Here is a 72089-nt window from a genome sequence, read left to right as displayed (position 1 = left end):
TTAGTGTACTCCAACTGTCTGCATCGAGTGTAATCCATGGAATAGTGCGAAAGTGTTCAGATGTCTGCGAGCCACACTGAGGCGGAACATGGGGACCAGCCCAGTATTCACCTAGCGGGATGTGGAAAACCGCCTAAAAACCACATCCAGGCTGGCCGGCACATCGGCCCTCGTCGTTAATCCGCCAGGTGGATTCGATCCGGGGCCAGGGCACCTACCCGAGTCCAGGAAGCATTGCGTCAGCGCTCTCGGCTACCCTGACGGGTCGTATTTTAGAATTGAATAAGGAGCTTTAATTCTGCTGGGCCTACGGAGCAGATGAGTACGGAGCAGTCGCCTGGATTATAATCAACACACAAGGCATACGCAGCTGCAGAGTGACTACGTCTTGCTGCCTCTCAGGGGAATAACGGATAATAAAGGATGCCCATTGTCACGGGGAAGTGCCAGTGAACGGTTCGCCATTAACAAGAGTAGCTCGCCATTACGTGATCTATAATCCCTGTACGTTTGATGGCAAGACTTTGATACATGCTATATACAGGGTGGTCCATTGATAGCGACCGGGCCAGATATCTCACGAAATAAGCATCAAACGAAAAAACTACAAAGAACGAAACTCGTCTAGCTTGAAGAGGGAAGCCAGATGGCGCTGTGGTTGGCCCGCTAGATGGAGCTGCCATAGGTCAAACGGATATCAACTGCGTTTTTTTTTAAACAGGAATCCCCATTTTTTATTACATATTCGAGTAGTACGTAAATAAATATGAATGTTTTAGTTGGACCACTTTTTTCGCTTTGTGATAGGCGGCGCTGTAATACAAACGTATAAGTACGTGGTATCACGTAACATCCCACCAGGGCGGACGGTTTTGCTTCGTTATACATTACCCGAGTTAGAATGGACCGTTTACCAATTGCGGATAAGGTCGATATCGTTTTGATGTATGGCTATTGTGATCAAAATGCCCAACGGGCGTGTACTATGAATGCTGCTCGTTATCCTGGACGACATCATCCAAGTCTTCAGGCCGTTCGCCGGATAGTTACGTTATTTAAGGAAACAAGAAGTGTTCAGCCACATATGAAACGTCAACCACGTCCTGCAACAAATGATGATGCCCAAGTAGGTGTTTTAGCTGGTGTCGTGGCTAATCCGCACATCAGCAGCAGACAAATTGCGCGAGAATCGGAAACCTCAAAAACGTCTGTGTTGAGAATGCTACATCAACATCGATTGCACCCGTACCATATTTCTATGCATCAGGTATCGCATGGCGTCGACTTTGAAAGTCGTGTACAGTTTTGCCACTTGGTACGGGACGATGACGGATTTTTTGCGCGCGTTCTATTTAGCGACGAAGCGTCGTTCACCAGCAGCGGTGCCGGCCGTACTGGACGAGCGGTTCTAGGCGCTTCAGTCTGGAACCGGGCGACCGCTACGATCGCAGGTTCGAAATCTGCCTCGAGCATGGATGTGTGTGATCTCCTTAGGTTAGTGAGGTTTAAGTAGTTCTAAGTTCTAGGGGACTGATGACCTCAAATGTTAAGTTCAAAATGGTTCAAATGGCTCTGAGCACTATGCGACTTAACTTCGGAGGTCATCAGTCACCTAGAACTTAGAACTAATTAAACCTAACTAACCTAAGGACATCACACACATCCATGCCCGAGGCAGGATTCTAACCTGCGACCGTAGCGGTCACGCGGTTCCAGACTGAAGCGCCTTTAACCGCACGGCCACACCGGCCGGCCTCAAATGTTAAGTGCCATAGTGCTCAGAGCCATTTGAACCATTTGAACCAGCAGTGGTAACGTAAACCGGCATAATATGCGCTATTGGGCAACGGAAAATCCACGATGGCTGCGACAAGTGGAACATCAGCGACCTTGGTGGTTTAATGTATGGTGCGACATTATGGTAGGAAGGATAATTGGCCCCCATTTTATCGATGGCAATCTACATGGTGCAATGTATGCTGATTTCTTATGTGATGTTCAGCCGATGTTACTACAAGATGTTTCACTGCATGACAGAATGGCGATATACTTCCAACATGATGGATGTCCGGCACATAGCTCGCCTGCGGTTGAAGTGGTATTGAATAGCATATTTCATGACAGGTGGTTTGGTCGTCGAAGCACCATACCATGGCTCGCACGTTCACCGCATCTGACGTCCCCGGATTTCTTTCTGTGAGGAAAGTTGAAGGATATTTCCTATCGTGATCCACCGACAACACCTGGCAACATGCGTCAGCGCATTGCCAATTCATGTGCGAACATTACGGAAGGCGAACGACTCGTTGTTGAGAGCAATGTCGTTACACGTACTGCCAAATGCATTGAGGTTGACGAACATCATCTTCAGCATTTAATGCATTAATGTGGGCCGGCCGCGGTGGTCTCGCGGTTGTAGGCGCTCAGTCCGGAACCGCGCGGTTGCTACGGTCGCAGTTTCGAATCCTGCCTCGGGCATGGATGTGTGTGATGTCCTTAGATTAGTTAGGTTTAAGTAGTTCTAAGTTCTAGGGGACTGATGACCACAGCTGTTAAGTCCCATAGTGCTCATAGCCATTTGGACCATTTTTGACTTATGGCAGCGCCACCTGGCGGGCCAACCATAGCGGCATCTGGTTTCCCCCTTCAAGCTAGACAAGTTTCGTTCTTTGTAGTTTTTTCGTTTGACGCTTATTTCGTGAGATATTTCGCAAGCTCACGGTCAATGGACCACCCTGTATAGTGCAAAACACACCTATCCACCAGCCTGGATAGCCGACAGGCCGATAACCGTCCGTGTTAAAGGGCCGCTCAAGTGGGGGGAGGTGGGATATACATAGTCCGTCCCGAGGTAACGAGAGGGTGACAGGAAGGAGCACCTGTCCACCCTTTAAATTAACCATGCCAAATAAGTTAATAACGTAGCTAACCCTGCTCCGAAGACGGAGAAAGGCATAAGAAAAAAAAGAAGAAGATAAAGAGCGAAACGCTACACCCCTTTTATTTTAAAAATCTTCCATGATACTGAACGCGGCTTTCGACCTCATTTCGGTATCCTGGACGACTACTGTGCGGATAGGGGCACGTAATTTTCTTGCATGGTTAATCCACATAACTCTTGTATCAACCGAGATACGAAAGCAAGTATGACTTTTAAAATGGGACTTCACGTTTTTTTAACACCATTCCAAAACTACTGAAAAATGAGTACAGTCGTGTAACGAGTGTTAATGTTGGCATTGAAACTCTTCGCAAAAGTATCCGAGAAATGACCAAGGTGGCCAGATAATTCTGGCCAGTTGTTCAGTTAAACATGAGTGCTTACACACATCAGAAATAGTTTTCGCAAACCCCTTGTGACGAGCTAGAATTTAGTGTGTAGTTCCAGTTATATACCTATCGCGCCCGCCCGGTTGGCCGTGCGGTCTAAACGCACTTCTTTCCGTACAGGAAGCAGCGCCTGATCCCCGGCATGAATCCGCCCGGCGGATTTGTGTCGAGGTCCGGTGAACCAGCCAGTCTGTCGATTGTTTTTAGGCGGTTTTCCATCTGCCTCGAATGCGGGCTGGTTCCCCTTATTCCGCCTCAGTCACACTATGTCGGCGATTGCTGCGCAAACAAGTTCTCCACGTACGCGTACACCACCATTACTCTACCACGCAAACGTAGGGGTTACACTCGTCTGGTGTGAGACGTTCCCCGCGGGTCCACCGGGGGCCGAACCGCACAATAACCCTGGGTTCGGTGTGGGGTGGCGGAGGGGTGAAGTGGACTGCGATAGTCGTCGTGGGGTTGTGGACCACTGCGGCTGCGGCGGGGACGGAGCCTCTCCGTCGTTTCTAGGTCCCCGGTTAACATACAATATAAATACAATATACCAATCGTAGTCGATTTCGCATTTCTGTGACATAAAGTAGGGGAAAGAGAAATTATCTTTAATCCTAGTAGCGTAGACCCGTCTTCTGGATACAAATAATGAAGCAGCCTTGTGAGAGCGCCCAACTTTGCGGTATTTACACTGCAATAGCCGAAAACAGCTGTTTTTCGTTCCAGTTCCGGCTGATTTCTCGTATACTTTTGCCGGCCGAAGTGGCCGTGCGGTTATAGGCGCTGCAGTCTGGAACCACGAGACCGCTACGGTCGCAGGTTCGAATCCTGCCTCGGGCATGGATGTGTGTGATGTCCTTAGGTTAATTAGGTTTAACTAGTTCTAAGTTCTAGGGGACTAATGACCTAAGAAGTTGAGTCCCATAGTGCTCAGAGCCATTTGAACCATTTTTTCGTATACTTTTGCGAAAAATTTTGTAGCACCATTCTTTTCAAGAACTTTCTAATGCAGTTAAAACGTATATCGTTCCATTAGAAAAAATCTCTGTGTGCAGTTCTAGTCTGCTTCGTACGTTTTTTTCTGAAATCGTCCGTATAAAATCATCTGTATTTCGTATTAATATGTAATGTATGTGTCACTCTCTTTAATTCAATGATCACAAATTGTGTACTGTGTATGGAACTGGGGACCTAGAAACGATGGAGAGGCTTCGTCCCGCTGTAGCCCTCAGTAGTTCACAAACCCACAACAGGACACAGCAGTCCACCCACCCCACCGCCGCCCCACACCGAACCCAGGGTTATTGTGCGGTTCGGCCCCCCAGTGGAACCCCCCTCCCCAACCCCCCCCCCCCCCCCACCCCTTGGGAACCTCTCACACCAGACGAGTGTAGCCCGAAATGTTTGCTTGGTAGAGTAATTATGGTGTACGCATACGTGGAGAAAGTGTCTGCGCAGCAATCCCCGACATAGTGTAACTGAGGCGGAGTAAGGGGAACCAGCCCGCATTCGCCGAGGAAGATAAAAACCGCCTTAAAAACCATCCACAGGCTGGCCGGCACACCGGACCTCGACACTAATCCACCGGGCGGATTCGTGTCGGGAAGCGGCACGCTTTCCCACTCGGGAAGCAGCGCGTTAGACCGCGCGGCTCGCCGGGCTGGCCTATGGTTACACATAGTAGTATAATGATTACAGGATACGCCATCACAAGTCTTTACTGCCGCTGGTAGCCATGTACCCGATGCGCCAGCTACGTAATCGCTTTGCGCCGTTGTTCCATTTCCTTCTCGACGCTGTCGCGTCTCTCGCGATCTCTCGGCACTGGACTGTGAAGGCTTTTAGGATCCCTTTCGACTTGAGGTTTCCTCTGTATTGCGTTTTCTATAACTCCGAGCGTGTTTACGAGTCATATGAGACGACATCATTATTTTTTAATGTCTAGTTTAATACCGACTTTCACAAATATTCAGGTGCATATATTCATTGTCCCACTTTGCGTTCTGCAAATTGGAAATTTGTAGTAAGTTCCTATGGGACAAAATTGCTGAGGTCATCGTTTCTTAGGCTTACACATTACTTAATCTAACTTAAACTAACTTACGGTATGAACAACATACACACCCATGTCCGAGGGAGGACTCGAACCTCCGACCGGGGGAGCTGCACAAACTGCGGCAAGGCCCCTAGATTGCGCGGCTACCCCGTGCTCCTGTTCTCTACAAGCTCTTCAAAATGACGCCCGAATCAATGACCTACGTGAGCACATTTCCACGCTACACCGCAACTTTAAACGAAGCTAATTCGTAACAGTCACGCACTTGCGTCCGTACTGGTGCGATGACGCCACAAGCAGAACAAGTACTGCGCGACAAACACGTACTGATATGATCCATCCGTTGTGGGTTCAACTACTATTTACGCACTACCAGTCTCCTAGTTATTACTAATTCAAATTTGCCGGTATTTTGTCGCGCAAGAAAGTTCGACAGACGAGCGAATAGATACTTCCTTCAATATCTAGTTGACCCAAGACTTAAGTGGATTGCTACACTACTGACCATTGAAATTGCTACACCACGAAGATGACGTGCTACAGACGCGAAATTTAACCAATAGGAAGAAGATGCTGTGATACGCAAACGATTAGCTTTTCAGAGTATTCACACAAGGTTGGCGCCGGTGGCGACACCTACAACGTGCTGACATGAGGAAAGTTTCCAACCGATTTCTCATACACAAACAGCAGTTGACCGGCGCTGCCTGGTGAAACCTTGTTGTGATGCCTCATCTAAGGAGGAGAAATGCGTACCATCACGTTTCCGACTTTGATAAGGGTTGGATTGTAGCCTATCGCGATTGCGGTTTATCGTATCGCGACATTGCTGCTCGTGTTGGTCGAGAGGCAATGAGTGTTAGCAGAATATGGAATCGGTGGGTTCAGGAGGGTAATACGGAACGCCGTGCTGGATCCCAACGGCCTCGTATCACTAGCAGTCGAGATGACAGGTATCTTATCCGCATGGCTGTAACGGATCGTGCAGCCATGTCTCGATCCCTGAGTCAACAGATGGGGATGTTTGCAAGACAATAACCATCTGCACGAACAGATCGACGACGTTTGCAGTAGCATAGACTATCAGCTCGGATACCATGGCTGCCGTTACCTTGACGCTGCATCACAGACAGGAGCGGCTGCGATGGTGTACTCAACGACGACTCTGGGTGCACGAATGGCAAAACGTCATTTTTTCGGATGAATCTAGGTTCTGTTTACAGCATCATAATGGTCGCATCCGTGTTTGGCGACATCGCGGTGAACACACTTTGGAAATGTGTATTCGTCATCGCCATACTGGCGTATCACCCGGCGTGATGGTATGGGATGCCATTGGTTACACGTCTCCATCACCTCTTGTTGGCATTGATGGCACTCTGAACAATGGACGTTACATTTCAGGTGTGTTACGACCCTTGGCTCTACCCTTCATTCGATCCCTGCGAAACTCTACATTTCAGCAGGATATTGCACGACCGCATGTTGCAGGTCCTGTACGGGCCTTTCTGGATTCAGAAAATATTCGACTGCTGCCATGGCCAGCACATTAAAGAGATCTCTCACCAATTAAAAACGTCTGGTCAATGGTAGCCGAGCAACTGGCTCGTCACAATACGCCAGTCACTACTCTTGATGAACAGTGGTATCGTGTTGAAGCTGCATGGGCAGCTGTACCTGTATACACCATCCAAGCTCTGTTTGACTCAATGCCCAGGCGTATCAAGGCCGTTATTACTCCCAGAGGTGGTTGTTCTGAGTGCTGATTTCTCAGGAACTATGCACCCAAATTGCGTGAAAATGTAATCACATGTCAGTTTTAGTATAATAAATTTGTCCAATGAATACCCATTTATCATCTGCATTTCTTCTTGGTGTTGCAATTTTAATGGCCTGTAGTGTAGATGCGTGCCCCTCTGGATGCTATTGTATGCCGAAACCTCGTATCGATATCTCGGACGGTTTCGCGAAATAAGAAGTGTGCAAATTGTGGGAGATTAACGGTGTACAGCGAGAAGTAGTGGGAGGAGCCAAACTCCTGTAAGATACCAGGATTTAATCATCAAGTTAATTACATAATTTCCTTCTCGACTGAAACGTACCGCTCGGAAACGAGTGTCTGGCAAGGTGCAGCAGTGTTGGAAACTAGAGAGTCGTGGAAATTTGTTTCTGGAGCCGCAGCTGCAGAAGGAAAGAAGTTCGTGCGAGGAGTGGCGTGCAGCTGAAAGCGAGCGCGCCTGCTCAATAGCGAGTGCGGCCCCGCCCGCAGATTCCTGCAGCCTGGGACTCGAACACAGGAAGGCCGGCTTTCACCGCGCATTAACTCACCGGTTACCGCCGTAGAAAGCGACCACGTGGCCGCGCCTTTTGTCCTGCGGGCCCTCCTCGCACAAAAGCTACGATCTGAAACTTTTGTCCGTGTTTGTTACATTATCATGTGGCCTTTCGTTATAAATTGTTTACAGTATTTCTGTTAAAATTCTGGCACGGGAAGTCTAGTGTAATGTGCCTTCTACGAGATTTTGATGGTTTTTGAACTTTTAAGTGTGTTTTTTTAAAAAAATGTTTATATGCACAACGCATTTTTAAAGCTGTTAATAACATGTAGTCTGAGTGTTACACAATGTCCGCTCGCGGTAGCTGAGTGGATCAGAGTTCAAGGAACATTATTCTATAAGTAATAGTGATTATTTGAATACGCTCCTTGTAATTGTGTTCAGTAATAATGCAATTCTCTAATCAAATCCTGTGGCACTTGTTTCATTGCTTTCCATATTTATTTCTTATAAGGTTTTATTATAATATGTGGTGCATGGCCTGTTACAATCCTGTCCCCATTCCGCCAGTGGTTTATTTGGGTTATAGAAGTATAGGGTAGTGATAGATGTGGGATAAAGCAGGTGATTCCTTGCCTTGTACTGTGTACAGTAAGTGTTAATACATTAATAATATGTAAATAAATTTACAGCAGTTGTGTTTATCATCATTCCAAATTGTACCAAATTATATTGTTTGTTAGTTAACATCACAAATGAACGTGTGTGTGTGTGTGTGTGTGTGTGTGTGTGTGTGTGTGTGTTGATAATGAAAGAAAGTCATTGTAAAACTTCATACTTCTTGGCAAGGTATAAAGTTGGAATAAATATGAAATATGTATAAAAAAAAAGTGGTCAACGCAACAGAATGTCAATCGTAAGGGCTCGGGTTCAATTCCCGGCTGGGTCGGGGATTTTCTCCGCCCAGGGACTGGGTGTTGTGTTGTCCTAATCATCATCATTTCATCCCCATCGACGTGCAAGTCGCCGAAGTGGCGTCAACTCGAAAGACTTGCACCAGGCGAGCGGTCTACCCGACGGGAGGCCCTAGCTACACGACATTTACATTTTACTGTTACACAATGTTCGTGAAAGAATCCGCTACATGAAAACTTTAATCAGGATCACTGAAATCCCGAAGTCACAGTGTTCTTCTACACCTGTTCGTAATGTGCTTTGCGTTATCCTTAAGATGATGGTGAGCTCAGCTTGATGGCTTCGATCTTTTCTCGATATTGATTCGTAGGTAAGTGATTAAATGAAATAAAAGGCCCACAATTATTCCTCTCGAGATACCACTTATTATTTCCAAGTTGTTTTCGTCACCCGCTGTTATCACTAGGGCCCGGATTTTAATGACAACTCATATTTTTTTCTGAACTATAGGATGAATTTTAGAACAATTTATACACAAATCTCGGCATTTTAGTGTCGAAAAATGTATTTTAATTGTGCATATAAAGTCATATTTCAGCAAATTTTAGTAATACACCATATTGCAGCTAACTTTTAGTATAATAGGTCATATTTCCGTCAACTTTTGCCAAAAATGCATATAACGTTTTTCTCGTATCTTACGGGACACACGAATAAGAAAATGAATATGTTGCTCACGAGACAATATTTAACGTTCTATTATGAAAGATAAACAGATAAATTAGTACACAGCTTTATTTATCAGTACTGTAGCAGAAAATACGTGTACCACAACAGTCGTTTCGCGAACATAAAACATTGTTGCGCAGAGTCGACAATACACTTTCAGACCCAACAAAGGTGGCTTCTGCCGTAATAATCATCGCAGTCGCACAAGTGTTCCCAGTAACCAGTTTGAATACAGCCTTTTCCTTGTTCAACATGCCTAAAGCAAAGTGCTCCGACAGCGTGAAGTTCCGAGGATATGTTCGAGAATTGGAGAGAAGTTCTTTAGTACTGATGGGAAAATATTATTTTGTAAACTGTGTGAAGTTAAAGTTAGTCCAGAAAAGCGCTTTAATGTGCAACAACACTGTAATACCGCTAAACACAGCAGCTGTGTGAAACGAAGTGCTGAAAATAACAGCAGGCAAACGGTGTTATTTGAACAGACAGGTCAATCGTCAACCGTGCAATCATTCTGCAAGAATTTGTGTGAGATGTTGGTGTCCTGCAACATCCCATTGGAAAAGCTGAAGAATTCACGCTTCCGCCGGTTCTTGGAGAAGTACACAACACATCCAGTTCCAGATGAATCTACACTGAGAAAGAACTATTTATCCGTATGCTACAATGATGTGCTCAACAAAATACTAATTACTACTGCTGAGCAAAAGATCTGGTTGTCGATAGATGAAACTACGGATATTAGTGGGCGATATATTGCAAATGTTGTTGTTGATGTTCTAAAAGTTGATAGCCCTGGAGATGTGTTCCTACTAACGTGTGAAGCTCTCGATAGAGTAAACAATTCGACGATTACTATTTTGTTTGACAACTCTCTGAAGCTATTGTGGCCGGATGGTGTGAAAAGAGACAACGTTTTGCTGCATGTAATAGATGGTGCTTCATATATGGTTAAAGCAGCCAAAGGGCTTCAGATTTTCTACCCCAGTATGGTGTACGCCACTTGCGTTGCACATGAGTTGCACAGAGTTGCCGAAGAGGTGCGGTCAGATTACTCTGACGTGGACAAATTAATTTCCTGTGGCAAGAAAATCTATGTGAAGGCTCCGCTACAGGTGCAGAAATTCAAAGAACAAGCACCTTCAACGCCCCTCCCACCTAAACCTGTTCCTCCACGATGGGGTTCTTGGCTTAATGCTGCTGAGTATTACTGCACCAACTACACCCAAATAAAGACAATCTTCTGTGAGCTTGATAGCGATGAATAAAGTGTTATCAAGATTGTGAAAGAAGTTTTTACAGATACATTGTCTCGAAACTTGGCATATATCAACGCCAAATTTTCAGTGACATCAAAAGCCATCAAACGACTGGAAGCTGTTGGCACTCAGCTATGTGAGGCCCTGAGTATTGTGCAACATGTGCAGGGTGAGTTGGGTCGAGCTCGTGGTCATGTGGCTGACAAAGTGAAAACCAAATTGCAAAGTGTTCTCCAACGGAATCCTGGATATTCTACACTGTGCAAAATTAGTGACAGTCTTTCAGGGAATGTCGCAACATTTGAAGATACTGAAACAAAGCTGAACTCCAGTGACCTGGCGCCTTCAAATACGCTCCATTGACGTCTTGTGAAGTGGAGAGGAGCTTTTCCAGGTACAAAACTATCCTCAGCGACAACTGTGGTGTCACCGCCAGACACCACACTTGCTAGGTGGTAGCCTTTAAATCGGCCGCGGTCCGCTAGTATAAGTCGGACCCGCGTGTCGCTACTGTCAGTGATTGCAGACCGAGCGCCGCCACACGACAGGTCTAGAGAGACTGACTAGCACTCGCCCCAGTTGTACAGCCGACGTTGCTAGGAATGGTTCACCGACAAATACGCTCTCATTTGCCGAGACGATAGTTAGCATAGCCTTCAGCTACGTCATTTGCTACGACCTAGCAAGGCGCCATTACCACCAGTTAATATTGAGATTGTAAAACATGTACCGTCAAGAGCGATGTTCACCAGTTATGGATTAAAGTTAAGTATTCCAGCAGCAACGTACCTTATTGGCTATATTAATTACATTGTCCTGTTCCAGACCTCACGCCAGTTTGCGTGAGCTTAAACGCGTGCCTTTCGGCTTCCTCCAAACTCCGTAAATTGGCTCCTGCCAATTCACAAAAACAACCGTAGATCTTTGACAGTGGAAAACGTGAAAATGCATCTTGTGATCCAGTGCAACTTTGCAGATACTGAAGATTGACATACGGTATTAAATAATGTTAAACGCTTTAAATACTATCTAGAAATAAAAACATTGTTTTACTGTTTCGATAGATGATCTTTGCGCTGTACTTTGTGTTTAGAAAATAAAACATTCAGACATTCAAAAAATAAGTGCAAGTTAGTCAAAAACTCTACAGAAAGAAAGAACGATACGTACAATATTTTGAGAAGTGAATTTTGTATTACTTTATGGTGAATAAAACATTAAATAAACAAACAAGAATGCTTTAAATAAACTTCTATTAAGTCATATTTTATTTTTAAGGTCATATTTATGTAAGTCTTAGGTCATAAATGCTTGCATATTTCACTGTTTTTTAGGTAATTAAAATCCAGGCCCTAGTTATCACACTACCCTAGCATCGGTTACACGAAATTACAGTGAGGTGACAAAGTCATGGAATAGCGACATGCACATATACAGATGCCGGTAGAATCGTGTACTCGAGGTATAAAAGGGCAATGCATTGGCGGAGCGGTCATTTGTACCCATGTCAGTCATTTAAATGGCTTCCGACGTGATTATGTCCGCAGGACGAAAATTAACAGAGTCTGAACGCAGAATGATAAATGGAGCTAGAAAGATGAGACATTCCATTTCAAAAATCATTAAGGAATTCAATATTCCGAGATCGACAGTGTCAAGAAAGTGCCGAGAATACCAAATTTGTGACATTACCTATCACCACGGACAACGCAGTGGCCGACGGCTTTCACTTAACGACCGAGAGCAACCGCGTTTGCCGAGAGTTACCAGTGCTTACAGACGTGCAGCACTGCGTGAGATAAACGCAGAAACCAATGTGAGACGTACGACGAAAGTATCCGTCAGGGCCGGCCGTGGTGGCCGAGTGGTTCTAGGCGCTACAGTCTGGAACCACGCGACCGCTACGGTCGCAGGTTCGAATCCGGCCTCGGGTATGGTTGTGTGTGGTGTCCTTGGGTTAGTTAGGTTTAAGTAGTTCTATGTTCTAGGCGACTGATGACCTCAGAAGTTAAGTCCCATAGTGCTCAGAGCCGCTTGAACCATTTTTATCCGTCAGGACATTTTTGCAAAACTTGGCGTTAATGGGCTGTGACAGCAGATGACCAACGTAAAGTGCCTTTACTAGCAGCATGACATCCCCTGCAATGCCTCTCCTGGGCTCGTCAGGACATCGGTTGACCCCTAGACGACTGGAAAACCGTGGCATTGTTAGATGAGTCAGGATTTAGATCGGTAAGGGCTGACGATAGGGTTCGCGTGTGGTGCAGATTGCGCGAAGCTGTGGACCCAATGGCGTGGACTGTGGTTACATGGCATGGACTGGGTTCTCTGGCTACGTTTGGATACTTGGAAAACACTTGCATCCGTTCACGGACTTCGCGTCCCTAAACAATTTTTATGGATGACGAGTTGCCATATCACCGGGACAAAGTTGTTCGCGTCTGGTTTGAAGATCATTCTGGACAATTCGAGCGAATGATTTGCTCACCCATATCGCCCGACGTGAATCCCATCGAACATTTATGCGACATAATCGAGAAGTCAATTCGTGCACAAAATCCTGCACCAGCTACATTTTCGCAATTATGGCGGCTATACAGGTAGGGTGGCTCAGTATTTCTGCAAGGGACTTCCAACGACTTGTTGTGTCCCCGCCATGTCGAGCTGCTGCACAAAGCTGGGGGAAAAGGAGGTCCAACATTATGATGGGAGGTATCTCATGACTGTGGCCACCTCGCTGTATTTCTCTCTGTTCATCATTTTGTTAAAATAAAACTTGACCGATAAGATAAAATTCAGGTCACACCTACACTACTGGCAATTAAAATTGCTACACCAAGAAGAAATGCAGATGATAAACGGGTATTCATTGGACAAATATATTATATTAGAACTGACATGTGATTACATTTTCACGCAATTTGGGTGCATAGATCCTGAGAAATCAGTACCCAGAAAAACCACCTCTGGCCGTAGTAACGGCCTTGATACGCCTGGGTATTGAGTTAAACAGAGCTTGAATGGCGTGTACAGGTAAAGCTGCCCATGCAGCTCCAACACGATACCATAGTTCATCAAGAGTAGTGACTGGCGTATTGTGACGAGCCAGTTGCTCGGCTACCATTGACCAGACGTTTTCAATTGGTGAGAGATCTGGAGAATGTGGTGGCCAGGGCAGCAGTCGAATATTTTCTGAATCCAGAAAGGCCTGTACAGGACCTGCAACATGCGGTCGTGCATTATCCTGCTGAAATGTAGAGTTTCGCAGGGATCGAATGAAGGGTAGATCCAAGGGTCGTAACACATCTGAAATGTAACGTCCATTGTTCAGAGTGCCGTCAATGCGAACAAGAGGTGACGGAGACGTGTAACCAATGGCATCCCATACCATCACGCCGGGTGATACGCCAGTATGGCGATGACGGATACACATTTCCAAAGTGTGTTCACCGCGATGTCGCCAAACACGGATGCGACCATTATGATGCTGTAAACAGAACCTAGATTCATCCGAAAAAATGACGTTTTGCCATTCGTGCACCCAGAGTCGTCGTTGAGTACACCATCGCAGCCGCTCCTGTCTGTGATGCAGCGTCAAGGTAACGGCAGCCATGGTATCCGAGCTGATAGTCTATGCTACTGCAAACGTCGTCGATCTGTTCGTGCAGATGGTTGTTGTCTTGCAAACATCCCCATCTCAGGGATCGAGACATGGCTGCACGATCCGTTACAGCCATGCGGATAAGATGCCTGTCATCTCGACTGCTAGTGATACGAGGCCGTTGGGATCCAGCACGGCGTTCCGTATTACGCTCCTGAACCCACCGATTCCGTATTCTGCTAACAGTAATTGGATCTCGACCAACACGAGCAGCAATGTCGCGATACGATAAACCGCAATCGCGATAGGCTACAATCCGACCCTTATCAAAGTCGGAAACGTGATGGTACGCATTTCTCCTCCTTAGATGAGGCATCACAACAAGGTTTCACCAGGCAACGCCGTTTAACTGCTGTTTGTGTATGAGAAATCGGTTGGAAACTTTCCTCATGTCAGCACGTTGTAGGTGTGGCCACCGGCGCCAACCTTGTGTGAATACTCCGAAAAGCTAATCGTTTGCATATCACAGCATCTTCTTCCTATTGGTTAAATTTCGCGTCTGTAGCACGTCATCTTCGTGGTGTAGCAATTTTAATGGCCAGTAGTGTATTTTATGCACTCAGTGCTGTGTGTAAACTGTTAACTTTCTCAGTATACAGGAATTGGACAATGCATATGCTAGCTAATCCTGCAGGTTGCACTGTTATATTTTCCCACGAAAGGCACCTGTACAGCGTTCTCAATAATTTGCAATTGTCAGCCGTGATTTTCTATGTATTCGTACGTTACTTCGGAGCTAAGTAAATTCGAACGTGGGCAAATTATTGGTGCTCGTGTGATGGGTACTTCATTAACGAAGGCAGCACAAGGGTTCGGTGTTTAATGAGGCACCGTACCGAAGATGTACACTGCATACATGGAAAAGCAGAAAAACATCATCTCTTATGTCACATCGCGGACGAAATTGTACACTGAGTGATAATCACAGATGGTCGTTGAGGAGAATTGTGACAAAATACAGGGTGTTACAAAAAGGTACGGCCAAACTTTCAGGAAACATTTCACACACACAAATAAAGAAAAGATGTTATGTGGACATGTGTCCGGAAACGCTTATTTCCATGTTAGAGCTCATTTTAGATTCGTCAGTATCTACTGCACTTCCTCGATTCACCGCAAGTTGGCTCAATTGATGGAAGGTAGGGTTGACTTTGGTGCTTGTGTTGACATGCGACTCATTGCTCTACATTACTAGCAGCAAGCACATGAGTACGTAGCGTCAACAGGTTAGTGTTCATCACGAACGTGGTTTTGCAGTCAGTGCAATGTTCACAAATGCGGAGTTGGAAGATTCCCATTTGATGTATGGATTAGCACGGGGCAATAGCCGTGGCGCGGTACGTTTGTATCGAGACAGATTTCCAGAACGAAGGTGTCCCGACAGGAAGACGTTCGAAGCAATTGATCGGCGTTTTACGGAGCACGGAACATTCCAGCCTACGACTCGCGGCTGAGGAAGACGTAGAACGACGAGGACACCCGCAATGGACGAGGTAATTCTTCGTGCAGTTGACGATAACCCTAATGTCAGCGTCAGAGAAGTTTCTGCTGTACAAGGTAACGTTGACCACGTCACTGTATGGAGAGTGCTACGGGAGAACCAGTTGTTTCCGTACCATGTACAGCGTGTGCAGGCACTATCAGCAGCTGATTGGTCTCCACGGGTACACTTCTGCGAATGGTTCATCCAGCAATGTATCAATCCTCATTTCAGTGCAAATGTTCTCTTTACGGATTAGGCTTCATTCCAACGTGATGAAATTGTAAATTTTCACAATCAACGTGTGTGGGCTGACGAGAATCCGCACGCAATTGTGCAATCACGTCATCAACACATATTTTCTGTGATCGTTTGGGCAGGCATTGTTGGTGATGTCTTGATTGGGCCCCATGTTCTTCCACCTACGCTCAATGGAGCACGTTATCATGATTTCATACGGGATACTCTACCTGTGCTGCTAGAACATGTGCCTTTACAAGTACGACACAACATGTGGTTCATGCACGATGGAGCTCCTGCACATTTCAGTCGAAGTGTTCGTACGCTTCTCAACAACAGATTCGGTGACCGATGGATTGGTAGAGGCGGACCAATTGCATGGCCTCCACGCTCTCCTGACCTCAACCCTCTTGACTTTCATTTATGGGGGCATTTGAAAGCTCTTGTCTACGCAACCCCGGTACCAAATGTAGAGACTCTTCGTGCTCGTATTGTGGACAGCTGTGATACAATACGCCATTCTCGAGGGCTGCATCAGCGCATCAGGGATTCCATACGACGGAGGGTGGATGCATGTATCTTCGCTAACGGAGGACATTTTGAACATTTCCTGTAACAAAGTGTTTGAAGTCACGGTGGTACGTTCTGTTGCTGTGTGTTTCCATTCCATGATTAATGTGATTTGAAGAGAAGTAATAAAATGAGCTCTAACATGGAAAGTAAGTGTTTACGGACACATGTCCACATAACATATTTTCTTTCTTTGTGTGTGAGGAATGTTTCCTGAAAGTTTAGCCGTACTTTTTTGTAACACACTGTATAAGAGAAAGACATCTGACAAAGTCACTGTAGAACTGAATGTGGCACTGACGAATCCTGTCAGCACCATAATAATACGAAAGCAGCTCCATACGTTCTGAATTGGGGAGAGAACTGGAATTTTCAAAACTACTGATCAGTGATATAAATGCTCTTAAAAGGAAAGCGTAGTGTAGTACCCATAAAACTAGGATTCTGCAGGGATGGAAGAAAGTCATTTAGTCGGATATGTCTTGTTTCACACTATTTCCAACTTCTGGCCAAGTTTACGACCCAAGAATGGAACATGGTGGGCATTCGGTGATGATTTGGGCAGAACTGTCACCGTATTCCATGGACCCCATGGTTACTCTTCAACGTCGCATTACTGACAAGGGCTTATGTGACCGTTCTGGCAAATCAGGTACATCCCGTGGCACAGTATTTGGTCCTAAGTGTTGATGCTGTGTTCGAAGACTACAGGACTCACCAGATCTTAATACACACATCAAAAAAAGTTTTACATAACCTCGGTTCCGACAGTTCCGCAACCTGTACAGAAAATTCGAATAGAGTTCAACATAAATATCGTTTCCGCCCTTTTTTATTGCTCATGCAAACCACACATTGCATGTTGTACCACCATACAGCGAGACCGTCAGAGATGGTGCTCCAGATTGCTATACACACCGGTACCTGTAATACCCAGTAGCACGTCCTCTTGCGCTGATGCATGCCTGTATTCGTCGTGGCATACTATCCACAAGTTCATCAAGGCACTGGTGGTCCAGATTGTCCCACTCACCAGCTGTGATTCGTCGTAGATCCCTCAGAGTGGTTGCTGGGTCACGTCTTCCATAAACAGCCCTTTTCAATCTATCCCAGGCATGTTCGATAGGGTTTATGTCTGCAGAACATGCTGGCCACTCTAGTCGAGCGAAGTCGTTATCCTGAAAGAAGTCATTCACAAGATGTGCACGATGGGGGCGCGAATTGTCGTCTATGAAAACGAATGACTCGTCAATATGCTGCCGATATGGTTGCACTATCGGTCGGAGGATGACATTCACGTATCGTACAACCGTTACGGCGCCTTCCATGACCACCAGCGGCGTACGACGGCCTCACATAATGCCACCCCAATACAGCAGGGAACCTCCACTTTGCTGCACTCGCTGGACGGTGCGTCTAAGGCGTTCAGCCTGACTGGGTTGCCTTCAAGCACGTCTCCAACAATTGTCTCGTTGAAGGCATATGCGACACTCATCGGTGAAGAGAACGTGATGCCAATCCTGAGCAGTCCATGCGGCATGTCGTTGGCCCCATCTGCACCGCGCTGCTGTAAGTAGCCTGTATAGGTTTTTTTTATTGGTAACGCCGCGTCGCGCTTTGTATGAAAATCACTGGCCGTGCTGTGTGCAGTCTGTGGCTGGTTTGCATTGTTGTTGGCTATTGTAGTGTTGGGCAGTTGGCTGTGAACAGCGTGTAGCGTTGCGCAGTTGGAAGTGAGCAGCCAGCAGTGGTGGATGTGGGGAGAGAGATGGCGGAGTTTTGAGAGCGGATGATCTGGATGTGTGTCCATCAGAGACAGTAAATTTGTAAGACTGGATGTCATGAACTGATATATATTATGACTTTTGAACACTGTTAAGGTAAATACATTGTTTGTTCTTTATCAAAATCTTTCATTTGCTAACTATGCCTATCAGTAGTTAGTGCCTTCAGTAGTTTGATTCTTTTATTTAGCTGGCAGTATTGGCGCTTGTTGTATTGCAGTAGTTCGAGTAACGAAATTTTTTGTGAGGTAAGTGATTCATGTAAGGTATAGGTTATTGTTAGTCACGGTCATTCTTTTGTTGGGATTATTGAAAGTCAGTTTGCGTTGCGCTAACAGCTCGCCTCAGGAATCCGAAATGACAGGACACAATCTTGCAAATACTGTAGATTCAGGTTTTGCGGCCTCACCGTTTTCTCAAATAAGTCAAGACACATTTTTTTTTTTTTCAAAATGCGAATATTGCCGGTTCAAATGCACTGCCGAATAGCACTGAGGAACATGTTTCAGACACCAGTACGTTGTTATTACAGTTAATGCAAGAAATGGGACAAAGGCTACAAAAGTTAGACACGACGTTTGAACAAAATCAGAAACAAATGGGATAAAAATCTTCAAACGTTAGACACAATGGAACAAAATCTTCAAAAGTTAGACACAATGGAACAAAATCTTCGAAAGTTAGACACAATGGAACAAAAATCTTCGTTACTCCAACTACTGCAATACAGCGAGCGCCAATACTGCTAGCTAAATAAAAGATTCAAACTACTGAAGGCACTAACTACTGATAGGCATAGTTAGCAAATGAAAGATTTTGGAACGAAAAAACAATGTATTTACCTTAACAGTGTTCAAAAGTCATAATACACTCCTGGAAATTGAAATAAGAACACCGTGAATTCATTGTCCCAGGAATTGGAAACTTTATTGACACATTCCTGGGGTCAGATACATCACATGATCACACTGACAGAACCACAGGTACATAGACACAGGCAACAGAGCATGCACAATGTCGGCACTAGTACAGTGTATATCCACCTTTCGCAGCAATGCAGGCTGCTATTCTCCCATGGAGACGATCGTAGAGATGCTGGATGTAGTCCTGTGGAACGGCTTGCCATGCCATTTCCACCTGGCGCCTCAGTTGGACCAGCGTTCGTGCTGGACGTGCAGACCGCGTGAGACGACGCTTCATCCAGTCCCAAACATGCTCAATGGGGGACAGATCCGGAGATCTTGCTGGCCAGGGTAGTTGACTTACACCTTCTAGAGCACGTTGGGTGGCACGGGATACATGCGGACGTGCATTGTCCTGTTGGAACAGCAAGTTCCCTTGCCGGTCTAGGAATGGTAGAACGATGGGTTCGATGACGGTTTGGATGTACCGTGCACTATTCAGTGTCCCCTCGACGATCACCTGTGGTGTACGGCCAGTGTAGGAGATCGCTCCCCACACCATGATGCCGGGTGTTGGCCCTGTGTGCCTCGGTCGTATGCAGTCCTGATTGTGGCGCTCACCTGCACGGCGCCAAATACGCATGCGACCATCATTGGCACCAAGGCAGAAGCGACTCTCATCGCTGAAGACGACACGTCTCCATTCGTCCCTCCATTCACGCCTGTCGCGACACCACTGGAGGCGGGCTGCACGATGTTGGGGCGTGAGCGGAAGACGGCCTAACGGTGTGCGGGACCGTAGCCCAGCTTCATGGAGACGGTTGCGAATGGTCCTCGCCGATACCCCAGGAGCAACAGTGTCCCTAATTTGCTGGGAAGTGGCGGTGTGGTCCCCTACGGCACTGCGTAGGATCCTACGGTCTTGGCGTGCATCCGTGCGTCGCTGCGGTCCGGTCCCAGGTCGACGGGCACGTGCACCTTCCGCCGACCACTGGCGACAACATCGATGTACTGTGGAGACCTCACGCCCCACATGTTGAGCAATTCGGCGGTACGTCCATCCGGCCTCCCGCATGCCCACTATACGCCCTCGCTCAAAGTCCGTCAACTGCACATACAATTCACGTCCACGCTGTCGCGGCATGCTACCAGTGTTAAAGACTGCGATGGAGCTCCGTATGCCACGGCAAACTGGCTGACACTGACGGCGGCGGTGCACAAATGCTGCGCAGCTAGCGCCATTCGACGGCCAACACCGCGGTTCCTGGTGTGTCCGCTGTGCCGTGCGTGTGATCATTGCTTGTACAGCCCTCTCGCAGTGTCCGGAGCAAGTATGGTGGGTCTGACACACCAGTGTCAATGTGTTCTTTTTTCCATTTCCAGGAGTGTATATATCAGTTCATGACATCCAGTCTTACAAATTTACTGTCTCTGATGGACACACGTCCAGATCATCCGCTTACAAAACTTCGCCATCTCTCTCCCTACATCCACCACTGCTGGCGGCTCACTTCCAACTGCGTAACTCTACACGCTGTTCACAGCCAACTGCCCAACACTACAATAGCCAACAACAATGCAAACCAGCCACAGACTGCACACAGGACAGCCAGTGATTTTGATACAGAGCGGTACGTGGCGTTACCAATAAAAGAACCTATGCAGCCTACTTACATAGAAATGAAACGTACCCTTAGAAAAATTATCAATGACTGTGATTAAACTGACACACAATATTTTTAGCTCAACGCAATCTGACTTTCAATAATCCCTACAAAAGAATGGCCCCGACTAACATTAACCTATACGTTTCACAAATCACTTCCATCACAAAAATCTTCGTTATTCGAACTACTGCAATACAGCGAGCGCCACTACTGCCAGCTAAATAAAAGATTCTAACTACTGAAGGCACTAACTACTGATAGGCATAGTTAGAAAATGAAAGATTTTGATAGAGAATAAACAATGTATTTATCTTATTAGTGTTCAAAAGTCATAATATATATAGCAGTTCATGACATCCATTCTTACAAATATACTGTTTCTGATGGACACATGTCCAGATCATCCGCTCTCAAAATTCCGCCATCTCTCTCCCCACATCCACCACTGCTGGCGGCTCACCTCCAACTGCGCAACACTACGCGCTGTTAACAGCCAACTGCCCTACATTAGAATAGCGAATATTACAACAATGCCACCCAGCCACAGACTGCACACAGCACAGCCAGTGATTTTGATACAGAGCGCTATTTGGTATGGGATCATGAGTCGACAAATATGTATATGTGTAATAAGGTAAGGAGTAATGAGTAGTGGTTAGGGACTCTGATTTGTGAAAAAGGATGTTGGAAACCAAGAATCGTACTTTAAGAGTTATGAAATGTGTGTAAATGCGTGAATGTATCAAAATGCCGACGAATATTTTTTGGACACTGTTATATTTATAGGATTTTGTTTCTACACATTTGCAATGCAAATTCTCAACCTGTGATATTTTCATATGAGACTGTCACTGTAGTGCAAACTGGTGTCGTAAATATTTCGGTAAGAAAGCTAAGTGACCTTGACGTAATGCACTGTAGGCGCCAAGCCATGCAACAGTCGCCTGGAAAAAAAAAAGCAGTGCCTTTCAGAGGCACAACAAAAAAAAGGAGAGGCCATTAACCTCGCTATTGACATTCCTTTGTAGAAAGCATCGTAAATACGACACGCTCATAACTTGGAAAGACACTTACATCTGCACACCTGATTATGACAAGCGTCTTTCTACGAGAGTTGAGAGAATTTCTACTAACTTAAATGCCACATGACTATTGAATGATATTTTTATGCTTTACTTTGTACATAGTTGCTTATTTCATTTGATATCTGGTTTCCAGCAGTGTTGCAGCATTGGTTTTATAAAATAAAATTAAATGCATTTGCTAATGTGAACACTTTCTGTCAACAGATCTATTAAACAATAATTTTATGATCCATATTCTTCGAAAAAGGAGCACTTGGAAAGGAAAGAACAATAAGAAGGGACTAATAACAGTAACTGCATATGTAATTTTCTTTTCAAGTACTTGGTAATATTTTTTGTAGAATAAGTTGTGGTGCACCACTTTAATTACATAGACATTAAGATGTGAATAGATATTTCCCTTACCTGCACTGTTGTCTTTAGTGTACTATTCTTCTTTGTTTTTTTTTTTTTTTTTTTTGCTTGTGGGTTTGTCATGATTAGATATAAGTTATTGCCTTTGCTGCTGCTGTTTGCCAGGCATAGTTTTACTGAATTTCACTTTGTATTACTCTGTTAAGCCAGTTTTACTACTGATTTATTATTCTTGTTTGCTGCACAGTGCCTTATATTGGTTGTAATATTATAATTGCTTTGCTAATTTAGATTTACTGCTGCTAGCTTTGCCAATTTGTATTTTTTGTCATTGCTGTTTGTGTTTATTTGTTGTGTGTTGCTGCACTGCCTCATCCCTTAGTATATATATCTGAGCTCAGTAGATTTAAGTTAGCTTAAGAGGGGGTAGGCTATATAAGAAACTAACTATGAAGAATAGGGAAAGAATGCATTGAGAAGTTATACGAAAAAGATTTGGGCAAAAAATGAGTATTGTACAATGAGAAATATTTATTTAACAGGGTTAGATAGGATTTTTTTTTTTGCAGGAGCAAATGTTGAAATAAGAGGAAAGATCTATGGAATGAAGTTTTGGGTTGGACTGCAGTACCAAATGTTACACTGAAAACGAACCCTGTCCTTTCCTTTTGTATTATTCCGCTAGGTATTTGTGTACCCTTGTGTATTTGTGTTTTTCCTGTCTATGTGTTTAGCTAATAAGATTTATGTTGTAGAATTTTTCTAGTACTAAGCTACATTCACTATGATGAGGAATACTGTTATCCTCAAATATAATTTGCATTAATAATATGTCATTTACTTTGTAAACATGTTTAGACATTATGAATTCTGTTCTGTTTCAATGCACATGTGTGAAATTAATGTTTCGAAAACTATTCTCATTATTTTATATATTTACTTATGTCATAATTGCTGTAACACTGATGTATATGTTTATTTCTATCCTTTTGTAAAGCCTGTGTTACTACAAATGTTATCTGTACTGTTATGTTCTTTAATGATGTATTTTGTACCTTTGTAATAGTATTCTTATGTTGTAAATTTATAATTGTATAGACACCAGTTCTTCAAATTAAGTATCATTTCACTGCACACGTTTCTATTGGTCACAACATATGCACAGTATGTGAGAAGTTGGGACTGTTAGTGCTTGCACGTGTGTTAATAATTCAGCAAGGGACTGGTTAACAGCATGCTGGTTCTAAGGACATACCAAACAGTTTGTGAGTGCACATGTGGTGGTTTATGGACTTGCTATATTGTCTGCAAGACTCTTTAATGGTGACTGTGCACCCGCACAGTCACAGCAGATGGCTGCTGGCCATCTCTACAAGGTCTACAGTGGGTCTGCACCTTTGATGGCCCACCAGTACCATTATCTCTACAAGGACTACATTGGGTCCACACCTTTGCTGGCCCACCAATGCCGTTATCTCTACAAGGACTACAGTGGGTTTGCTCTGTTGTGGCCCATTACCTGTCTGCATGTCAAAAGTCAGCACTGTCTTCCCATTGGAAGGACAATAATACTTCTTCAAGACTGCATGGAAATCCACTACTTCCATGTACATTTTCTTTTACTGATCAGACTTTGAGAAAAAGAACTCCAATTACTACTGTGATGAATGATCAGGACTGTCTTTATGAACTGTGAGAAAATCTTTGCTTTTGGCCAACAGTATATTTATAAGTGTGTGCATTTGATTTCTTTGTTGTTGTTATTATGAAAAATTTTTCAAGTCTGTATTGGGCACTGCCCAAAACTATTTGTAAAATTTTTGGTGGGGAGCATGGGGGCTATGTAAGTAGGCTGTATAGGTTTTTTTATTGGTAACGCCACGTAGCGCTCTGTATGAAAAACACTGGCTGTGCTGTGTGCGGTCTGTGGCTGGTTTGCATTGTTGTTGGCTATTGTAGTGTTGGGCAGTTGGCTGTGAACAGCGTGTAGCGTTGCGCAGTTGGAAGTGAGCAGCCAGCAGTGGTGGACGTGGGGAGAGAGATGGCGGAGTTTTGAGAGCGGATGATCTGGATGTGTGTCCATCAGAGGCAGTAAATTTGTAAGACTGGATGTCATGAACTGATATATATTATGACTTTTGAACACTGTTAAGGTAAATACATTGTTTGTTCTCTATCAAAATCTTTCATTTGCTAACTATGCCTATCAGTAGTTAGTGTCTTCAGTAGTTTGAATCTTTTATTTAGCTGGCAGTATTGACGCTTGCTGTATTGCAGTAGTTTGAGTATCGAAGATTTTTGTGAGGTAAGTGATTCATGAATGGTATAGGTTATTGTTAGTCAGGGCCATTCTTTTGTGGGTATTATTAAAAGTCAGATTGCGTTGCGCTAAAAATATTGTGTGTCAGTTTAAGCACAGTCATTGATAATTTTTCTAAAGGGACGTTTCACTGCATGGTGTCGTGGTTGCAAAGATGGACCTCGCTATGGAGTTCGGGAGTGACGTTGCGCATCAAGCAGCCTATTGCACACGGTTTGAGTCCTAACACGACGTCCTGTGGCTGCACAAAAAGCGTTATTCAACATGGTGGCGTTGCTATCAGGGTTTCTCCGAGCAATAATCCGTAGGTAGTGGTCATTCACTGCAGTAGTAGTACTTGGACTGCCTAAACGAGGCACGTCATCGGCAGCTCGTGTCCCTCTGTGTCTCCTCCGTGTCCAAACAACATCGCTTTGGTTCACTCCCAGACTCCTGGACACCTCCCTTGTTGAGAGCCCTTCCTGGCACAACGTAACAATGCGGACGTGATCGAACCATTGACCGTGTACGCATGGTTGAATTACAGACAACACGAGCCGTGTACGTTCTTCCTGGTGGAATGACTGGAAATGATCGGCTATCGAACCCCCTCCGTCTAATATGCGCTGCTCATGCATGGTTGTTTACATCTTTGGACGGGTTTATTGACATCTCTGAACAGTCAACGGGACTGTGTCTGTGAAACAATATCCACAGTCAACGTCTATCTTCAGGAGCTCTGGGAACTTTTTTTGGTGATCTATTATTGAACCTTTGTGGCCTATGTTGGAAAAAAGTGTGCATGATCGGTCTTCACCTCCATCATCATTACCTCAGTCTGCCAATATTTTGCGGGAAAAATGTTACAAGATTCCCTCGAGAACCATTCAGGGCCTGTATTTATTTATTTTATTTATTTATATACACGTCAAGTTCTATAGGACCAAATTGAGGAGCAACTCTACAAGGTCATGGAACGTGTCAGTACATTAAATTACAGCATAAATGTAATAGCAGATAAAAATAATTTTTCATGAACCTGAAAAAAGTCAGTCCATAAGTCGACGTAAACGCTATCAGCAATACAATGACAATCAGCTTATTTTTTAAAGAACTCCTTGACAGAACCCTTTACCCATTCAGAGACAACTGCGAGCTGTTTTGAATATCGGTGGGTTTACTATACCGTATTAGGCATGGTAACTTGTTTTTGTGTTTCCATACTTTTTCCTCCCCTTGCTTGCACAGCACTACAATATACTAAGCCGTCGTCACTTGTACGTCCAACACTCTCGATGTCCTAAGCCTCTCTGTTCTGTTCGCTACTGATCCTGCTATAGCGTCCCCTCTCCAACGATTTGGCGTCCCGGCACCGCATGCTATGCTTTTCACCGACTTCCACTACGTGGCTTGACACGATTTGGGAGGAGTACGGTATTCCTACAAACAACTTTATTTCCTTACAGGTGCTATTTCTTATCAAAATTCTGCATAAAATGAGGCTGAGTTCAGGGTGGATTTCTTTACCTATAGGCCCTCAACTAGTTATCGTTATCCTGCAGTTAATGAAAATGCGAGGTGACATCAAATATTCCGATATGTGGCCACATTACAATGTGTACAGGTAACTGCGTCTAACATCAGGTTTTCTCACATGAAACCCTGAAAGTCACCGCGCAAGGCCGTCAGGTAGAAACAAGATTTCTTGACAAAAAAATGGCTCTAAGCACTATGGGACTGAACTTGTGAGGTCATCAGTGCCATAGAACTTAGAACTACTTAAACCTAACTAACCTAAGGACATCACACACATCCATGCCCGAGGCAGGATTCGAACCTGGGGCCATAGCGATCGCGCGGTTCCAGACTGTAGCGCCTAGAACCGCTCGGCCACTCCGGCCGGCATTTCTTGACATTCAAAAAATTTCTGTGGCGTAAGATGTGTTGTTGGGCTGGGACAATTTCGTCATTTGAAGATCCATTCTTGTAAACTGTCTGTGCTTTTTGATTTACACCTTGAGTCGCCGGTGCTGTTTCATCTGCATTTCGTTGCCTCTTAGAACTCGAGGGCCGGCCGCGGTGGTCTCGCGGTTCTAGGCGCTCAGTCCGGAACCGTGCGACTGCTACGGTCGCAGGTTCGAATCCTGCCTCGGGCATGGATGTGTGTGATGTCCTTAGGTTAGTTAGGTTTAAGTAGTTCTAAGTTCTAGGGGACTGATGACCACAGATGTTAAGTCCCATAGTGCTCAGAGCCATTTGAGCCATTTTTGAACCCATAGTGCTCAGAACAATTTGAACCATTTTTAGAACTCGAGGAATGTCTGTCGTATGTAGTGTGCACACGAGAGGGACACCATGGCACCTAGGGAGGCTTATGCCTGGGGCGTAAAGGGTTGTACATTGTTGTTGTTGTGAGGTCCACGCTGTTTGAGTGCGGAGGGTAGGAGAGCATAGAAAACCTACTGCAATGTTGTTCGTGTCCTGTGACATGAACGGCCTAGGAGTGACTAAGTTTTGTTCGAAGAAAAAATTACATTTGAATGCTGAGTTACCTTTTTTGTTTTCTTTGATACATGATTGGACAGTGCATGGCTTGGGCCAGGCGCACACTGGGATACAGCCGACGAAGGACACTGCAGGGCAGCGCAGCGAGGGGAATGCTCGGTGAATCAGTGTGCGCATAGTGGGAGGCAGCTTACAAGGGCTGGCCATGATGTTTGGAATGCGGATTTACTGCAAACCTCGTACAATCGTAGTACTCCATGAGGACAACGAAATGTGTAAGCGGTCGCTGGTTCGAATCCTGCCTCGGGCATGGATGTGTGTGATGTCCTTAGGTTAGTTAGGTTTAAGTAGTTCTAAGTTCTAGGGGACTGATGACCACAGCAGTTGAGTCCCATAGTGCTCAGAGCCATTTGAACCAACCATTTGAAATGTGTAAGCAGTAGCGCGTACTTCTCAAGAGTTATTGAGAATATCGCAAGATAATTTCGGTCGTCGAATATATATGTGTGCGTGGCCATTTTAACCATGAAGTGGCTGCGGCCCAGTGGTGCCGGCACGGTAGCTCAGCGTGTTTGGTCAGAGGGCTGCGTGCTCTCTGTAATAAAAAAAACTGAGTCAAGGAATCAATGACCAATTTGAACGGATGTCTTGTGACGTCCGCCTAGACCAAACGCAATGAACTATATAGAACAAAATGGAGAAAAAAAAGCGTGTTCGGTCAGAGCGTTAGCTACCCTTTATAATAAAAAAAAAAAAAAACTGAGAAAACTGAGCGAACGGATCATCGAACAAACTGGACGGGTGTCATCAGACTCCCGCCCTGAACAAATTCCACGAACAATATAGAATAATTTTTTTTATTTTTATTTTTTAAAGGGTTTGGCGTTCAAGCCGCTGGATCGCTGCATCGAGTTCCGTTAGTCAGTCTTTTTTTTATTTTCAACACAGTCATTTTCTTTATTATTTATATTACAATTGATATAATTAGGAAAATACGTGTAATCGGATGACCTTTTATTAAATTTACAATGTTATTTGGCAGTCTACTAATTGTTACTATCACAAATAATGTAGTATTCATAATTATCGACTAGTAAACGACCAAACGCATAAAGTGATACTGAAAATGTATGCTTTCCCGTGATTTGAGAAATTCCTTATACCTGGGAGGAGCCCGAAACGACTTGTTACCTCCAAATTTTGACCGGCACAGACGGTTTTCGAAAGATGTATAATTAATCGTCGTTTTCAACGTTACGAGTACAAGTTACGGGATGGTATTTTTCATAAAAACATGAAAAACAAAGTGATTCTTGAGTTTCTCCCTGCGTATTTGATAATCAAAATATCCACGGGTGTACTGCCGGTCTATAGTGTCCAACGGGCACAATATTTCGGCGATCATACATGTCGCCATCATCAGGTGAACCGACGGACTGAGCTCCTGTGAACGTGGGTTCGGTCGCAGCGGCGGCCAATTTAAATACCCCCCGCCAGCGGCGCACTCCCTCCGTGCTGCATTGAATAAATGCTATGTTTCCGCATACGCAAGGTCTTTCGACGTTTTCCGTGGAAAAACAAACCTCGTTTTTTCAAAAACTTCTAAAACCTCTCTTTCAGCAGATAATTTGGAAGCAAACCATGCATAACGCAGCATTTCCTTAAATATCGGCGCTGATCATTGGTCATGCAGTATCGAGTGTATCTTAATAGCGTCTTCAAGATAAGCAATTTCTCGTTCTCTTTCGATTAAATACGAACAGTTTTGAAGATACGGACAAGCATACATTTTCAGTATCACTTTATGCGCTTGGTCGTTTACTAGCCGGTAGTTATGAATATTATATTATTTGTGATGATAAAAGTTTGTAGACTGCCAAATAACACTGTAAATTTAACAAAAGTTCATCCGATTACACGTATTTTTCCCATTACATCAACTGTAAGATAAATAGTAAAGAAAATGACTGTGATAGAAATAAAAAAATAAACTGACGAGCGGGATTCGATACAGCGACCCAGCGATTACGGGGCTTGAACGCTAACCACATTTTTTTAAATTTTTTATTTTATGACGCTGTCGTATTTTATTCACACTGTTAAAACTTCGCTTGCACACTTCAGATATACATTTTATCAACAGCTATATTTTCGGTCGTTTCCAATTGAGTGATTTAGAAACTAATCATAAGGCGAAAGAAGTGCATATACGTAATACGTATATCAATTAAAAACGGAATCTTAAAAGATAAAAATATTCAGTGTTCGAACCACTCGGCTGCCTGCGCTTCATGGTAAAAATGGCCACGCACAGGTATATATTTGACGACCGAAATTATCTTGCGATTTTCTCAATAACGCTCGAGAAGTACGCGCTATTGCTTACACATTTTGTTGTCCTCGTGAGTACTATGAGTGTACGAAGTCTGCAGTAAATCCGCGTTCCAAACGTCGTGGCCTCACCTTGTCTGTGATAATAAAATTCAATATACTATAAGGTTGTATTTTTCGTACGGGAAATCCTTCCACTGCCCATATGCGCCATGCCGAAGTGAGCATATGGCAGGACTGCCTTCCCGCTCCCTGCCTCACCCCTTCCCCTCCCCTTGTCTGTGATAATAAAATTCAATATACTATAAGGTTGTATTTTTCGGACGGGAAATCCTTCCACTGCCCATATGCGCCATGCCGAAGTGAGCATATGGCAGGACTGCCTTCCCGCTCCCTGCCTCACCCCTTCCCCTCCCCTTGTCTGTGATAATAAAATTCAATATACTATAAGGTTGTATTTTTCGGACGGGAAATCCTTCCACTGCCCATATGCGCCATGCCGAAGTGAGCATATGGCAGGACTGCCTTCCCGCTCCCTGCCTCACCCCTTCCCCTCCCCTTGTCTGTGATAATAAAATTCAATATACTATAAGGTTGTATTTTTCGGACTGGAAATCCTTCCACTGCCCATATGCGCCATGCCGAAGTGAGCATATGGCAGGACTGCCTTCCCGCTCCCTGCCTCACCCCTTCCCCTCCCCTTGTCTGTGATAATAAAATTCAATATACTATAAGGTTGTATTTTTCGGACGGGAAATCCTTCCACTGCCCATATGCGCCATGCCGAAGTGAGCATATGGCAGGACTGCCTTCCCGCTCCCTGCCTCACCCCTTCCCCTCCCCTTGTCTGTGATAATAAAATTCAATATACTATAAGGTTGTATTTTTCGGACTGGAAATCCTTCCACTGCCCATATGCGCCATGCCGAAGTGAGCATATGGCAGGACTGCCTTCCCGCTCCCTGCCTCACCCCTTCCCCTCCCCTTGTCTGTGATAATAAAATTCAATATACTATAAGGTTGTATTTTTCGGACGGGAAATCCTTCCACTGCCCATATGCGCCATGCCGAAGTGAGCATATGGCAGGACTGCCTTCCCGCTCCCTGCCTCACCCCTTCCCCTCCCCTTGTCTGTGATAATAAAATTCAATATACTATAAGGTTGTATTTTTCGGACTGGAAATCCTTCCACTGCCCATATGCGCCATGCCGAAGTGAGCATATGGCAGGACTGCCTTCCCGCTCCCTGCCTCAACCCTTCCCGCAGTGCTCCCGTGGCGCGCGGCGCGAGAAACTGTGCCTCAACCACAACGCCGCGCGACCTGGCGCAGGCGCGTGTCGCGTCCCAGTCGCGTCGCGTCCCAGTTTGCGCGGTCCAATTTGAACCTCTGAAGTTACAAAAACGGGCGCTGCGCTGCGTCGCGCCACACACGCTATACGCGCCTCAATTTGCGCCTAGCCCTAGACCCGCCCACATAGTCGCGCGCGGTAGTACACGCTTCCTTGACTTGGGGATACACGCCGGTCCCGGATAGAAATCGCCCGGTGGTGAAACGACGAGGACCGGTGTGCCGGACAGCCTGGCTGTAGTTTGTAGGCGGTTTACCACATCCGACTGAGTGAATACTGGGCTGGTTCCCCCGTCCCGCCTCAATAACTCGATTCGCAAACATATCGAAACCGTTGTCGCACATAACACTACACGCAGACAGATGGTGTGCACAAATCCCGGCCGGCCGCTGTGGCTGACCGGTTCTAGGCGCTTCAGTCCGGAACCGCGCTGCTGCTACGGACGTTCGAATCCTGCCTTGGGCATGGATGTGTGTGATGTCCTTAGATTAGCTAGGTTTAAGTAGTTCTAACAAGGGGAAGCCATGACGTTTGGAACGCGGATTTACTGCAAACTTCGTACATTCGTAGTACTCCATGAGGACAACAAAATGTGTAAGCAGTAGCACGTACTTCTCAAGCGTTATTGAGAAAATCGCAAGATAATTTCGGTCGTCAAATATATACCTGTGCGTGGTCATTTTAACCATGAAGCGGCTGCAGCTGAGTGGTGGCGGCAAAGTAGCTCAGCGTGTTCGGTCAGAGAGCTGGTTGGCCTCTGTAATAAAAAAAAGAACTAAGTGGAAGGAACAACAAACGAACTTGGCCGGATGTCATGAGACGTCCGGAACGAAAAAAAAAAAAAAAGCGTGTTCGGTCAGAGCGTTAGCTTTCCTTTCTAATAAAGAACTGAGCGAACGGGCCATCGAACAAACTGAACGGGTATAATCGGACGTCCGCCCTAAACAAATTCATCGAATAATATAGAACATTTTTTTTAAAAGAAAAAGTGGTTGGCGTTCAAGCCGCTGGATTGAGTTCCGTTCGTCAGTTTTTTTTTTTATTTTTCAACACAGTCATTTTCTTTGTTATTTATATTATAATTGATATAATCGGGAAAGTACGTGTAATCGGATGAGCTTTTACTAAATTTACAATGTTATTTGGCAGTCTACTAATTTTTATTATCACAAATAATCTAATATTCATAACTATCGACTAGTAAACGGCCAAACGCATAAAGTGATACTGAAAATGTATGCTTGTCCGTGATTTGAGAAATTCCGGACCTGGAAGGAGCCCGAAACGACTTGTTACCTCCAAGTTTTGACCGGCATAGACGGCTTTCGAAAGATGTACAATTAATCGTCGCTTTCGACTTTATTTTTCATAAAAACATGGAAAACATAAAGTTAAACGGCACCAGCAGCATTGAATAAATGCTATGTTTCCGCATATGCAAGGTCTTTTGACGTTTTCCGTGGAAAAACAAACCTCGTTAACGTTTTGAAAAACCTCTCTTTCAGACGATAGTCTGGAAGCAAACCGTGCATAACGCAGTATTTCCTTAAAAATCGGCGCTGATAATTGGTTGTGCAGTATCGAGTGTATTTTAATAGCGTCTTCCAAGGGGCAATTTCTTGTTCTCTTTCGATTATATACGAACAGTTTTGAAGACACGGACAAGCATACATTTTCAATATCACTTTATGCGTTTGGTCGTATACTAGTCGATAGTTATGAATATTATATTATTTGTGATAATAAAAATTAGTAGACTACCAAATAACATTGTAAATTTAATAAAAGTCTAACCGATTACACGTATTTTTCCCATTATATCAATTGCAATATAAATAGTAAAGAAAATAAAAAAACTGACGAACGGAACTCGATCCAGCGATCGCTTGAACCGAACTTTTTCTTGTGATTCGAATACCTTCTAATTTTGTGGAATTCACACAGCATGTGTACCTTGAACTCTATGATACTGTCGGATCCGAATTTGTTAAGGGCGTAGTTAACAAAATTTCCCAGCAACCAGTACACAGCGTTATTTTTTGCTTCTCGGAAATAGCGTGCTTCAGGCCTGTGTATCAATGACAGCGATATATACTCAGGGGATGTTCTTGTAATCAGAGCTATTTGCTCCCGGATCCACTTCCAACTACTCATGTGACCACTGCAAGTGTATCTATGAATTATTGTGTCAACTAGATGTCATTGTTGACATAAATTTGTTTCACAGAGTCCTATTCCGTGCAGTCTTTCATTGGTGCTAACCATGTTATTAACTGTCTTGTACCATGACGTTTTTATATTAGACGTGAGCACATTAGAACTAATGTTTTCCAAATCTCAGTCCACTCAATGTTTGGAAACTGTCGTTCTACTTTGTTCCTGCCTTCGCTTTTCTTTCGTTCCCGCATTATGACTCTCAATGTTAAGTGTCGTGACTGCCTCAGTTCGACACTGACATAACTAAACTCAACATAGAAAATCCTCATATGCTGTAAGCGACTGTTGATATTCTGCACGCCAATCTCGAAAAGTTGGCTGGTTATGCTTTCTCGCGAGTCTCTTATTAAATTAACTTGTCTTTTGATAAAAAGTGCAGAGGCTTTATCCGTTATATCAGTTAATCCTAGTCCACCATTTTTAGGATCTAAAGTGGCTACTTTACCAGGTACTCTGAACACTTCACCTCTCCACGTAAAGTTGGTGATTTTGGACATTATTCTCCTCGCTATCATTCTCGGTATTGGAAACAGCTGGGCAGTGTAATAAGCTTTAGCAAGGATACATAAGTTGATATACTGTGTTCTTTGAACTTGGTTCATATATTGAGTTAAATTCTCTACAATGGTTCCTTGTACGTTATCTGCTGCAACTTTCCAATTTAAAGCCGTCATTTTCATAGGGTATTCTGTCAGGGTGATCCCAAGTGTTTTATGTTGTCGGACTAATTTAGCCCACACGACGTTGATATATCAAAACCTCTGAGATTTAACATATTAATATTTTTTCGTTTGCATTGGCTCCAGATGCTCTACAGTACGAATCAATTACTGTTGTTAGCGTGGTTACCTCGTCATTATTCCTTGTAACGACCCCTATATCGTCAGCATAGGCTCTTATAACTGTTTTATTTCCTGATAATGTTAAGCCTTTTAATCTAGCATGGGCATGAGGATCCAGCGAAATGGCAAAGAGCGACATGGATAGAGGACTTCCTTGAGGAACACCTCGTTGTATTTGCATCGGCCTTTATTGTTCACAATTCACCGCTATTTTAGCATTTATTCCAGTTGCTATGTTCCTAATCAACTGTATGACCCTATCGTGGAAACCTATTTTCTTCTGAGAATCGTACCGTGTTTTGTCCGAATTTCATCAATAAGAGTCCTTCTCCCGTTTTTCGTATGCTTCACTAAATGATATAGGGAAGTAGCTTCATCTTCTGACACCGAATTTGCCTTCGATTTTATTTTCAACCGTTCCATTTGACTTCTCTTGATATTAAGTAACTTGGCTTTGACTTTTATGATGTCTGCTATCTGAAGTGAGGAACCTGCTGAGACCTGATCATATAGATCTCTCAAAACGGAATAGTAATATTCTATAGTGCATTTCATTTCCCTTGCGGTCTGGGCACTGTATTGAATAAGAACTTTCCTCAACTTTGGCTTTGCCATTTTAACCCACCAGTCAATAGCAGTGGCATATCTACTACGGGCACGCAGGCATATTGCCCATGTTTCTTTAATCAGATCTTCTAAATCATGATTTACTAACAAGGAAGTGTTCAAATTCAACTGATTCTTGAATCGGCGAACCGGCTGTCTTGTTAGATTTATGCAAGTTAAGACACTTGAATGGTCTGAAAAGTACGTAGGAATGGTTTATACTTTTGTCGCGGAAGTTTCAAGATTTTTGGAAATATATAGTCCATCAATCCTGCTACGTGATGTTGCCGTGACATAAGTGAACTCAACAGTGGAGGGATATTTGGTTTCCCATATATCCTTTAATTCTAAACCAGTAACTAATTGTTTTAGTTCACTTGAGAAATTAAAATTAGGTAACTGATCTTCTCGATTTAAAACACAATTAAAATCACCTCCAAGTAATAACTGTCTTGGCGATTTCCTGAACAAGTATATCAGGTCATCTTTGAAGAAACGTGCCCTGTCAGCTCGATGAGAACTTCCTGAAGGGGCGTACAAGTTGATGATAGTCACATCATAGATGTTTAGTCCTATTCCCATTCCGGATTCCAGTCGTTCCACCTCGCTTACGGTAATCCCTTCCCTCACCAAAATAGCTGTTCCAACACTTGTTTCGGGAGACACATTTATGTAACTGACAAAACCGGGAATTACCATATCCGAAATTAGAACTTCTTGTAACAGGGCAATATCAGTCGCGGATTCGTACAAAAATTCCTTAAGGGCCGATAATTTCAAACCGGTAGTGATTTTATTTATGTTTATAGTGGAGACAGAATAAGATTGCGTCATTGTGCTGTCACTATGTAGTTGCTTTGATGAACTAATTTAGTGTCCTGTGGTTCAGGGTTCAGTTAAGCTATAACAGTTTTCTCGGAAGGCTGAACATAGAATAACACTTCAGTCAGTTTATTAGTTACTGTCCCGTTTTTTTTCTACTTCTGATGTTTTCTCTTGTACCGCAAGCAGACTGATTTCCTGGTAAACTGTCTGATTTTTCCTCCAGTGAATCGTGTAGGACCGTTTCGGACCGAACATTCTTTGGGCTTGTGTCACCCCTATCGGATTTTCCCTTCCCTTGGTTACGAGCTAGATTCTCATTTGGTTGCGTCGGTATTTTACTTCGCGGCTTATCTGGAGCAGCAGCTTTCGCAATTTCGGTTGCCGGCGCCTGCCCTGAGGTGTTGACCGTGATTTCAGTTTGGCCACCACTTCCTCGTTCTTTATTAATTTCACTCACTTCCTGATCAAGGGGGAAAAAATGGAGACTGCAGTTTTTCAACCTCTCCCTAAATTTGTTTATTAACAGATAGGTGCTGCTCTTTGCAATCGGCTACTGCACCTGTTGTTTCTTCCAAATTAATGCTGTTTACACCCCCTTCATTTTCTGGTATCGTATGTGTATTATCTTTCTGTTCATTAGTTTCCGTTCGCATTTTGCCTTCAGGTTCCTCTGCCTCCTCATCGCACTGTTTTTGCTTGCGAAGTGAGGGAGTGGGACAAGACAGCTCGTCCTCTGAACAACTATCTGTTATCTCCAGAGGTCGTTTCTTCGGTTGCATTTCAGTTTCACGAGTAGTGGCAAAAGGGTTTCCTTTTGTTGTTAACGGGGGAAATTGACTGTTATCGTGAAGGGAGACATCAGCTTGGCCCGCTGCGTTAACATCCTCAACCAGGTGATCCGGGCTATTCTTTGGTAACATATCATTTAAGGTAAGCTTCTGACGCTGTATCAAATTACTTTTAAGAACAACAGTTCGCCGCGGACATTCCTGTCTGAAGTGGCCGGTTTCGTTACATATATGATATGTAGCTTCCTGACCTGTATAAACAGTTTGTGCCTTATACCCACAAACAGTTATGTGAGACGGAATATTCGTCTTCACGTCCATCTCTACACAGGGGACCCCGTTAAAACACTGCAGTTTAAAGCGAGGCGACCATCTTTCATTTGCAATTGATTTAACGTCTCCGTAGTTTGAGAGAGCTTCCTTAATCTTATCATTTTCAATTTCAATGGGAAAATTCAAGACACTAACGTTTGAATGTCCGCTCTATAGATGGAAACCCTACTTTTATAACAATTTCTATGCACAAAATCTACTTCATAGCCCCACTTTCGTAACACTTTATCAACAGTCGAAGCACTGATTAACTTGACAAAAACACAGTATTTTTCCTGATACAGTTGCCATGTATGGACGGTTTCAGAATTTAGACCAATTACCTGTGTAATCCAGTCATCTATTTCCAGGGATGTCGGCTGAACAGGACGGGATTCCTTGTTAAAAGCAAATACCAGAGTATTCTTCCTGAGGTTTGTAGCCATAGTTAATCCAGCGAAGCAATTTCGGTTAAACAACTGAAATTCCAATTAGCAGCAGCAAGACCAGAAAGAGCGGTCAGATCACAAGGAACGGAGATTGACGGATGGACGGCACTCGGCGAAGCACAAGTACAGCGATGTAAAAGCGCTGAGCTACCATGCCGGCACCACTTGGGTGCAGCCGCTTTATGGTTAAAATGGCCACGCACAGACATATATTTGACGACCGAAATTATCTTGCGATTTTCTCAGTAACGCTTGAGAAGTACGCGCTATTGCTTACACATTTTTCTGTCCTCATGGATTACTACGAGTGTACGAAGTTTACAGTAAATACGCGTTCCAAACGTCGTGGCCTCCCGTGGTAAGTCTAGGGGACTGATGACCTCAGATGCCTCAGATATTAAGTCCCATAGTGCTCAGAGCCATTTGAACTATTTTTTATTAAACCATAAATTCCGTCCCGGGGGAAGAGGAGGCGACACAAAGGGCATCTGGCCGCCCTCTACCATTTACACCGCCCAGTCCTGAATAACGTGCCAATCCCGTGAAAATACGGTGTAAGACCAGAAAAAAAATATATAATGAATGAGTTTGCCTCTGACACTAAAAAAAAACTAATCTTCGAAATAAGAAGCCGCATACAAGAGGAGGCGCGACCCGCCAGAGTAGCCGAGAGCACTAACGCGCTGTTTCCTGGACACGGGTGGCGCGCCGGCCCCGGACCGAATCCGCCCGGCGGATTAACGTCGAGTGCCGATGTGCCGGCCAGCCTGGATGTTGTTTTTAGGCGGTTTTCACATACCGCTAGGTGAATACCTGGCTGGTCCCCATGTTCCGCCTCAGTTACACGGCTCGCAGACATCTGAACACTTTCACACTATTCCATGGATTACACTCGACGCAGACAGTTGGGGTACACTAATTCCGTCCCGGGGGGTACGGGGTGGCGACAGGAAGGGCATCCGGCCACCCCTAAAACATTAACATGCCAAATCCGATTAACGATGGCTGACCCTGCGTAGCTGCGGGACAGGGCTCAAGCGATAGATACAGGGTGTTTCAAAAATGACCGGTATATTTGAAACGGCAATAAAAACTAAAAGAGCAGCGATAGAAATACACCGTTTGTTGCAATATGCTTGGGACAACAGTACATTTTCAGTCAGACAAACTTTCGAAATTACAGTAGTTACAATTTTCAACAACAGATGGCGCTGCGGTCTGGGAAACTCTATAGTACGATATTTTCCACATATCCACCATGCGTAGCAATAATATGGCGCAGTCTCTGAATGAAATTACCCGAAACCTTTGACAACGTGTCTGGCGGAATGGCTTCACATTCAGATGAGATGTACTGCTTCAGTTGTTCAATTGTTTCTGGATTCTGGCGGAACACCTGGTCTTTCAAGTGTCCCCACAGAAAGAAGTCACAGGGGTTCATGTCTGGCGAATAGGGAGGCCAATCCACGCCGCCTCCTGTATGTTTCGGATAGCCCAAAGCAATCACACGATCATCGAAATATTCATTCAGGAAATTAAAGGCGTCGGCCGTGCGATGTGGCCGGGCACCATCTTGCATAAACCACGAGGTGTTCGCAGTGTCGTCTAAGGCAGTTTGTACCGCCACAAATTCACGAAGAATGTCCAGATAGCGTGATGCAGTAATCGTTTCGGATCTGAAAAATGGGCCAATGATTCCTTTGGAAGAAATGGCGGCCCACACCAGTACTTTTTGAGGATGCAGGGACGATGGGATAGCAACATGGGGCTTTTCGGTTCCCCATATGCGCCAGTTCTGTTTATTGACGAAGCCGTCCAGGTAAAAATAAGCTTCGTCAGTAAACCAAATGCTGCCCACATGCATATCGCCGTCATCAATCCCGTGCACTATATCGTTAGCGAATGTTTCTCGTGCAGCAATGGTATCGGCGCTGAGGGGTTGCCGCGTTTGAATTTTGTATGGATAGAGGTGTAAACTCTGGCGCATGAGACGATACGTGGACGTTGGCGTCATTTCGACCGCAGCTGCAACACGGCGAACGGAAACCCGAGGCCGCTGTTGGATCACCTGCTGCACTAGCTGCGCGTTGCCCTCTGTGGTTGCCGTACGCGGTCGCCCTACCTTTCCAGCACGTTCATCCGTCACGGTCCCAGTCCGTTGAAATTTTTCAAACAGATCCTTTATTGTATCGCTTTTCGGTCCTTTGGTTACATTAAACCTCCGTTGAAAACTTCGTCTTGTTGCAACAACACTGTGTTCTAGGCGGTGGAATTCCAGCACTAGAAAAATCCTCTGTTCTAAGGAATAAACCATGTTGTCTACAGCACACTTGCACGTTGTGAACAGCACACGCTTACAGCAGAAAGACGACGTACAGAATGGCGCACCCACAGACTGCGTTGTCTTCTATATCTTTCACATCACTTGCAGCGCCATCTGTTGTTGAAAATTGTAACTACTGTAATTTCGAAAGTTTGTCCGCCTGAAAATGTACTGTTGTCCCAAGCATATTGCAACAAACGGTGTATTTCTGTCGCTGCTCGTTTAGTTTTTATTGCCGTTTCAAATATACCGGTCATTTTTGAAACACCCTGTAGATAGATACAAGAAGAGGCGTAGGCGAAACGTAAGATACAAGGGGGAGTCATATGAAAATCGGACAGAATACAGTATAGCGAGCATGGGGCGGACGTTGTTAAGGCAGGTAGGTTTCTCTATACAAGTGCCCTCTATTGAGAATCAGAAGGGCGCAGTGCGAACGATCACCGCTGTGCCATTTGTCTGTTATGTGTGCTCGACGCGGGGTCAGCGATTCGATCGTGTGTCGGACTCAAATGTCTGCTGTCTGTGGCAAACGCAAGTACGTCACGTTAGCGTGTGCTGGCATGGAATAAACGATTTCGAGAAAGGTCAGGTGTGGAAAGACAGCTGTCGCCCAGAACTGGCTCATTGTGTCATTACTTCTTCTGTCTGTCTCTTCTGTCACTGCGGCGGTGAACGCTGACGTCAGAAATGACGATGGAAGACATTCGGTCCATGTTGGGTATCAGTCACGGTGCTGTTCACGCCATCGTGACAGAGCATCTGAAGTTCCGGAAAATATGTGCTCAGTGGGTTCCCCACAGTCTGGCGAAGGAGCAGAAGTTGAACAGAATGTCGAAATCACTGGAGCACCTGGAACGGAATCACGATGAAGAACATCGTTTCCTGTCCCGTACTGTCGCAGAAGACGAAAATGGCTCTGAGCGCTATGGGACTTAACTGCTGAGGTCATCAGTCCCCTAGATTAGATTAGATTAGATTAGATTAGATTAATACTAGTTCCATGGATCATGAATACGATATTTCGTAATGATGTGGAACGAGTCGAATTTTCTAATACATGACATAATTAGGTTAATTTAACAACATACTTAAGTTAATACAACAACTTTATTTTTTTGTGTTTTTTGTTTTTATTTATTTTTTATTTTTATTTTTTTTATTTTTTAAATATTTTTTTCTTTTTTTTCTTAATTTATATCTAAAAATTCCTCTATGGAGTAGAAGGAGTTGTCATTCAGAAATTCTTTTAATTTCTTCTTAAATACTTGTTGGTTATCTGTCAGACTTTTGATACTATTTGGTAAGTGACCAAAGACTTTAGTGCCAGTATAATTCACCCCTTTCTGTGCCAAAGTTGGATTTAATCTTGAATAGTGAAGATCATCCTTTCTCCTAGTATTGTAGTTATGCACACTGCTATTACTTTTGAATTGGGTTTGGTTGTTAATAACAAATTTCATAAGAGAGTATATATACTGAGAAGCTACTGTGAATATCCCTAGATCCTTAAATAAATGTCTGCAGGATGATCTTGGGTGGACTCCAGCTATTATTCTGATTACACGCTTTTGTGCAATAAATACTTTATTCCTCAGTGATGAATTCCCCAAAAATATGATGCCATATGAAAGCAATGAGTGAAAATAGGCGTAGTAAGCTAATTTACTAAGATGTTTATTACCAAAATTTGCAATGACCCTTATTGCATAAGTAGCTGAACTCAAACGTTTCAGCAGATCATCAATGTGTTTCTTCCAATTTAATCTCTCATCAATGGACACACCTAAAAATTTGGAATATTCTACCTTAGCTATATGCTTCTGATTAAGGTCTATATTTATTAATGGCGTCATACCATTCCCTGTACGGAAATGTATGTACTGTGTCTTATCAAAATTCAGTGAGAGTCCGTTTACAAGGAACCACTTAGTAATTTTCTGAAAGACAGTACTGACAATTTCATCAGTTAATTCTTGTTTGTCAGGTGTGATTACTATACTTGTATCATCAGCAAAGAGAACTAACTTTGCCTGTTCATGAATATAGAATGGCAAGTCATTAATATATAATAAGAACAACAAAGGACCCAAGACTGACCCTTGTGGAACCCCATTCTTGATAGTTCCCCAGTTTGAAGAATGTGCTGATCTTTGCATGTACGAGAACTACTTATTTCAACTTTCTGCACTCTTCCAGTTAGGTACGAATTAAACCATTTGTGCACTGTCCCACTCATGCCACAATACTTGAGGTTGTCTAGCAGAATTTCATGATTTACACAATCAAAGCCTTTGAGAGATCACAAAAAATCCCAATGGGTGGTGTTCGGTTATTCAGATCATTCAAAATTTGACTGGTGAAAGCATGTATGGCATTTTCTGTTGAAAAACCTTCCTGGAAACCAAACTGACATTTTGTTAGTACTTCATTTTTACAGATATGTGAAGCTACTCTTGAATACATTACTTTCTCAAAAATTTTGGATAAAGCTGTTAGAAGGGAGATTGGACGGTAATTGTTGACATCAGATCTATCCCCCTTTTTATGCAAAGGTATAACAATAGAATATTTCAGTCTATCAGGGAAAATGCCCTGTTCCAGAGAGCTATTACACAGGTGGCTGAGAATCTTACTTATCTGTTGAGAACAAGCTTTTAGTATTTTGCTGGAAATGCCATCAATTCCATGTGAGTTTTTGCTTTTAAGCAAGTTTATTATTTTCCTAATTTCAGATGGAGAAGTGGGTGAGATTTCAATTGTATCAAATTGCATAGGTATGGCCTCTTCCATTAACAGCCTAGCATCTTCTAATGAACACCTGGATCCTACTATATCCACAACATTTAGAAAATGATTATTAAAAATATTTTCAACTTCTGACTTTTTGTTCGTAAAGTTTTCATTCAATTTGATGGTAATACTGTCTTCCTCTGCTCTTGGTTGACCTGTTTCTCTTTTAATAATATTCCAAATTGTTTTAATTTTATTATCAGAGTTGCTGATTTCAGACATGATACACATACTCCTGGATTTTTTAATAACTTTTCTTAATATAACACAGTAGTTTTTATAATTTTTGATAGTTTCTGGGTGACTACTCTTTCTTGCTGTCAGATACATTTCCCTTTTCCGGTTACAAGATATTTTTATACCCTTAGTAAGCCATGGTTTGTTACAACTACTTGAACTTAACTAACCTAAGGACATCACATACATCCATGCCCGAGGCAAGATTCGAACCTGCGATCGCAGCGGTCGCGCGGTTCCAGACTGTAGCGCCTAGAACCGCTCGGCCACTCCGGCCGGCGGAAGAGGAAACATGGTTTCATCATTTTGACCGGAAGAGCGTGCTTCGGAGCGAGCAATGGAAGCACATGGTCCTTCCTACCCACCCCTCTCCCACCGAAAACATCCAGAACCGCGCACACTAGCTCGGGGAAAGTCATGACGACTTTTTTCGTTGACTGCAACGGACCTCTGCTCGATGAGTTTCTGAAGCACGTCACCACAATTAAACCACGGCGTTACGTGGACACATTATAAAAACTGAAGTGCAGCATCAAGCCCAAACGCCCAAGAATGCTGACGAACGGCATAATTCTGCTGCAGGATAATGCCTGCCCACGTACTGTCAATGTTGTTTCGACTACGCTGCACAATTTAAGTGGGAAGTCCCTACACATCCTCCATACGTTCCTCATGCGATTTCCATATTTTTGGAGCCCTGAAGGAAGACATTCGTGGCCGCCGATTTGCTTCGGGCGAAGCTTCAGTTGTGCGACTGGATTCGTGATTCCCTGTCAGAAAGGTCACAGTTCGTAGTAATAGACGGAAAGTCATCGAGTAAAACAGAAGTAATATCCGGCGTTCCCCAAGGAAGTGTTACAGGCCCTCTATTGTTCCTGATCTATATTAACGACATAGGTGACAATCTGAGTAGCCGTCTTAGATTGTTTGCAGATTATGCTGTCATTTACCGTCTTGTAAAGCCATCAGATGATCAAAACGACTTGCAAAATTATTTAGATAAGATATTTGTATAGTGCGAAAAGTGGCAGTTGACCCTGAATAAAGAAAAGAGCGAAGTTATTCACATGAGTACTAAAAGAAGTCAGCTAAATTTCGATTGCGCGATAAGTCACACAAATCCGAGGGCTGTAAATTCAACCAAATACTTAGAGATTACAATTGCAAATAACCTAAATTGGAACGATCACATAGATAATTTTGTGGGTAGAGCAAACCAAAGACTGATATTCATTGGCAGAACACTTAGAAGGTGCAACAGGTCTACCTAAGAGACTGCTTACACTACGTTTGTCCGCCCTATTCTGGAGTACTGCTGTGCGGTATGGGATCCGCATCAGGTGGGACTGACGGATGACATCGAAAAAGTACAGAGAAGGGCAGCTCGTTTTGTATTATCGTGAAATAGGGGAGATAGTGTCACAGACATGATACGTGAATTGGAGTGGCAATCATTGAAACAAAGGCGTTTTTTGTTGCGACGGGATCTTCTCATGAAATTTGAATCACGTTTTGTCCTCCGATTGCGAAAACATTCTGTTGGCACCCACCTACATAGGGAGAAATGATCATGACGATAAAATAAGGGAAATCAGGGCTCGCACGGAAAAATTTAAGTGCTCGTTTTTCCCGCGTGCCGTTCGAGAGTGGAACGGTAGAGAGGCAGCATCAAGGAGGTTCATTGAACCCTCTGCCAGGCTCTTTATTGTGAATAGTAATCACGTAGATGTAGATGTACAAGACGAGAACACCTGGGTATAATCATGGCTCCATAGGCATCTGAAAACACTTTTCGATGAAGACTTTGACCGTATTATCTCACAGTGGGATAAATATATTAACAGTTATGACAATTACTTTTGAAATAATAAACCATTCACTTACGGTTTTCACCGAGCGAAGTGGCGCAGTGGCTCGCACACTGGATTCGCATTCGTGGGGACGACGGTTAAATCCCGCGTCCGGCCATCCTGATTTAGGTTTTCCATGATTTCCGTAAATCGCTCCAGGAATATGCCGGGATGGTTCCTTTTAAAGGGCACCGCCGACTTCCTTCCCCGTCATTCTCTAATGCGATGAGACCGATGATCCCGCTGTCTGGCCTCCTCCCCCCAAACAACCCAACCCAAACGGAACTTACGTTTTTCCATCATCTCGTTTTCATTTGACCGCTCCTTATATTTTCTCAAACTCAACCACATCCAGTTACAAGAAATTAGTTTCAGAATTGGACTCTGCCGCTAATTAAGAATTACGTAAACAACAGACAAAGGCGATGAGGGAAACTGTGACCACCAGAACACGAGTGAATTGATGATAATATATCACTTTTTTCTCATTTATGGCATTTTAAAAATCTTTGACACACTTTCTCATGATCATGCTAGCAACGCCTAGCACATTTCAATCATACTTAGAAAGTTATAGCTATTACACGCGATACTTTTTACCTGTTTGCTGCTATACATCAAAAAATGGTTCAATTGGCTCTGAGCACTATGGGACTAAACATCTATGGTCATGAGTCCCCTAGAACTTAGAACTACTTAAACCTAACTAACCTAAGGACATCACACAAACCCAGCCATCACGAGGCAGAGAAAATCCCTGACCCCGCCGGGAATCGAACCCGGGAACCCGGGCGTGGGAAGCGAGAACGCTACCGCACGACCACGAGATGCGGGCTGCTATACATCACTTCGTCTTTTTTCCTATGATTTCGTAACAAAAACTGGTCAAATGGAAATTAAAAAACTCAAAATTACTGTGCATCAAGTGACAATAAACTGAAATTTCCGGGAGGCGTTCGAAGTGTACTGCATCGTCGACTGCTAGCGAAGATACGACTACAAGAAGGAACTTCAAAGAGTAAGACGAAGGCGCTACAAGAAAGGTGCATTGTCAGAAGAGAGTACATATTCCAGGTTTTATGCAGACACGATTCTGCTGGCGTACGGATAACTTGAGCATCACAGTGTGGGAGTGATATGGTACAGCAACTGGAAACGTACCCCAAAGCTGGAGTACGCGGGACAATACGATTTTTGTGGGCCAGACGTCTAAATTGCACACAGATTCATCGTGAAATTACGTCGGTATACAGGCCAAATGCAATGTCGCGTCCACCCATAGAGAAATGGTGGCAACAATTCGACCAAGGCCGTGTCAACACGGATGATGCTGATCGCTAAGGAATGCCATCCACATCGACGGCAGACGACATGGTCCAGCCAACTGAGGGACTGATTTGCAGCAATCGCACATTTCCCCGAGGCTTCGTGACCAAGGAGCGGATTTTTACCGTCGAGAAATTGATCGATGTGTAGAACGTTCGGACCAGTGTTTGCAGAGACTTGGTGACTACGTTGAAAAATAGTGTCATGTATCTGTGACACTTTGAAGTGTAGTGCAGAATTCAATTAAAGTTACTAGGCATGCCATAATAATGTGTAACTTACTTTCTGAAGTACCCCCCGACCAGAGTATCTTCGCAGATACGTGACTGGCACGAGGAATATTAGACTAACGCACTGAAGAGCCAGAGAAACTGATACATCTGCCTAATATCGTGTAGGGCCCCCGCGAACACGCAGAAGTGCTGCAACATAACGTGGCATGGACTCGACTAACGTCTGAAATAGTGCGCATTTGGGGGACTGAGAATCCGTATTTTCTCGCTTCCCGCGCCCGGGTTCCTGGGTTCGATTCCCGGCGGGATCAGGGATTTTCTCTGCCTCGTGATGACTGGGTGTTGTGTGATGTCCTTAGGTTAGTTAGGTTTAAGTAGTTCCAAGTTCTAGGGGACTGATGACCATAGATGTTAAGTCCCATAGTGCTCAGAGCCAATCCGTATTTCGCGATCGAGAAGTCTCTTCACCCTCAATGGCTGACTGTGTGGTGTGCAATGTCGAGTCATGGAATAATCGGTGCGATATTCCTTGATTGCATGGTGACTACCGAGCGGCACGTGAAGGTTTTGGAAGACTGTTTCATCCCCATTATCCAAAGTCACCCTGATTTCGACACGATGTGCTTCATGCAAGACGGAGCTCGAACCCATCGAAGCAGGAGGAGCGCTTTTGGGGACAGCCTTCTGACTCTGGGGTACCCAGAGGCCACTGGCACAGGCCTCGATTGATCGCCGTATTCTCCAAATCTGAACACGTGCGACTCCTTCTTGTGGGGCTATATTGAAGTCAAGGTGTACAACAATAACCCCAAAACCATTTCTGAGCTGCAACAGCCATTCAGGAGGTCATCGACGGCATCGATATTCCGACACTTCAGTGGGTCATTCAGAAATTCGCTATTCGTCTGCGGTACATCATCGCCAATGATGGCACTCATATCATAACCTAAACCCTAATATCTGTAGTGAAGTTTACATGCTGAATAAAGTGTGCACACGCCGTAGTTTCTAACTTATTTAGGCCAGCCGAGGTGGTCGAGCGGTTGTAAGCGCTACAGTCTGGATCCGCGCGACCGCTACGGTCGCAGGTTCGAATCCTGCCTCGGGCAGGATGTCCTTAGCTTAGTTAGGTTTAAGTAATTCTAAGTTCTAGGGGACTGATGACCTCAGAAGTTGTCCCATTGTGCTCAGAGCCATTTGAACCATTTGTAACTTATTTAGGTTTTTTTCATATAGTTCAACAATTGTCACCCTGTAACTTCGCAGCAAAGTAATAAAACGTGATGAATAGGTTGGTATGATGTTAAAACTGTTTAAACGAAATCGCGATTTATTGTTCTTTAGGTTCAAGTAAATGTCCCTATGTGGCCTAATGATACTCGTTCCCGAGTCACGATCACTCACTTGTCACAGTTCTATTTGAGTTTGTTATTGCTGTTCGGTACTTTACGGTTGCCGCTGATTTTAAGATGTTTTCATCAGTTACGAAATTAAATCTGATCTTCAAATTACTCACTTTTATAAACAATCACGCACAGCACGCGCTCCCACGACGTACACTGCAGGCTTGCTCGGTCTCGACTGACCTCACTTACTCACACCATAAGATCGGTAGAAGACCTGGCGTCGAATGTAGTATGGGGCATCCGTTCGTCTTCGACGGTATTCCACCGCAGCAGAGATGAGTAAGGGCAGATAATAGCCCGCCCGCCCAGTCTAACGTGCTGCTTCCCGAGAGGGAAGGTGTGCCGGTCCCCGGCACGAATCCACCCGGCGGATTAGTGTCGAGGTCCGGTGTGCCGGCCAGCCTGAGGATGGCTTTTAAGGTGGTTTTCTATCTGCCTCGGCGAATGCAGGCTGGTTCATCTTATTGCGCCTCAGTTACACTATGTCAGCGATTACTACGCAAACACTGTCTCCACGTATGCGTACACCACAATTACTTTACCCTGCAAACATTTGGGGTTATACTCGTCTGGTGTGAGACGTTCCCAGGGGGGGCGGGGTCTACTGGGGGCTGAACCGCACAATAACCCTGGGTTCGGTGTGGGGTGGTTGTGAGGTGGGTGGACTGCTATGGCGTGTAGTGGGGTTATGAACCACTGTGGGCTACGGCAGGACCAAGCCTCTCCGTTGTTTCTAGGTCCCCTGTTTAATACACAAGGGTAGATTAGATTTGTCAAGTACAGGATCGATATCTGTGCCCTTGCAACTGGTAGTCGCTTGAAGATCGACGCAAAATATTGCGTTAACGTGTATTAAAAACGTTTCAAGTACCAGCATTAGGTGTGGACTATTGAGAATATATTACAGACCTCTTCATATTGCTCCCGTAAGTATCGGAAAGACAGTATTAGTCTAATTACATTGTACAGAGTGGTACAATGAGAAATATCCTGTGTCATACACTCCTCAGTGGTTTGCAGAGTGTAGATGTAGTTGAAAGAAACGGTGGTTGCTGAGAATTTCAACGTGAGCACTAGGGAAATGTTGAGTGCGACAGGGGAAAGGAGCAGAATAAACGTCAAGTGTTACTCTTGAGAAATATAATAGTGAAGGAAGCAGAGGATCAAATAGACGAATAGGCAAATAGGCAAAGCCTAATACAAATCCTTAGATAATACACGACATAGTGAATCTAAATGATAAAAGGGTAATTTATAAAATGCAGCAAATGAAGAACGCAAAAGAGGATACAGACGTCTAAAAAGTGAGATTGACAGGAAGTGCAAAACTTCAAACCAGGAGTACGGCATTGGCCCCTGAATTAGCTTGCATTTATCGTGAATCTCTCGCCCCGCACAAAGTCCTAAGCGATTAGAAAAAAGCGCAGGTGACTCCAGTATATAAGAAAGGTAAAAGAACGGACCCACAAAATTACAGACGAATATCCCTAACTTCTGTTTGCTGCAGAATCCTTGAACACTTCTCAGTTCGAATATAATAAACTTTCTTGAGGCTAAGCAGCTTATGTCCACTTATCATATTGTTTTAGAAAGCATAGCTCGTGCGAAACTCAGCTTGCACTTTTCTCACATGTTATACTGAGAACTCTGGATGAAGGGCAACAGGCAGATTCCATATTTCTAGATTTCCGGAAAGCATTTGACACGGTGCCCCATTGCTGTTAACGAAGGCACGAGCATATGGAATTTCACAGATGTGTGAGTGGCTCGAAGACTTCTTAAATAATAGAACCCAGTATGTTGTCCTCGACGGCGAATGTTCATCAGAGACAAGGATATCGTCAGGAGTGCCCCAGGGAAGTGTGATAGGACTGCTGTTGTTCTCTGTATACATAAATTATAAGCGGATAGGGTGGGCAGCAGTCTGCGGTTGTTTGCTGATGATGCCAGGGTGTATGGTAAGGTGTCAAAGTTGAGTGACTGTAGGAAGATACAAGACGACTTAGACAAAATTTCCAGTTGGTGTGATGGATGGCAGCTAACCATAAATGTGGAAAAATGTAACTTAATGCGAATGGGTAGGAAGAACAAACACGTGATGTTCCGATACAGTATTACTAGAGTCCAACTTCAGAAAGTCAAATCGTTTAAATATCTGGGCGGAACGCTGCAAAGTGATATGAGGTGAAGGAGCACGTGAAAACTGTGGTAGGGATGGCAAATGGTCGACTTCGGTTTACTGGGAGAATTTTAGGAAAGAGTGTCTAACAATACCACCACTTGCAAAGTAGGTTAGAAATCAGATTAATAATGTTGCTCACGCAGCATATGTTCACTTTATCGGGCAACAACGAAGTTATTGACTGTGGATGGTATCGTTAGAATGGAAATAATGTAGTCACTGTAAAAAAGTAATTAATTTTGGCACTTATCTTGAATGGATTCCCACGTAGATTTCGTCGAAGTTGTTATGGCTCATCTTGTTGATTCTAGGGTGGTTCCACTTTGACTGCTAGAAGGTCCAGATCAGTATTTTAGCAATATTTGAAGACCTACCAAATGCGTTTTTCAGGAAATTCTTAATGATCAAACAATCCCAGATCAGAACAGTGGTCTGGTAGAAATAATTTTTGACTTGGTGTTCACGATCCACATTTTTATTAAACTTCTTGTAAATTCACATATACTTCTTCTTAATTGTCACATCATCAAGAAAACAGTTTTGTATCAATCTTCATATATTTAATTTCCACTTTAACCAAACACAAGACTTGACTGTTCTTTTCCAAAGCGAAATAACAACTTAACTTCTGCAAAATGAAACAAAGACTGCTTTGTGCGTATTCGCGCCAAAACGGTCAGACGTAAGTCAGAGATTATGACAGTCTCACAGAAATGAATACACACAAGAACCATACCACTGTAATATATCGATACATCGGAGTACCTATAAATTAATAAACCCAAATGTGAATAGTGTCACAAAAATATGTCTGTTACTTCGCAGAAAAGTAGTACGATATTACTGGTATCGAGAACTGGGGTTTGAGTGCTGTAATGGTCACGTAAATAAAGAACCATTACAAGTGGTTCCCTTGTAAAGGAGGCCGCATATAGGACGCTGGAGCGACCTACTCTTGAGTACTCTTCGAGCGTTAGGGATCCGTAACAGGTCGGATTGAAGGAAGACATCGAAGCAGTTCGGAGGAGGGCTGTCAGATTGGCTACCGGTAGGTTCGAACAAAACGTTAAGTATCACGGAGCTGCCTTGGGAACTCATATGGGATTCCCTAGAGGAAACGCCGCACCAAACCAGTCAGAAGACTGATGAATAACAAACAAGGACCGGAGGTGGTCCATCGCGTTGTTGACTTACTTAATTGCCTTGGGAACTCATATGGGATTCCCTAGAGGAAACGCCGCACCAAACCAGTCAGAAGACTGATGAATAACAAACAAGGACCGGAGGTGGTCCATCGCGTTGTTGACTTACTTAATTTGTGAAGCTCTTTCTCTTGGGTAAATCATCCAATCTTCCTGCAACTGTAATCAGTTGCTTTTTGGGAAACGTTATTAAGAAAATTGAGAGAAGCGGCATTTGAAGCTGACTACTGAACGATTCTGCTCCCGCAAGCATACATCACGCGTAAGAACCACGAAGATAAGATGCGAGAAATTAGGGTTCATACGGAGGCGTGCAGAGAGTCGGTTATTCCTTGTTCTGCTTTCGAGTGGAACAGGAGGGGAAATGACAATAATGGAACAGGTTAGCCTCCGCCACGCACCTTACGGTGGCTTTCGGAGTATCTATGAAGGTGTAGATGTAGATGTAGAGGATAAATGCAAGGGTGTACCTCGGGGGCGTGCCACAGGGGAGTGTTATGGGACCATTGCTTTCCAAATTATATATAAATGACCTAGTAGATAGCCGGCCAGAGTGACCGAGCGGTTCTAGGCGCTACAGTCTGGAACCGCGTGACCGCTTCGGTCGCCTGTTCGAATCCTGCCTCGGGCATGGATGTGTGTGATGTCCTTACGTTAGTTAGGTTTAAGTAGTTCTAAGTTCTAGGGTATTGATGACCTCAGATGTTAAGTCCCATAGTGCTCAGAGCCATTATTGAACCTAGTAGATAGTGTCGGAAGTTCCATGCGGCTTTTCGCGGATGATGCTGTAGCATACAGAGAAGTTGCAGCATTAGAAAACTGCAGCGGAATGCAGGAAGATCTGCAGCGGATAGGCACTTGTTGCAGGGAGTGGCAACTGACACTCAACGTAGACAAATGTAATGTATTGCGAATATATAGAAAGAAGGATCCTTTATTGTATGATTATATGATAGCGGAACAAACACTGATAGCAGTTACTTCTGTAAAATATCTGGGAGTATGCGTAAAGAACGATTTGAAGTGGAATGATCATATAAAATTAATTGTTGGTAAGGCGGGTGCCAGGTTGAGATTCGTTGGGAGAGTCCTTAGAAAATGTAGTCCATCAACAAAAGAGGTGGCTTACAAAACACTCGTTCGACCTATACTTGAGTATTGCTCATCAGTGTGGGATCCGTACCAGGTCGGGTTGACAGAGGAGATAGAGAAGATCCAAAGAAGAGCGGCGCGTTTCGTCATAGGGTTATTTGGTAAGCTTGGTAGCGTTACGGAGATGTTTAGCAAACTCAAGTGGAAGACTCTGCAAGAGAGGCGCTCTGCATCGCGGTGTAGCTTGCTGTCCAGGTTTCGAGAGGGTGCGTTTGTGGATGAGGTATCGAATATATTGCTTCCCCCTACTTATACCTCCCGAGGAGATCACGAATGTAAAATTAGAGAGATTCGAGCGCGCACGGAGGCTTTCCGGCAGTCGTTCTTCCCGCGAACCATAAGCGACTGGAACAGGAAAGGGAGGTAATGACAGTGGCACGTAAAGTGCCCTCCGCCACTCACCGTTGTGTGGCTTGCGGAGTATAAATGTAGATGTAGATGTGTAGAAGGAAGTACTACTAGAGGGCAGGTAGATGTTGCTTATAGCAGAATTAAAGAGACCTTTGTACGAAAGAGAAGCAGCTGTATGAATATCAAGAGCTTAGATGAGAAGGCAGTTTTAAGCAAAGAAAGGAAAGGTGGAAGGTGGAACGAATATATGGAAAGCCTTGAAGGCAATGTTATTGAAAGGGAACATGGGTTGGGAGATATGATGCTGCAACAGAAACCTGACAGAGCAGTGGAAGACTCAAGTCCAAGCAAGACCCTTGGAGTAGATGATGTTCCGTAACACTTGCTGGGAGTTTTGGTAGAGCTAGCAATGAGAAAACTATTCTACCTGGTGTGCAAGGTATATGAGATAGGTGAAATAGCTTCAGACTATGTGATAATACGCGAATTATTTACAGAAGCCTTAAAAAAACTGGTCGTAGCCGACCTTGTGGAAGATCAGTTTGGGTTCCTGAGAAGTGCAGGAACACGCGAGGAAACACTGACCCTACGACGTATCTTGGACCACATGTTGCCAAGGTTTCTTCGAGTACGCTGCAGATTTTTCGCTGGAAAGTCTTTACAGTCCTCCATATAGTCTACATCTCTCCCCATCCGATTTCCGTATTTTTCGAATACTGTAGAACGAAATTCTTGGCCATCGATTTCTTCGGACGAAGAACAGCATGCGTGGGTACAGTCATGGTTCCGTAGCCAAGCGCAAACATTGTTGCGTTAACAGTTATGGTGATTCCTTTTGAAATAATAAACACTTTAATTATTTTCCCCCATCTGCCTCGTTTTCATTTGACTGCCCCTTATATTTAAAAATCTGAATTTTACGTTTCGGTTTTTTTTCTGGTATGCAACTGACTACATATTACCGAGGGAGGTTTCCTAGTAGTTATGTCACTGAACTCGCCTTTGGGAGCCTAATGATTAAAATCCGGAAAAATGACATGGCCAAATTCTTTCTCCATTCTTCTCTAATCCGACTTTTCTGTTCTGTCAGTAATGACTTTGTCGTGGACGGGACATAGAATACTAAACTCCTTTTTCTCCTTCCTTGATTGCTTCTTTTTATCCAATGAGTACTCTGTCACTATCATAGAGGTCTGCATGTGGAGGGCTAGATATACACTATTTGCTCAAAGATATCCGCCCCCCACCCCAAAAGGTACGTTTTTCATATTAGGTGCATTGCGCTGCCAACTATTGCCAGGTACACCATATCAGCGACCTCAGTAGTCAATAGTCATCGTGAGAGAGCAGAATTGCGGCGCTCCGCGGAACTCAAAGAATTCGAATGTGGTCAGGCGATTGGGTGTCACTTGTGTCATAAGTATGTACGCGAGATTTCCACACGCCTGGACATGCCTTGGATTTCATAGTCGAGCGGCTGCTCATAAGCCACACATCACGCCGGTAAATGCCAAACGACGCCTCGTTTGGTGTAAGGAGCGTAAACATTGGACGATTTAACAGTGGAAAACGTTGTGTGGAGTGACGAATCTCGGTACACAATGTGGCGATCCGATGGCGGGGCGTGGGTACGAAAAAATGGCCCTGAGCACTATGGGACTTAACTGCTGAGGTCATCAGTCCCCTAGAACTTAGAACTGCTTAGACCTAACCAACCTAAGAACATCACACACATCCATGCCCGAGGCAGGATTCGAACCTGCGACCATAGCGACCGCGCAGTTCCAGACTGTAGCGCCTAGGACCGCTAAGCCACTCTGGCCGGCGGCGTGGGTACGGCGAATGCCCGATGACAGTCATCTGCCAGCGTGTGTAGTGGCAAAAGTAAAATTCGGAGGCGGTGGCGTTATGGTGTGGTTGTGTTTTTCATGGAGGGGTCTTCTACCACTTGTTTTGCGTCACACTATCACAGCACAGGCCTACAATGATGTTTCAAGCACCTTCTTGCTTCCCATTGTTGAAGAGCAATTCGGGGATGGCAATTGCATTTTGCTACTCAATCGAGGACCTGTTCATAATGCACTGCCTGTGGCGGAGTGGTTACACGACAATAACATCTCTGTAATGGACTGGCCTGCACAGAGTCATGACCTGAATACTACAGAACACCTTTGGGATGTTTTCAAATGACGTGCCAGGCCTCACCGACCGACATCGATAGCTCTGCTCAGCGCAGCTCTCCGTGGAGAATGGTCTGCTCCCGGCTACCCTGGCGGGTAAACTTTGAATACCCAGGAAGAAATACGACAATCGGAGTTTGAAATTTGTCAAATTAGCGTAGTCTGAACCAGCTAAGACGAAACCCTTCAGAGTGAGATGTCTGTATGTTCTATTTACCGAAAAGGGAAATCCAATGTGATTTACATGTATCGGTAGTCATTTTTTTTATTCTTTCATTGACGTTAACGAAACCATATAACAGATTCCTGGTTTCCCGGAGCGCACTCCAATAAATAAACATAATTACCCAGACGGAATAGCTTCGCGTTCTTTGCGCTGAGACTGGGCTGCCAGTAAGAATAGGCTTAAAGTAGGAGTGACAACGCCCTGCCGTAGCCTTCTCGGAAGCACTTCAAGTTGCAGGGAAGCTTCGCGCAAACGTCTAAAGTGCTTACCATCCAATCTGCGATGGCAAGTCTAGAACTGTGGAAGGATGGACACTGCAGTTGAAAGTACTCATTGAACACGCGGTTAGCTAAACGGGTTACGATCTGGTGTGGGAATATTCGAGAACAGTAGAAGACAATAGAGTTTCTACATTTACATCTACATTTATACTCCGCAAACCACCCAACGGTGTGTGGCGGAGGGCACTTTACGTGCCACTGTCATTACCTCCCTTTCCTGTTCCAGTCGCTTATGGTTCGCGGGAAGAACGACTGCCGGAGAGCCTCCGTACGCGCTCGAATCTCTCTAATTTTACATTCGTGATCTCCTCGGGAGATATAAGTAGGGGGAAGCTATATATTCCATATCTCATCCAGAAACGCACCCTCTCGAAACCTGGACAGCAAGCTACACCGCGATGCAGAGCGCCTCTTGCAGAGTCTGCCACTTGAGTTTGCTAAACATCTCCGTAACGCTATCACGATTACCAAATAACCCTGTGACGAAACGCGCCGCTCTTCTTTGGATCTTCTCAATATCCTCCGTCAACCCGACCTGGTACGGATCCCACACTGATGAGCAATACTCAAGTGTAGGTCGAACGAGTGTTTTGTAAGCCACCTCCTTTGTTGATGGACTACATTTTCTAAGGATTCTCCCAATGAATCTCAACCTGGCACCCGCCTTACCAACAATTAATTTTATATGTTCATTCCACTTCAAATCGTTCCGTACGCATACTCCCAGATATTTTACAGAAGTAACTGCTACCAGTGTTTGTTCCGCTATCATATGATCATACAATAAAGGATCCTTCTTTCTATGTATTCGCAATACATTACATTTGTCTATGTTAAGGGTCAGTTGCCACTCCCTGCACCAAGTGCCTATCCGCTGCAGATCTTCCTGTATTTCGCTGCAATTTTCTAATGCTGCGACTTCTCTGTATGCTGCAGCTTCATCCGCGAAAAGCCGCATGGAACTTCCGACACTATCTACTAGGTCATTTATATATACTGTGAAAAGTTTCAATGCAGGTGACGTGAATTACGACTGTCGATATACATAATCCGTAAGTCACATGCTTCAGTCACTTCTTTGCTCGACGTCTTACACAGTAGAAGATCTCTTGCCAGATATCCTGAGTGCGTAGATCATTTGAACGTACTGCACTCACATAATCTGAAGAGCCAAGATGCGTCTCGTGTGCTGCGTTTGCGCCTAAAAATTTGTATTCAGTGAGCTGTGAAAGATATTTAAGGGAAGTTATTGCCTAGTGATGATGTCAGCTCTGCATTGCATTGTGCATCATTGAGATAGTTATTCGTGAACTCTGGAAAAACCGACAATTAAGTCACAACTAAAACTGTTACTGTTCGTTCAAAAATGGTTCAAATGGCTCTGAGCACTATGGGACTTAACATCTTAGGTCATCAGTCCCCTAGAACGTAGAACTACTTAAACCTAACTAACCTAAGGACATCACACACATCCATGCCCGAGGCCGGATTTGAACTTGCGACCGTAGCAGTCCCACGGTTCCGGACTGCAGCGTCTAGAACCGCACGGCCACCGCGGCCGGCTACTTCTCGTAATACCCTCTTCTCCAAAGAAAAACTACAGGAGGGTAAGTAACAATGACGTTGAGGGTATATGAATCTCAAGTAGTACTGGTGTTTTTTAGTCACACACTTTTTTTGCTCAAGCTATATGGGGTGTTTCACAGATGGTCGCGTTCTCTTCTGTGCGACGAAGGACGTCCGTTCAAAGTCGCGAGTACGACGAGTCCATGGAGCAGCACAGTCAGCCCTGCAAATAGGGCCGGCCGGTGTGACCGAGCGGTTCTAGGCGCTTCAGTCTGGAACCGCGCGACCGCTACGCTCGCAGGTACGAATCCTGCCTCGGGCGTGGATGTGTGTGATGTCCTTAGGTTAGTTAGGTTTAAGTAGTTCAAAGTTCTAGGGGACTAACGACCTCAGATGTTAAGTCCCATAGTGCTCAGAGCCATTTGAACCATTTTTTTCCTAATAGGCTATTTTCCTGTGTTAAAATATGGTTCAGATTGTTGTTATTGTGATTGATTACAACATTTAAATTGCATGCACGGTCAATGTTCTCACAAAGTATCTGTTACTTTTATGTAATTAAAGTTTAAAAATAATTGAATCCAATATCTGGTCACGTGATCGAAGACTCTCTGTTACTGGCTGGTGCTCTGGGAGTAAGACGAAGTTATACATATGTTATAGGAGCGTTAGCCGAAGTTACGCGGCTTTTACATACTTTTTCTGCAAACAGTTTGGCTGTTTAGTGTTGGAAAACGCAATTACAACTTTTCAGTAACAATAGAAAGGAATTTTGTGATCACTGGTAGTGGAAGCGTTGCGAAAGTAGATTAGTTTATGCTCCACCCTTTTAAAGCGGCGATATGTGCAACGACGGACATGCTGCGATATCATTAAATCCCTCAGAACTAAGGAATTGTAGAGCTTTCGCAAATGAGTCCGTGTAGTATAACTAGATCTACAGCTACATCTACATTGATACTCGACAAATCACATTTAAGTGCCTGGCAGAGGGTTCATCGAACCACCTTCACAATTCTCTAATATTCCAATCTCGTATAGCGCGCGGGAAGAATGAACACCTATATCTTCCCGTACGAGCTCTGATTTCCCTTATTTTATCTTTGTGATCGTTCCTCCCAACGCCTTTCTTTTAATGATGTCCATCCCAAATCCTGTATCATTTCTGTGACACTCCCGTATTTCGCGATAATACAAAACGTGCTGCCTTTCTTTAAACTTTTTCGATGTACTCACTCAGTCCTATCTGGTAAGGATCCCACACCGCGCAGCAGTATTCTAAAAGAGGACGGACAAGCGTAGTGTAGGCAGTCTCCTTAGTAGGTCTGTTACATTTTCTATGTGTCCTGCCAATGAAACGCAGTCTTTGGTTAGCCTTCCACACAACATTTTCTATGTGTTCCTTCCAGTTTAAATTGTTCTTAATTGTAATTCCTAGGTATTTAGTTGAATTTACGGCTTTTAGATTAGAATGATTTATCGTGTAACCGAAGTTTAACGAGTTCCTTTTAGCACTCATGTGGATTACCTCACACTTTTCGTTATTTACGGTCAACTGCCACTTTTCGCGCCATTTCGATATTTCTTCTAAATCGTTTTGCAATTCTTTTTGATCTTCTGATGACTTTATTAGTCGATAAATGACAGCGTCATCTGCAACAACCGAAGACGGCTGCTCAGATTGTCTCCTAAATAGTTTATATAGATAAGGAACAGCAAAGGGCCTATAACACTAGCTTGGGGAACGCCAGAAATCACTTCTGTTTTACTCGATGACTTGCCGTCAATTACAACGAACTGTGACCTCTCTGACAGGCAATCACAAAACCAGTCACATAACTGAAACAATATTCCATAAGCACGCAATTTCACTACGAGCCGCTTGTCTGGTACAATGTCAAAAGCCTTCCGGAAATCCAGAAATACGGAATCGATCTGAAATCTCTTGTCAATAGCACTCAGCACTTCATGTGAATAAAGAGCAAGTTGTGTTTCACAAGAAAGATGTTTTCTAAACCCATGTTGACTGTGTGTCAATAGACTGTTTTCTTCGAGGTAATTCATTACGTTCGAACATAATACATGTTCTAAAATCCTACTGCATATCGACGTTAACGGTATGGGTCTGTATTTTAGTGGATTACTTCTACTAGCTTCCTTGAATATTGGTGTGACCTGTGCAACTTTCCAGTCTTTGGGTACGGATCTTTTGTCGAGCGAATAACTAGGTTATTCTTGGCAAAACTTAGTGCTGATGTCCGGTCTAGAAGACACACAGCAGAGAACCCAGTTCTAAATAGCGTTCCGTGGCACAACGCGTAACGCATCTGGCTGGATTGAAAGACGTCCCCTCAAGGATCACATACATTTGAAAGTTTTGCACGAAATACGAGACTAGCCTTAGCACGAACTGATTGTAGCAGTTGTCTCATTTGTGGGATGCGTTATGTACGGCTAGTCTGAGAACTGGACAACGGAGGATACACGCATTTATTTTGTGAACAAACAATTCACTCCCAGAATGAAATTTTCACTCTGCAGCGCAGTGTGCGCTGATATGAACTTCCTGTCAGACTGAAACTGTGTGCCCGATTGAGACTCGAACTCGAGACCTTTACCTTTCGCGGGCAAGTGCCCTATTGACTGAGCTACCTAATCACGACCCACGACCCGTCCTCACAGCTTCAATTCAGCCGGTACCTCGTCTCCTACGTTCCAAACTTCACAAAAGTTCTGCGAAGCTGTGAGGACGGGTCGTAAGTCGTGGGTAGTTCAGTCGGGAGAGCACTTGCCTGCGAAAGGCAAACGTCCAGGAAGTTTCGTAACAGCGCACACTCCGCTGCAGAGTGAAAATTTAATTCTGGAAACATCCCCCACGCTGTGGCTAAGCCATGTCTCCACAATATCAATTCTCACAGGAGCGCTAGTTCTGCAAGGTTCTCAAAAAAATGGCTCTGAGCACTGTGGGACTTAACTTCTGAGGTCCCCCCCCTAGAACTCAGAACTACTTAAACCTAACTAACCTAAGAACATCACACACATCCATGACCGAGGCAGGATTGGAACCTGCGACCGTACCGGTCGCGCGGTTCCAGACTGTAGCGCCTAGAACCGCTCGGCCACCTCGGCCGGCTGCAAGTTTCTCAGACGAACTTCTGTTAAGTTTGGAAGGTAGGAGACGAGGTGCTGGCAGAACTGAACTATGAGTCGTGCTGGGGTAGCTTAGTCGGAGTCGGCTTTCGCAGACGTGCAGTGCAGAGGTGCTATTGTTCCCGCCTGCGCCGGCCGGGGTGGCCGAGCGGTTCTAGGCGCTTCAGTCTGGAATTGCGTGACCGCTACGGTCGCAGGTTCGAATCCTGCCTCGGGCATGGATATGCGTGATGTCCTTAGGTTAGTTAGGTTTAAGTAGTTCTAAGTTCTAGGGGACTGATGACCTGAGATGTTAAGTCCCATAGTGCTCAGAGCCCTTTGTTCCCGCCTGCGAAGCACGCGCGCTCGCTGTTGTTTCCTTTCAGCGGCCGTTGCTCACGTGTACTAGAACCATGGCCAACCGTTTTCGAAAATCAATACTACGATTCACCTTCTGCAATGACTACACCCGAGCAAAGTACTTGGAAGTGGGAAGCTTACTACGCTGCGCAATTATGATCCCAGATTCCTTATTTTCCTTATTTTGGGCATTCATTTGTCCATCTTAAGCAGTACGGGGTCGACAAAGTCGTCAGTGACGTGGTGTGTGACAGAATACACTACTGGTCATTAAAGCTGCTACACCAAGAAGAAATGCAGATGATAAACAGGTATTCATTGCACAAATATATTATACTCGAACTGATATGTGATTACATTTTCACGCAATTTGGGTGCATAGATCCTGAGAAATCAGTACCCAGAATAACCACCTCTGGCCGTAATAACGGCCTTGATACGCCTGAGCATTGAGTCAAACAGAGCTTGGATGCCGTGTACAGGTACAGCTGCCCATGCAGCTTCACAAAGATACCACAGTTCATAAACAGTAGTGACTGGCGTATTGTGACGAGCCAGTTGCTCGGCTACCATTGACCAGACGTTTTCAATTGGTGAGAGATCTGGAGAATGTGCTGGCCAGGGCAGCATTCGAACATTTTCTATATCCAGAAAGGCCCGTACAGGACCTTCAACATGCGGTCGTGCATTATCCTGCTGAAATGTAGGGTTTCGTAGGGTCGACTGAATGAAGGGTAGAGCCACGGGGCGGAACACATCAGAAATGTAACGTCCACTGTTCAAAGCGCCGTCAATGCGAACAAAAGGTGACCGAGACGTGTAACCAATGGCACCCCATATCATCACGCCGGGTGATACGCCAGTATGGCGATGACGAATACACAATTCCAATGTGCGTTCACCGCGATGTCGCCAAACACGGATGCGACCATCACGATGCTGTAAACAGAACTTGGATTCATCAGAAAAAATGACGTTATGCCATTCGTGCAACGTTCGTCGTCGGGTACACCATCGCAGGCGCTCCTGTCTGTGAAGCAGCGACAAGAGTAACCGCAGCCATGGTCTCGAGCTGATAGTCCATGCTGCTGTGAACGTCGTCGAACTGTTCGTGCAGATGGTTGTTGTTTTGCAAACGTCTCCATCTGTTGACTCCGGGATCGAGACGTGGCTGCACGATCCATTACAGCCATGCGGATAAGACACCTGCCATGTCGACTGCTAGTGATACGTGGCCGTTGGGATCCAGCGCGACGTTCCTTATTACGCTCCTTAACCCACCGATTCCATATTCTGCTAACAGTCATTGGATGTCGACCAACACGAACAGCAATGTCGCGTTACGATAAACCGCAATCGCTATAGGCTACAATCCGACCTTTATCAAAGTCGGATACGTGATGGTACGCATTTCTCCTACTTACACGACTCATCACAACAACGTTTCACCAGGCAACGCCGGTCAAGTGCTGTTTGTGTACGAGAAATGGGTTGGAAACTTTCCTCATGTCAGCACGTTGTAGGTGTCGCCACCGGCGCCAACCTTGTGTGAATGTTCTGAAAAGCTAATCGTTTGCATATCACAGCATCTTCTTCCTGTCGGTTAAATTTCGCGTCCGTAACACGTAATCTTCGTGGTGTAGCAATTTTAATGGCCAGTAGTGTACTTCGAGACACCAAGCATGGACTACGCTTTTGCTACGCCGACGGAAATGTCGGGTTGGTCACTGTGGACCATGTAGGCTTGGGAATGCGCACCAGGTTTCAAACTACCATTCAGGCTCCCGGCGGAAGACGGTATCGCTGCTTTCCGTCTCTATGGCACTGAATATGGCCACACTGCCCAACGCAGGGCGCAATTCCAAGTGTAAACCGTTCTTGACGGTGTACGGCAGATCACCATCGATCTCCGCTGCCACGTGCCACCTTACCCGCAAATCAGCGGATGCTGCTCGGTCGTCATATACGACGGCCAGCCGTTCGGTGTGGCCGGGCGGTTCTAGGCGCTTCAGTCTGGCACCGCGTGACCGCTACGGTCGCAGGTTCGAATCCTGCCTTGGGCAGGGATGTGTGTGATGTCCTTAGGTTAGTCAGGTTTAAGTAGTTCTAAGTTCTAGGGGACTGATGACCACAGATGTTAAGTCGCCTAGTGCTCAGAGCCATTTGAACCATTACGACGGGCAACCCAAGACCTGTTTCGGATGCGGCAAAGATGGCCACCTGAGGTCTAAGTGTCTTCAGCGACGAATCATCCAACCGCCAGCCACCGCCGTGGCGCCTCCGATTCCGACGACGGTTTAACGACCACCCACGAATCGGCGCTCTCTTCTCCTTCCGCCGGCCGCCGTCCGTCGAACCATGTTCAAAATGGTTCAAATGGCTCTGAGCACTATTGGACATAACATCTGAGATCGTCAGTCCCCTAGAACTTAGAACTACTTAAACCTAACTAACCTAAGGACATCACACACACCCATGCCCGATGCAGGATTCGAACCTGAGACCCTAGCTGTCGCGCAGTTTTGGACTGAAGCACCTAGAACCGCTCGGCCACCGCGGCCGGCATGTACTGGTTTCCTTCGAGCTGCTACGGATAACGCCGGCGTCGACGCGTCACGTTCACAATCTGACGGACGCTACTCCTGCGCCATTGCCATCACCGACGACTTCCGATCCCCTCCCGGCCGGTGGTATGGGCGACTCTTCACTTATCGTCCCCGCGACGGCCTTCCTCACATACCGTTTCCTCCAGAGACAGAGGGAGGACGTGCAAACAACGTTCACCTAAAAGTAGCAAGAGGAGGCACCGTGCGGTCTCGGAACGAGACAGCTCACCTCTCGCTGAGGCTCCAGACGCTGTCCGGTCCGACGAGGCCTCGGAGAACCTGCACGACGAGAAGAATGACGACAACGCGACGCCGGCTCCGGCTGTGCCGGTGTCTACTATGCCGGCTCGCCCGGGTGCACCTGAACCAATGGACTTCACTGCTGCGACTGCCGCGGGGACGTTCTCCGCAACTATGAACGAGGTGGAACATAAGAACGCCACAGCGACAGCGCCCGCGATGGCGTGGAGTGGCGACGTCGACGATGGTCCGAACCAGTACGTTGTCCTCGATGGTGAGTGTTCAAAATGGTTCAAATGGCTCTGAGCACTATGGGACTTAACTGCTGAGGTCATCAGCCCCCTAGAACTTAGAACTACTTAAACCTAACTTACCTAAGGAAATCACACACATCCATGCCCGAGGCAGGATTCGAACCTGCGACCGTGGCGGTTGCACTGTTCCAGACTGTAGCGCCTAAAACCGCTCGGCAACCCCAGCCGGCGGTGAGTATTCATCGGAGGTGAGGGTATCATCTAGAGTGCCCCAGGGAAGTGTGGTATGTCCGCTGTTGTTTTCTATCTACAAAATGGCTCTGAGCACTATGGGACTTAACATCTATGGTCATCAGTCCCCTAGAACTTAGAACTACTAAAACCTAACTAACCTAAGGACGCCACACAACACCCAGTCATAACGAGGCAGAGAAAATCCCTGATCACGCCGGGAATTTCTATCTACATAAATGATCTTTTGGATGGGGTGGATAGCAATGTGCAGATGTTTGCTGATGATGTTGTGGTATACGGGAAGGTGTCGTCGTTGAGTGACTGTAGGAGGATACAAGATGACTTGGACAGGATTTGTGATTGGTGTAAAGAATGGCAGCTAACTCTAAATATAGATAAATGTAAATTAATGCAGGTGAATAGGAAAAAGAATCCCGTAATGTTTGAATACTCCATTAGTAGTGTAGCGCTTGACACAGTCACGTCATTAAATATTTGGGCGTAACATTGCAGAGCGATATGAAGTGGGACAAGCATGTAATGGCAGTTGTGGGGAAGGCGGATAGTGGTTTTCGGTTCATTGGTAGAATTTTGGGAAGATGTGGTTCATCTGTAAAGGAGACCGCTTATAAAACACTAATACGACCTTTTCTTGAATACTGCTCGAGCGTTTGGGATCCCTATCAGGTCGGATTGAGGGAGGACACAGAAGAAATTCAGAGGCGGGCTGCTGGATTTGTTACTGGTAGGTTTCATCATCACGCGGGTGTTACGGAAATGCTTCAGCAACTCGGGTGGGAGTCTCTGGAGGAAAGGAGGCGTTATTTCCGTGAATCGCTACTGAGGAAATTTAGAGAACCAGCATTTGAGGCTGACTGCAGTACAATTTTACTGCCGCCAATTTATATTTCGTGGAAAGACCACAAAGATAAGATAAGAGAGATTAGGGCTCGTACAGAGGCATATAGGCAGTCATTTTTCCCTCGTTCTGTTTGGCAGTGGAACAGGGAGAGAAGATGCTAGTTGTGGTACGAGGTACCCTCCGCCACGCACCGTATGGTGGAGTGCAGAGTATGTATGTAGATGTAGAACCACATGCTGGGAACGGAGTTGCCGCAGACGGAGACCTAATTACGCCGCGGATAACGCCGTCAGGTGGCGCACGGCACGGCTCGACACTGCCTCGCCCATCTTCACCCTCCGCTGATGGAGTTCCCCTACACGGCGGGGCACGACTATAAACGTACCGAACAGCAACGATCAACACTAACAACATTAGTTCCAGCGTGGAAAATCAACTGCAGCGAAAGATGGCATGGGTATCAGACGTCGACATCGCGCTACAATAGGAAGTACACTTGGCCACACTTCCGGACGTCGGGGGTTATAACACCTATTCACCACATTCGCCAGAAGTATAGCAGTCACCGTCATGGGGAAGCATATTGTCACTGTAAACGCGAAAGAACTTGCCCCCCTTCTAACAGCCGTGTACCGCAAGTTTCTGGAGCAACGGAAGGTTCCAAATGATTGGAAAAGAGCACAGGTAGTTCCAGTTTTCAAGAAGGGTCGTCGAGCAGATGCGCAAAACTATAGCCCTATATCTCTGACATCCATCTGTTGTAGAATTATAGAACATGTTTTTTGCTATCGTATAATGTCATTTCTGGAAACCCAGAACCTACTCTGTAGGAATCAACATGGATTCCGGAAACAGCGATCGTGTGAGTCCCAACTCGCTTTATTTGTTCATGAGACCCAGAAAATATTAGATACAGGCTCCCAGGTAGATGCCATTTTCCTTGACTTCCGAAAGGCGTTCTATGCAGTTCCGAACTGTCGCCTGATAAACAAAGTAAGAGCCTACGGAATATCAGACGAGCTGTGTGGCTAGATTGAAGAGTTTTTAGCAAACAGAACACAGCATGTTGTTCTCAATGGAGAGACGTCTACAGACGTTAAAGTAACCTCTGGCGTGCCACAGGGGAGTGTTATGGGTCCATTGCTTTTGACAATATATGTAAATGACCTAATAGATAGTGTCGGAAGTTCCATGCGGCTTTTCGCAGATGATGCTGTAGTATACAGAGAAATTGCAGCATTAGAAAATTGCAGTGAAATGCAGGAAGATCTGCAGCGGATAGGCACTTGGTGCAGGGAGTGGCAACTAACCCTTAACATAGACAAATGTAATGTATTGCGAATACATAGAAAGAAGGATCCTTTATTGTATGATTATATGATAGAGGAACAAACACTGGCAGTAGTTACTTCTGTAAAATATCTGGGAGTATGCGTACGGAACGATTTGAAGTGGAATGATCATATAAAATTAATTGTTGGTAAGGCGGGTACCAGGTTGAGATTCATTGGGAGAGTCCTTAGAAAATATAGTCCATCAACAAAGGAGGTGGCTTACAAAACACTCGTTCGACCTATACTTGAGTATTGCTCATCAGTGTGGGATCCGTACCAGATCGAGTTGACGGCAGAGATAGAGAAGATCCAAAGAAGAGCGGTGCGTTTCGTCACAGGATTATTTGGTAAGCGTGATAGCGTTACGGAGATGTTTAGCAAACTCAAGTGGCAGACTCTGCAAGAGGTGCGCTCTGCATCGCGGTGTAGCTTGCTGTCCAGATTTCGAGAGGGTGCGTCTCTGGATGACGTATCGAATATATTGTTTCCCCTACTTACACCTCCAGAGGAGATCACGAATGTAAAATTAGAGAGATTCGAGCGCGCACGGAGGCTTTCCGGCAGTCGTTCTTTCCGCGAACCATACGCAGCTGGAACAGGAAAGGGGGGTAATGACAGTGGCACGTAAAGTGCCCTCCGCCACACACCGTTGGGTGGTTGGTTGGTTGGTTGGTTTGGGGAAGGAGACCAGACAGCGTGGTCATCGGTCTCATCGGATTAGGGAAGGAAGTCGGCCGTGCCCTTTCAGAGGAACCATCCCGGCATTTGCCTGGAGTGATTTAGGGAAATCACGGAAAACCTAAATCAGGATGGCCGGACGCGGGATTGAACCGTCGTCCTCCCGAATGCGAGTCCAGTGTCTAACCACTGCGCCACCCCGCTCGGTCCCGTTGGGTGGCTTGCGGAGTATAAATGTAGATGTAGATGTACCTGTGAACACTGTCTCAGCATATCATCAGTAGGGATGCCGAACGAAACCTACTGTACTTCGACGTGAACCAGGCTGCAATTAAAGTCACTAATCTACGTTTCGGGAGAAAGTTTTCACATGAAATGAAAGGTTGGAAATTTTGTCCTCAATTAATATATTCTGAAACTTAGGAAAACAAGTATCACAGCCAAGCCCGTGCTAGTCTTAACACAGTCACTCACAATCCCTTTCACTCACGTTAGCAAGTTATTGTGTTGTATTTCCCGAAAACGTAATAGCTACAGAAATACGTATTGTTTTTGGTTGAGAATGCTCGCCAAATGTTAAGTCTGTCCGCACCTAATGCAGTCACAGATTTTAGCCACCGACATGCTAAATACGCCACTCGGAATTTATGTCTTTCCTCGTCACAAAATTCACTTAAATATTCCGAAATTTCTACAGACCCATCGGAATAATTATGCTGTCACTTTACAACACTTTTGATGTATGAAACACTGCTAGATCCGGCAACTTATCATTTCCATCGGAACTACAACTACATGGTCAGTTTACTCAACAGCCAATAGCAAAACAACATTCTACAACGTCAGTCCGCGCTTTTCATCAATAACCAATCGCAAAATTGTAAACCTAACGACTGCACTTTCTACCGACGTAATTATCTAATATGCTGAAGTTTTGTTTATGCATGAAGTTATTTACTATTGTTATTTATACCTGAATTAACTTTCCCTTTAGCATAAACTTACTTTACAAATTTATTCTACAAAAATTCCCTTTGTCCACATCCATAGTTGTTCGAAATGTTCCCACACTAAATCCCGCTACAAAACTCGTTAAACAATTATCTTCAATTAACCTTAAACCACACTCACGCATCATTCATACTGCTAAAACACATTTATAACATTTTACCTACACGAAAAGACATAATAACACTTTATGAAAATACTAAAGTGCGCGTCATTTATGACGGCGGCCGGGTTTAGGTTCGCTCTGCGCTTCTGACGTCACAAAACACAGTCAGCCAATGAACAGAGAACGACGTTGTCAGAGCTCGACTGCAGTGCAGAGCACGGACGAGTGCCTTCAGTTTTAGAAACGTTCAGTCATAAATAAAGTAATTGAACAAAAGCAGTGTCTTGATAGCAGACTTTCTTTGATAGAAAGTTTAGAAAAAGCGTTCTTTATACCAATTGCTTCATATTCTATTAATTAATTAAACCAAACAAGCAATAAGCCTCCTAATTCAGGCGATAACAAGGAATGGTGTTTGTATCATTCTCACTAACCGCTTTTTCGCAATAAAGAACAGCAGTAATTGTTTATTTCCTATTGTACTTCGACGAAACATGAGTAATTCATAGTCATACCAACAGTGTTTGTCGATATTTTGCGTGAGCTTTTAAAGTCCTCTGGGAGTTATAATGAACGATGAGCTGCGTTAGCGTAATGGGTAAGCTGTATGGCTGCTAAGCGAAAGATTCTGAGTTCAAGCCTTCTTTGGTCCTAAATATTTTCTTTATTTAAAAACAATATCGAAGTGACTTACTTCATGAATTTTATTCATTTGAATGTAATGTTTTGAAATTTCTAGTGGCAACTAAAATCGAGCATACGGAAAGTATACGCTATGGACTTTTACCTCTGCAAACTGTTCAAAATTTTGTGCAATGGTTTACTACATCTAATGCTGCACAATAACTGCGTTGAACGTCGAAACAAAATTAAGTCATATGGGGGGGGGAAGGTATCAGTCAAGAAGATGTGTAAAAATCAAATTTTTGGGCCAAATAGTTTTTGTGAAATCGAATGATAAAGTGTGTCAAAGCAGTCGAAACACCATGTCTCTGCACAGGCGAGCAGTGCAATGATGACAAAATCGCGCGCGGTGCTTCTCTTAGCGCGTACAACTGGCAACGCAGCAATCTCCCGCGTCTGGGCGGGCATGCGCGAACCGCCAAGATAAAAGAATTGAACTACAGAACAGTTTATGAAAAACCTTCTATTACTTTAGTGCACTCTAGTGGGCACAATCGAAACTAAATCAGTCCCCTATCCAATATTGTCCTCTATCGGCTGATACATAAACTACGTGCGCGTCCAGTCTCGCGTCCCATCTGTCACTATCCAGCTCCGAGACACATCTCCCACTTAACCGCCTCCAAGGCAGGATCGGTACACGGCGCTGCGCCCCACAGTCACCGTCATGGGTTCGCGTATTGTCACCGTTTACGCTCCGTCAGGCTCCACCCGCAGACGCAACAGAGCACCTTATATTCAGAGAAAATCGCCCCTTTGATTCTTGGGCGCTGTGACCATTACTTGCTTGGGGGTGGTTTTAACTGTGTCTTGTACCGTAAGGATCAAATGCCCCACTGCAACACCTGTCAAGAGCTGCACCTCGTCGTCAGTGATCTGTTCTCCGCAACACTTGGGAAGTTCGGCGCGGCGACGCACCTGGACATGCTTACCAGAGGAGTCACTCCGCAAGGTGCTTTGACAGGATTTACGTGTCTCGGCAACTCACACCTGCAGTCCAAGGTGGAGAACTTTGGCCCTTGGCCTTTCCGGCCCACTGTGCCCACATCTGTAACATCCTCCTCCCGAAACAAATGGTCTGGCGCATTCTTGCAGTGAGGAAGTCAAACACCTCCCATCTTCACGGTCCCGGATGTCTTCAACGCGTTACCGAACATGGGTCACCTGTGAACGTCTCTTACCTAGGTACTGCACAACCTTGACTTGGTGGCTGGAAAGTGCCAAACCTGCCATTCGGCGTACCTTGATTCAGTATGACGAGGAAGTAGCTGTTTGGCGCAGGCAAATAACCGACTATTTCTACGCCGTTCTCCGCGACCTGGACGCCCAGCCGCGCACTCCTGAAAACCAGAGGGAATGCAGCAGGATTACGGCACAAATAGTAACCCTGACACGCTGTAGACTGCAGGGGGCGATGGTGCGGACGCGACGTCAAGATTCGGAGGAACAGGACGATCGTGTGAAACCCAGCTCGCACTATTCGTCCACGAGACTCAGAGGGCCATAGACACGGGTTCCCAGGTAGATGCCGTGTTTCTCGACTTTCGCAACGAGTTCGATACAGTTCCCAACAGTCGTTTAATGAACAAAGTAAGAGCATTTGAACTACCAGGCCAATTGTGTGATTGGATTGAAGAGCTCCTAGATAACAGAACGCAGCACGTCATTCTCAACGGAGAGAAGACTTCTGAAGTAAGAGTGATTTCATGTGTGCCGCAGGGGAGTGTCGTAGGACCGTTGCTATTCACAATTTATATAAATGACCTTGTGGATAACATCGGAAGTTCACTGAGGGTTTTTGCGGATGATGCTGTGGTATATCGAGAGGTTGTAACAATGGAAAATTGTACTGAAATGCAGGAGGATCTGCAGCGAATTGACGCATGGTGCAGGGAATGGCAATTGAATCTCGAAGTAGACAAGTGTAATGTGCTGCGAATACATAGAAAGAAAGATCCTTTATCATTTACCTACAATATAGCAGGTCAGCAACTGGAAGCAGTTAATTCCATAAATTATCTGGGAGTACGCATTAGGAGTGATTTAAAATGGAATGATCATATAAAAGTGATTGTCGGTAAAGCAGATGCCAGACTGAGATTCATTGGAAGAATCCTAAGGAAATGCAATCCAAAAACAAAGGAAGTAGGTTACAGTACGCTTGTTCGCCCACTGCTTGAATACTGCTCAGCAGTGTGGGATCCGTACCAGATAGGGTTGATAGAAGAGACAGAGAAGATCCAACGGAGAGCAGCGCGCTTCGTTACAGGATCATTTAGTAATCGCGAAGGCGTTACGGAGATGATAGATAAACTCCAGTGGAAGACTCTGCAGGAGAGACGCTCAGTAGCTCGGTACGGGCTTTTGTTGGTGTTTCGAGAACATACCTTCACCGAGGAGTCAAGCAGTGTATTGCTCCCTCCTACGTACATCTCGCGAAGAGACCATGAGGATAAAATCAGAGAGATTAGAGCCCACACAGAGGCATACCGACAATCTTTCTTTCCACGAAGAATACGAGACTGGAATAGAAGGGAGAACCGATAGAGGTACTCAAGGTACCCTGCGTCACACACCGTCAGGTGGCTTGCGGAGTATGGCTGTAGATGTAGATGCGGATCTCACCAAGCATCATATTACCTCCGATAGGAAACACCGACGACAACGACTCATTACCGAGATCTACACCTGCTACGCCCAGAACGTCACTTTCCTGGCCGAAGCCGTCGGTGCCTTTGTAGACCACTACCGCATAACGTGCCACGAAGAGACTGCCAATAACAGCGCTGAGAAGATTGTGTTACTACACGTAACTTGCACTTTCCCCAGCAACGAGGCGGATGAGCTGAGGAAGCCGGTTACGTGCGACGAAGTCCACGATGCAGTCAACGAAGCTGCTCTGAATAAGGTGCTCTGAATAAGTCACCTGGCGTCGCCGGATTGCCGAGAGAATTTCATCGCGCTCTCCTTGAGCTAATGTCCGCAGCTCCTGGTCTCGCGTTCGCGTTCTCGCTTACCGAGCACGGGGTCCCGGGTTCGATTCCCTGTGGGGTCAGGGATCTTCACCTGTCGCGAGATGATTGGGTGTTTGTGTTGTCCTCATCATTCACGCAAGTGGCAAGATTGGACTGAGAAAAGGTTGGAAATTTGTATTGGCGCTGATAACCGCGCAGTTGAGCGCCCACATTCCAAACATCATCATCATCATCGTCCTTGAGGTAATGGCGTCGCGGCGGACAAAAATGTTTCATGAACGCCGTACCGCCTTCTCTGTCACGGGGGTTACTATACCTATCCCCAAAGCGACACCGGGAGTGACTACAGCACATTAACGTCCCCTAACTCTGCTTAACGTAGAGTGTAAGATTTTTGCACGACTCATGGCGACACGTTGGCGCAAGATACCGCCGAGCATTCTACCCCCAGAACAGACAACTCCAGGTGGCTCAGTTTATGTACAAACGGCCACAGGAGAATGTCGTGATTTAATTGCACAGGCAACGGCGTGCAGACTACCTCACTGATTTTGACAGCGAATTCGACAAGGTGCGGCGCCGTTCTCTGTTCTCAGTAACGAGCCAAATGGGTTTTCCACCCGCCTTTATCGACATCATCCGGCGCCTGTACGGCAACGCCGAATCTCTGGTTCAGCTCAATGACCGTGTGCCGGGATCAGTGACCGTCCGGCGCTCCATAAGGCCGGCTTGCCCACTTTCGACAATACTCTAGCGCATCACCCTGGAGTCACTCATTTAGAGTCTGGCGGCCCACCTCTCTGGAATCACTTTGCGGCAGCACACATTTTGATGCCGTGCGTACGGCTTCTCACACGACGACTTAGCACCTCTCTCGTGCGTACAGAAACTACGATACCTTGGTATCATTTTCACCTCCACCGTGCGTCGCTCCGCTGCCATCAATTTTCGGCGTACTCTTCAAATTACACTACAGCCCATTAAAATTGCTACACCAAGAAGAAATGCAGATGATAAACGGGTATTCATTGGACAAATATATTATACTAGAACTGAAGTGTGATTACATTTTCACGCAATTTGGGTGCATAGATCGTGAGAAATCAGTACCCAGAACAACCACCTCTGGCCGTAATAACGGCCTTGATACGCCTGGGCATTGAGTCAAACATAGCTTGGATGGCGTGTACAGGTACAGCTGCCCATGCAGCTTCAACACGATACTACAGTTCATCAAGCGTAGTGACTTGCGCATTGTGACGAGCCAGTTTCTCGGCCACCATTGACCAGACGTTTTCAGTTGGTGAGAGATCTGGAGAATGTGCTGGCCAGGGCAGCAGTCGAACATTTTCTGTATCCAGAAAGGCCCGTACAGGACCTGCAACATGCGTTATCCTGCTGAAATGTGGGGTTTCGCAGGGATCGAATGAAGGGTAGAGCCACGGGTCGTAACACATCTGAAATGTAACGTCCACTGTTCAAAAT

The sequence above is a fragment of the Schistocerca piceifrons genome, chromosome X, assembly GCF_021461385.2.
Source record: "Schistocerca piceifrons isolate TAMUIC-IGC-003096 chromosome X, iqSchPice1.1, whole genome shotgun sequence".
Classification (NCBI taxonomy): domain Eukaryota; kingdom Metazoa; phylum Arthropoda; class Insecta; order Orthoptera; family Acrididae; genus Schistocerca; species Schistocerca piceifrons.
The sequence above is the reverse complement of the archived record's forward strand: the minus strand, read 5'-3'. Positions refer to the sequence as shown.